General features: G+C 33.9%; 7 protein-coding genes across 9 annotated transcripts; 4 read left to right on the forward strand and 3 right to left on the reverse strand.

Moving 5' to 3' along the window:
- Positions 1-315: 315 nt before the first annotated feature.
- Positions 316-9,403, forward strand: LOC130946939 (uncharacterized). 2 transcript variants are annotated; one of them, XM_057875844.1, is made up of 18 exons: positions 316-1,900; positions 3,224-3,309; positions 3,456-3,722; positions 3,893-3,976; positions 4,068-4,448; positions 4,727-4,766; positions 4,974-5,118; positions 5,269-5,507; positions 5,669-5,916; positions 6,021-6,251; positions 6,334-6,552; positions 6,644-6,697; positions 6,830-6,892; positions 7,005-7,145; positions 7,241-7,288; positions 7,848-7,907; positions 8,103-8,510; positions 8,619-9,403. In XM_057875844.1, the coding sequence occupies exons 1-18, from the start codon at positions 619-621 to the stop codon at positions 8,754-8,756; spliced, it is 4,134 nt and encodes a 1,377-aa protein (XP_057731827.1). In that variant the 5' UTR covers positions 316-618; the 3' UTR covers positions 8,757-9,403. The 2 variants fall into 2 exon arrangements, with proteins under 2 accessions (XP_057731827.1, XP_057731826.1); XM_057875843.1 differs by having other exon boundaries at positions 319-1,900; positions 6,827-6,892.
- A 1,669-nt stretch (positions 9,404-11,072) lies between these two features.
- On the reverse strand, positions 11,073-12,240 carry LOC130945120 (uncharacterized). Its single transcript, XM_057873804.1, has one exon. It carries the CDS (start codon positions 12,148-12,150, stop codon positions 11,458-11,460), a length of 693 nt encoding a protein of 230 aa, XP_057729787.1. The 5' UTR covers positions 12,151-12,240; the 3' UTR covers positions 11,073-11,457.
- Positions 12,241-18,517: 6,277 nt separating this feature from the next.
- Positions 18,518-22,975, reverse strand: LOC130946947 (vacuolar protein sorting-associated protein 9A-like). Its single transcript, XM_057875854.1, has 5 exons — positions 22,745-22,975; positions 22,353-22,500; positions 21,202-21,372; positions 20,613-20,792; positions 18,518-19,698 (listed from the first exon to the last, which is right to left on the reverse strand). The coding sequence occupies exons 1-5, from the start codon at positions 22,834-22,836 to the stop codon at positions 18,853-18,855; spliced, it is 1,437 nt and encodes a 478-aa protein (XP_057731837.1). The 5' UTR covers positions 22,837-22,975; the 3' UTR covers positions 18,518-18,852.
- Positions 22,976-23,518: 543 nt separating this feature from the next.
- LOC130944922 (beta-1,3-galactosyltransferase 7) lies at positions 23,519-27,174 on the reverse strand. Of its 2 annotated transcripts, none has more exons than XM_057873519.1 (11): positions 26,937-27,174; positions 26,656-26,752; positions 26,498-26,553; positions 26,121-26,338; positions 25,870-25,933; positions 25,151-25,223; positions 24,945-25,065; positions 24,744-24,831; positions 24,495-24,620; positions 24,201-24,310; positions 23,519-24,094 (listed from the first exon to the last, which is right to left on the reverse strand). In XM_057873519.1, exons 1-11 carry the CDS (start codon positions 27,026-27,028, stop codon positions 23,946-23,948), a joined length of 1,194 nt encoding a protein of 397 aa, XP_057729502.1. In that variant the 5' UTR covers positions 27,029-27,174; the 3' UTR covers positions 23,519-23,945. The 2 variants fall into 2 exon arrangements, with proteins under 2 accessions (XP_057729502.1, XP_057729501.1); XM_057873518.1 differs by having other exon boundaries at positions 26,121-26,347.
- A 5,690-nt stretch (positions 27,175-32,864) lies between these two features.
- LOC130945431 (auxin response factor 17-like) lies at positions 32,865-34,845 on the forward strand. Its single transcript, XM_057874149.1, has 2 exons — positions 32,865-33,965; positions 34,276-34,845. Exons 1-2 carry the CDS (start codon positions 32,865-32,867, stop codon positions 34,843-34,845), a joined length of 1,671 nt encoding a protein of 556 aa, XP_057730132.1.
- Positions 34,846-51,527: 16,682 nt separating this feature from the next.
- Positions 51,528-52,232, forward strand: LOC130945432 (uncharacterized). Its single transcript, XM_057874150.1, has one exon. The coding sequence runs from the start codon at positions 51,528-51,530 to the stop codon at positions 52,230-52,232; it is 705 nt and encodes a 234-aa protein (XP_057730133.1).
- A 16,565-nt stretch (positions 52,233-68,797) lies between these two features.
- On the forward strand, positions 68,798-70,522 carry LOC130945433 (auxin response factor 17-like). Its single transcript, XM_057874151.1, has 2 exons — positions 68,798-69,895; positions 70,382-70,522. The coding sequence occupies exons 1-2, from the start codon at positions 68,798-68,800 to the stop codon at positions 70,520-70,522; spliced, it is 1,239 nt and encodes a 412-aa protein (XP_057730134.1).
- The last annotated feature ends 746 nt before the right edge of the window (positions 70,523-71,268 follow it).

The following is a 71,268-nucleotide window of genomic DNA, read 5'->3' on the forward strand; positions in this document are numbered from 1 at the left end:
ATAAAAAAAAAACGCGTTATTTTTTCTTTTCATTTTCACTCCTTCAATGCTCCTATCTCTATCCAACTGATAACAGTAGGTAGCGGGTGAGATGCACGTTTGCCCTCTTTCAACGTCACAGTGCCACGTGTACCTTGCTCTCTGGCACGCTCAATCGTATCGTATAGCGTCACAACACCGTATAGATACTCCTCTTGTTTCCGTATAAAAAATAAAATATCTTCAAAAAGAAGGAACCTCTCTTTCTCTCTCTCGGCAAATGCAAAACAGTGCCTAAGAAAAAACGCGAATCTTTCTCTCTCTTATACAACCTTTTTAATATTCTCTCTCCTCCTCCTCTCTCTCTAGCCCCACGCCCCCACGAAAACGAAATCGAACTGCACAGAAAAAAAATACTAAAAATTACAAACTCTTAAAAAACGGATCCGAAAAAAAATTGAACCCTAACCCTAGAAAACGGCCCTTATCCTCTTCGTCTTCAATCTCCGTTCGTTCGTCCGTCTTTCCCTCTGAGTCACCGAACGAATCTCGATTGGTTCTTCTGCAACGCTGCGTGGTAGGTTCCGCACTGAACCCTAACTTAATTTCTTACGATAGGGTTTCAATTTCTATGATGGAATGTTCTGGCTATTGTGCACGTTGTTGTTGCCGGCGATGACCAGTTCTGGCCGATGTCAACGGAGGAAGGACATGGCGGCTTCTGGGGCTCAACAACGGGGAGATTCCGCCGAGGCGAGGCCGTCACCGGTGGATTCTCCGGCGGAATTGCCGGGAACCTCTGAGGATTCTGCCGTGTACGAAATTGACTACTTTTCTCAGGCAAGGAAGGCGCTGAGCGAACGTTCCCCTTATGAAGAAGAAGCGTCCACTTCTGGGGTGGTTACTCTGCCAAGTGGGTTATCTAGTTTGTTGAACCGCCATGGGGATAACCGTCGGCGGCACAAGAAGGTTCGGTCCGGGGGCGAGAAGAAGAAGAAGAAATCATCTAGGGCGAGCGAGAAGGCACGTGCTTTCAACATTTGGGACGAGACTGAGGAGTATTTTAGGGACTTATCATTGAGTGATATCGATACCTTAGTGGAGCTTTCTTCGCTGTCTAGGTTATGTTCTCGTCAGTGTTTCTCGATTCCGGTTTTGGGGAATTCTCCGAGACTCGATATAGTAGTTAATAGTAGTGAGGATGACAAGAAAGATGCAATAAAACTGGACTTAGATAGTGGCGAGGATGATAAAAAGGTTGAGGAAGACTTGGGAAGTGAGGAATGTACATTAGGAGTGGAGTCAATTGACAATGCCGCTGCCGAAAACGATTTGCCTCAGGATGATGGAAAAAATGTCTCGTGTGTTAGTTTAGAGTGGCTATTAGGTTGTAGGAGTAAGGTTTCTTTGACTTCTGAGCGCCCTACAAAGAAAAGGAAGCTTTTGAGTGGGGATGCTGATTTGCAGAAAGTTCAAATGACCATTCCTCGTGATGGGGATGAACCCTTTTGTCATTATTGTGGCATGGGGGAGACAGGCAGAGATTTGAACCGTTTGGTTGTTTGTGCCTCTTGTAAAATGGCAGTTCATCAGAAGTGCTATGGTGCGCAAGATGGCGTGGATGAGTCTTGGTTGTGCTCGTGGTGTAAGCTAAAGCGAGGTGTCGAGGGGTCGGTGAATCCTTGTGTGCTTTGCCCGAATAAAGGTGGTGCTTTGAAACCAGTTGATAGCACTGTGGAAGACGTTGAGTCTGTGCAGTTTGTGCACTTGTTTTGTTGTCTGTGGATGCCCGAGGTTTATGTAGATGATTTGAAGAAGATGGAGCCTGTTATGAATGTCGGGTCAATAAAGGAAACCCGGAGAAAATTGGTGTGTAATATTTGCAAACTGAAGTGGGGTGCATGTGTTCGGTGTAGCCATGGTATGCTTTTTCCTTTTTATCATTTTCTGTTATATTTTATTTATTTTTACCTTTTTGTAGTGTACAACTTATGTTTCTTAGGCCAGTTACAGTATGATCAATAATTTTATGTCTATATGTATCCGTAATTACGTATAATGTTAATGTCAATGCGAGTAGTTGTATATTTGGCACTTTTCGGTTCAAATATCCTTTGCAACATAAATTAAGGAGAATCTGACCACATTGATGTTAATTTGATGTTTTATTGTTGATGGTTGGTGGCCGAGCACTGATGAACTTAATATTATTGCGAATGATATTTGTTTCTCTTTTCAATTACCCAGCAATTTTAGTTAGAGTAGAGCTTTAAGAGGCTGGGGATTTTAACACTGCTTCTGGGTATTTAAATTGCCAGGTTTTGCTTCTCTTGCTGAGGTGTCCTTTTGTTACACTATAGTTCGCATTATAATAATGTTTTGCCTATTTGGGCAGAAAATAACTTTTACGCTTTAAGTATATGTTTGTGTTGCAATGTGACATTCTGTTGAACCTTGGTCTTAAACATTTCTTTCCGCTTCTTGAGGAAAGTCAAAGGTTGTCCTTGAAGAATTTCCACTGCATCTATTCTCAAAAGATTAAAATATTGAAAGTAGCCAATTTACGTTTATTTTAAAATTGTTTAGAGGACTCAGATTTTTCCTACCTTGTTTGTATTTACCTTTGACATAGCAGGATAGCATGGTTGCCATTTTGATTTTTCAGACGAAGAGTGTATGTAATGATTGTTCTGTTTTGATTCTATTGAATGAGTGACATGTATCAATGAGTGAATCACTGCATTTGTGACATCATTCCTCCACAGAAAGCAACAAGGTGATATATGTAAGCTCTAGGAGCCAACTAATGGTGCTGTTGTTAACATCTGAGTGTTAGCCTTTTTAAAAAATATTTTAACAACCAAATATAGGTGCTTCTTATCTTTTAATAATATAGGATTTCGTATTGGAATTAAGTACTGTCAACGTCATCATAGCATTTCTGAGCCATGATACCATATGCTGCAGCATTCCTCTTTAATTAGTTGTTTATTTTTAAAGTTGAATATGTTTATTTCCAACTGTTATGTTTGGTTATGATTTTGTGGTACTATCGATAATTTGATTCGCTGCTGCTACCGATACCATGTTTCTAAGTAGAATTCTTTAGATTGTGGCCTGTGGGGCTCATTGTGATTGATATATTACTTTTTCTGGGTGCTGCTATTAACAACTAGCTTGTTCTCTGCAAGTTCTTGCCAAATTCTTTTAGGTTCTAACTATTTCCTTCTGGATGGTGTCTCAGGAACCTGCAAGACTTCTTTCCATCCGTTATGTGCAAGGGAAGCTCGACATAGGATGGAGGTGTGCGCAAAGTATGGAGATGATAATGTGAGTAATATCTATCTTTTCTGGACACTGAATCCCCTTTCCCTAATGGCAAAAGATGGCTAGAGACCTTTTCTTAATCATAAATGTTTCAAGTTTAGTGTTTTGGATATTGATCATCAATTGTCGTTTTATGTTGTTCATTGCAGGTTGAGTTGCGGGCTTTTTGCTTGAAACACTCAGATTTACAAGATAATAGGGGCATCTTGCCATTAGGAGACTCCCTTTCTATTGGCAATACTTTTTTTGAAGCTAATGGCCTTCCAGTAAATAGCGAACACAAGTTGAAAATTGGATGTGGTAGTCCCAATAAATTGAACCACAATGGACTGCAACATAATGTTGGAATGGTAGGGAGGACGATTGAGAATGGTGTTGCATCTGACTCCACCAGTTTTGCACTTATTTTAAAGAAGGTATATCTATTATATTTTGGTTGTATCCGTTTGAAACAGATGAACCTATCATTTTCTTAAAATTCTGTTATATGTTGATTGTATCTGTTATGAACCTGATAATTTGTTAATTTGTTTCAGATTTAATCTTATTTTTATTCTTATTGAAAGTCTAAATTCACTCCTTGCAGTTGATAGACCGGGGAAAAGTTGATGCAAAGGATGTAGCAATGGAGATTGGCATTTCACCAGATGCATTAATTGCAAATATTAATGTATTACTCTGATTTAATACTGGCCATTTGTTGAAATGATTAGTTCTTTATATTTATTATTCTTATCTTTTTGTGCTAAACCTTCTTGCAGGAAGCTTATATGGACCCTGATGTGGTTGACAAAATCGTCAATTGGCTGAAAGCTCATGTGTACACTACTGCATTTCACAAAGGTTTAAAAGTCAAATTCAAACCACCGATTCCTTCCAAGGATGAAAGTGGAGCTGCAGAAGGTTCTGTTGCTCTTCCAACATCTGATTCAGGTTTGTTGGATCCTGTTGCTGTTAAGTCAGTACCTCCAAGGAGGAGAACTGTCAGCAACATTAGGATTTTGAAGGATAATAAAGTGATATGTTCATCTGAGGGGGTTACTAGTGAGAATGGGATGTCAAAAGACAAGTTCAGAGCTGATCAGCTAGACCATGAAATTCCAGGAAGTTCTAATGGAGGGTCTCCAGATGCTACTGTGGTGGTAATTTTATCTTCTAGATGTTCCAAATTGTCTTCTTTAATAATTAATTTTACAGTATAGCACAATTCTGGATCATTTAGAGGTCTTTTATTGTTGTTTGTAAAATTTACTGACTAGAGCTGTTTTGAAATGTTGTATGAGATAGACTGCCATAAAATTATTCAAGTACATCTCTGCATTATATCTGCGGACCTCGCATAGCCATGTTTTTTTTGTCACAATCCAAAGTTGAAAAACAGCATAACTTATGTTTATGTTTCTGTTTACAATAACTGCAGGACTTAACCAAGCCTGGGGATATGTTTTCGAAAGTTCAAGGTCTGGCTTCATCTTTAACCTGTCATTTTAAGAATTTAAGAGTTACTGGCTTGTAATTTCTACCTAGAAATGCTTCTATTATGGCTGTATATTCAATGATAGACATACTTTGAAGGATCTTGATTTGATTTTAACTGCAGTAGTGTTACATGCCAAGTTATTTCATTCCTATAATAGCTAGTCTTAATGTATGGTTATGATATGCAGGGAATGAAGATAAACCACACAAAACCAACTTATCTGAATGTGTTTCAGAAGAAATGTCCAAGCTCTATTCGCAGAATGCTTCTATGTTTTCTGATCGCTACTGTCCTCTCTATTCTGCTGTGAAACTTCTTGATTGTGGTCCCATGTGAGCTTTTCGAAGTGGCTATTTTTGTTATTTTCTGCATGTACTTTTTTCTGTCTAATTGTGTGTTAGTAGGCAATCTTTTATCTTCTATTTGATTCCAGTAAGTTGGGTTTCTCGTTTAAAAAGTGACGGCTCATGGTTTCAATGCAGAAAGGTGGAAGCCAGCTCTAGCTACATTCACCCATCCATCGAGAGGTTGCTACAGATTCATAATGGGGAATTAATGTGCACTGGTATTTCCAAGCCTGATGAAGGAAATATGGAGCAGTTGCATAGCTCTGGAAAAATGGAACTTTTGGAATCTTCCCCGGAAGATGAAGTGGAGGGGGAACTTCTATTTTTACAGCATAGATTATTGCGGAATGCAGTTGCAAGAAAGAAGTTTACTGGTCTGCCTCAGTTTTTGCCTATTCTTTTTTTTCTTTTCCCTTTAAATTGTCAAATATCATTTGTTTGGGTTCCCTTCCTCCTTCTGTGCTTGGCAACTTTTTTTATTTAAATTTTAAGTAAACTCATGCTATGTTTAATTTGCTTGGTTTTGCATATGCAGATAACTTAATCTCCAATGTGGCAAAGAGGTTGCCGCAGGAGATTGATGCAGCGCATCAGCGAAGGTGGGACTCTGTGATTGTTAATCGATATCTGCGTGATCTTAGAGAGGCAAAAAAGCTAGGTAGGAAAGAAAGAAAGCACAAGGAAGCACAAGCTGTTCTGGCTGCTGCAACTGCTGCTGCTGCGGCATCTTCTCGGGTTTCTTCCTTCCGAAAAGATTCTCTAGATGAATCTATGCAACAAGAGGTCATATATACTTGTGCCTTTCTCAACTTCCATATCAAGCAAGCAGTACTTGTGCTTGTTCTTATTGACAGCAGGAGGTCATATATACTAGTTCTTATTTACAGAATTTGTTGAAGTTGGATGCTTTAAGTGGGAGGAATGGTGCTGGTTCTCAGCCAATGCCAAGAGCTAAAGAGACACTTTCAAGAGTAGCTGTGACAAGAACGTCATCAGAGAAATATTCTGATTTCAGCTTGCCAACCTCAGAATATTCTAAGGAGCAATCTAAATCATGTGATATCTGCAGACGATCTGAGACTTTGTTTAATCCCATCCTTGTCTGCTCTGGTTGCAAGGTTTTCATTCTTCTGCATTGATCCCTTTTCTGGTACTTAATTGTTTGTATCCATGTCCCTTAGTTGTTTTTCCCTGTTGCAGGTTGCAGTGCATTTGGACTGTTATCGTAGTGTGAAAGAAACTACTGGCCCATGGTACTGTGAATTATGTGAAGATGCAACATCTAAAAGCTGTGCGACATCTGCTATCAATTTCTGGGAGAAGCCTTATTTTGTTGCAGAATGTGCCCTTTGCGGTGGTACTACTGGAGCTTTTAGGAAATCTTCTGATGGTCAATGGATTCATGCCTTCTGTGCTGAGGTTTATTTTCTTTTTTCTTTGGGAATGTTGTCGTCCTTCTACTGCCTTTTTGCTTAAATGTTGACTGCTTCATATTTTCTACCTATACCAGTGGGTTTTCGAGTCTACATTCAGAAGAGGCCAAATAAATCCAGTTGAAGGAATGGTATATTCTTTGATTGAACCATGTTAACCTTTTTTTTTTCCATTTTCGATTTTAACTATTAGAAGAAACAGCTTCAGGAGTATTCAATATCTCTCTTAGTCACTTAACTCTTATGCTGTCAAATTTCAGCAGTCTGTGCTGAAGGGAGTTGACAAATGTTGCATTTGCCACCGCAAGCATGGTGTTTGTATGAAGGTAATGATAATAAAGGGGGTTATTTTCCTCTCCCATTTGTTCCATGAATTTGCTGTCTTCTGGAATTACTGTTTATCAGTCTTTTTTATTTCCCTTTCAAATGTTAATGCAGTGTTGCTATGGCCATTGTCAAACCTCATTCCATCCATCATGTGCTAGAAGTGCTGGTTATTACATGATTGTGAGGACTACTAGTGGCAAACCACAACACAAGGCTTACTGTGAAAAGCACAGTTTGGAGCAAAAGGCAAAGGTTTGGTTTTGTATTTACTATTTAGTTGTACAATGTCCTTTTTCTTGGTCTGGCATAAGATATCCTATATTCTTATGTCTCCTTCATTTGTTCAGTCTGAAAAACATGGAATCGAAGAGCTTAAAAGTATGAAGCAAATCCGGGTGAGGCTTCTCTCTTCACTTTCTTTTACTCGTGTCCTTTTTAGTTGTTGGGCCTACTAATAATAAAATATGCCAACACCATTAAAAATATGTTGTTTTAATGTCCCTTGGATAAAGGAAGTCTTTATTCATACTAAATCCACATATATTCTTACAATTTGTAAAAATTATCAATCACTCTGTACAGGATTAGTGTAACCAAGATGACATAGGTGTCCTGTGTAACAATTTATTGTTGGAAATATCATGCCATTTTTTCCTGACCAAAAATGCCATGTTTATGAATTATGATGTTTACATAGTTTAAAATATTTTATCCGTTCATTCCCTGAGCTTTAAACTTCTCTAGCGTTGTAATATTATAATGGGATAAACTATGTCTTAAGACTTAGAACGATGTATATCTACATCGACTTTATATTATAGATGAAGTGCATGTAAAGGGATATCTATGATGGTTACACAATCAAGTGTTCTCATGTGTATTACTAATTGTAGCGGATGTGGCTTCCTTTTAATTTTATCTTATAACTGTATTCTTTCTGAATGTTTCATACAGGTTGAACTGGAGAGATTACGTCTCCTCTGTGAGAGGATTGTCAAACGTGAAAAATTAAAGGTATCTTATTACCGAGTCTGGCCCTAGTGGTTTTCCACTATTGGCTAATGCATTATTGACATTGTTTCTTTTTTTTTTTGCATTTCCATGGCAGCATGGCATTTTTATGGTATATATTTGTATGGTGGGGTTTTGTTGTGTTAAGGTGTTTGTATAGTCATTTTGATGGTTGACTTCTGGTCTTGTGAACTACAGCGTGAATTGGTTCTTTGCTCTCATGACATACTTGCCTTCAAAAGAGATCATGTTGCTAGGTCTGTGCTTGTTCATAGCCCTTTCATCCTTCCGGATGGTAGTTCAGAATCAGCTACAACGTCCCTTAGAGGAAACACAGAGGGATACAGATCATGCAGTGAAGCAATCCAAAGATCTGATGACATAACTGTGGACAGTTCAGTTTCAGATAAGCACCGTCTGAGAGCTGCTGTATCCATGGACACTGATCCCAAATTGGATGATGACTGCTCAACCTCACAAAGCCGCTATAATCACAAGATCCCAGATAGGGTTCAATTTTCTGGCAAGCAGATTCCTCGAAGAGCTTATGCCGTGGCACGCAATATTTCAGATGAGAGTGGCGGATTGAGATCCAAATCTAGAAAGGTGTGCAACGTCCTGTTTCACTGTCTTGCTTATTTTTCTCCTTGGATTATTTAGTTTTTCCACAGGATTTCGCGGGACAACTCTTAATGTTCATTTGGAATTTTACAGCATGCAGACACATTTGGAAAAGAGCTCGTTATGACGTCTGACGAAGCGTCTATGAAGAATTTAAGGTTACCGAAAGGATATGCATATGTTCCTGCTGATTGTCTGTCAAATGATAAGCAGTGTAAGGAGAATGTTTAAGCTAGTCAACCAGTGGAAAATTACCGGTGAAAGTATTGCTTCACAGCCTGGTTGGGCATTTGCCCTTGTGGCTGACATCCACCGTATTTGGTGCCAAAGCCATTTGCATCTGGATATGAGTGTGGCAAAATTGTGGGGTCAGCCCTGGAGACTGCATTGTTGCAGAACGTAGCATTCTGCTCTGGTAGGATGGAAGTTTTGCTTGCATTGTTGTACATTCATTATGAGAGTAAAACTGTACAGTGGGGTGAGCCATGTCTTGCATTTACTACATGTTTTAGATTAGGGCATGTATTCTCATTTGGTTTTTATTGAAAATTGAGGGAGGACAGAACAGAAGCATGCCGCCTTGTAGCGATCCAGGAGCATCACCTGTTTTTTCTGTAAAGTTTGGTGTACATATTGTGACAGTCGAATTAATTCTGACAGGGATTGTGCTTAGCAATCAGATATACCAGGCGTATAAATTATGTAACATTACATCTGATTATTTTTTTTCTTCCTTCTTTGGTAGTCCTCCTTATACTGTATTTCTATTGTTAGTAGTTTAGTATTAATGCCTTTGTCAGCTGTAATATTCTAACTGAATTTCCTGTTATTTTGATGTAGTTTATTATTGATCCAGTTTCATTTTTTGCTGTTGATAATCCTTGTTTTTCTCCGCCTTTTTTGCTACCTGTTTTCTTATTTCTTTTGGTCAGTGTATGCATCCACTAAATGTTTGTAAGCTAGTAGTCGATTTTGCACGAAAAATAGACATCGAGCTTGTGATTTTAAGCAATATTAGTAGGAATAAGTGCTTCAAAGTTTGGAAGAGTAATATGTCAAGCCACACGGCATGCAAACCCTGTTACACTTACAATTAATTATCTGCAGTTTATATGTTAATAGAATTAAAGGCCTAGCATTCTTCTCCACCTAGTAGTAGTAGCAGTAATAGCCTCACCTAAAGTTCTAATTTTACGGCTAAAATCCCACTCGTTCTCATAATCTTAATCAAGGTAGCCTCACCTAACATGTTAATGCCTTGTCGGCTGGTATACTGAAATTTCTTGTTAACTTGGCTGCACTTTTCAGTGGACCATATCTTCTCCCCACAATTATTTGACAGTCAGTCCCAAATTGTTCACTTGAAAATGTTGTACGGTTGGTTGAAATTAATTGCTTACATTAAGAAATAATAATAATAATAATAATAATAGTAGTATCTAATATTGGGAAGATTGTGGTGTCAACCAAACTTTCCCCTTCAACATTTTGTTATCTAATTTAATTTGAATGAAATTATTGTAATGAGTTTTATAATGTAGCCATATGTATTATTGTAATAAGTTATCCTCTTTCTGTTCTCTAATGTGAATGTTATGACTTTATGAAGAGGCCACATGGGTTGCTTTCGTTTGCTCTGAGATGCTTCCAATTCTTGTATCATTTATAAATTTAAGAAGGACTAATTTAATACTACAGTAAAGATGGTGAATTCCTTCCTTCTTGTAACATGTCTGTTGCTGCTGTGATGTAAGTAAAACAAATTGGAACAAATTATTCTAAAAGTAGTTAGTTTGATCCTATATTTTCAACTTGAGCCAACAGTTTCTTTCACAATAATCCCTCATATTTCTTATGGTTGTTTTCTTGTTTTTGGCTATGTCAACTGAATGATTATTTAATCATTAAATTAATGTATCTAAACATATTATTCCAATAGTTGATTAGATCTATACTGTTTCTAAACTTTGACATATTTATTTGAAATTTGTTCATATTTTGGTCTACTAAATGTTACATGTTGTTCATATTGTTATTTATGGCATGATGTTGTTGACTTGAACACACACAAGACTTTGGTTGAACATGGAACTGTTCTCCGCAGCTTCACAAAATAATTTTAGAATTGGAGCCTTCAACTATTTGCATTAATCCCTTCAATTATGTCATCATCAATTAGTTTGACAAAACACTTGTTTAATAAAACGTCACAGTGATAGATAAAGAAAAAAAAGTTATCTTTTGGTACAAATAGAAGAAGTAAATAGAGACTAGAGAGAGTATTATATATTATTTACTAACTAATTAATCATTCTAACAATGTACCACCCACAAGAAAAAGATAATTCCAAATAAATTGAACGGAGAAAAAAGTGCTATTTTCTAACTAATTTCAAACAAAAATGGCCGTCCCATTTTTGTAATGTGCATAATTGTTTGTTTATATATGGTAACATTATTTGACTATTTCCTTTGCTGGCTCATTTTGATAAGCACAAAGCCAATATTTTTCCTCCCTAATTTTTCTTAATTACAAAAAAAAAAACCTTGTAACCCTTACAAATGAAGTCTCAGTTTCTTTTTTTTTTTTTGCTTTCATATTTTTGGTAAATATACAAGCCTAGATCTTTGACACTTTAACATGATCCCTCACATATCCCATAAAAATTATGGAACCATTACCATTACCAAGCAACACTTCAAATTGGAAACTGAAAAAAACAATAAAAAAGAAAGAAATGAATTTACATCCTATCTGAAGTAAGTAATGATAGTTTCAAAAATTAAGAAAAAAATAACAAAGAAATTCAACTCCTCCACCCAAAAAAAAAAAAAAAAAAACTCTGGATCTGTCTTGCATAGTCTTTTAACTTTTATGTGAAGATTCCACATAGAAGAAAGAAAAGAAGTAATCCCATGAAAAGAAATCAAATCAAAGAGTTGTAGGGTGAAGAGGAATGATTGGATGGTGTTGTTGAAGCTGCAAGCTTTGGAGTGAACCTGATTTTCTCCTTTTCCAAAGACTATCTTTATCTTCTCCCACCTTCTCCTTCTCCTTCTTTATCTGCACTGGCAATGGAGGATCCATCTCATCAATGCTTACTATAGAATATGAAGATGATGAACAACCAAGATTCTTCTTCCCACTTTCACTATTAACCCCATGGCCACTACTCTTTCCAACTACCCTTTGATGATGCTTAATAACAGTAGGAGTAGTTGTTCTTGTTCTTGTGGGAGTGTTGAGAAAGTGTTTGGGAGTGATGAAGATGCTCTTGAGTTTTGTGTATTTGATGAAAACTGGTGAAGGTGAAGAATATGAAGATGAAGTGGTTGTGGTGGTGATGAGTCTGTGTGAGATTGATGAAGAAGTTGGGAAGCCTGCAATCTTGTTGTTTCTCTTCACTTGACCCATGCAACCAATTCTTGGTGACAAAGGCTCGTTTGAAGAAGAAGAAGAAGATGATGATGATGATGGAGGGTTGTTCTTCCATCTTGGGAGAGACACGTCTTTGATGGAAGGTCTTGAACATAGCATTGGAAGGAATGTGTTCCTTTCTTGATCATGGGGGTTCATGTTCATCTTCTTGTGGTGGTGGTAACGGTGGTTTTCACCACCACCCATGGTGGGTAGATAAGAAAAGAGAAGAAAGAGTGAAGATATCAAAGTGAGAGAGTAGAGAAGCTTTGTCAAACTTTGTAATCTTCCTTTCTCTTTTTATCAATATTAATACACACAACATTTGCTCAAATTCCTTTTATATAATAGAAAAAAAAAAGTGAAAACTCATGTAAATTGATATTAAGAGCTGTTAGATAAAAATTTAGTTAAATTAGTTAAATTATTTAACGATTCTCAAATATCAACTTCACGTGAAGTCGGCTGCACCTGAGTTTTCACAAAAAATATATTAGGTGAACAAATTATTTTAGTAACTAAATTAATTCTTTTTCTTTTTCTTTTTTCAACTAAAACTTTTGTTATCAATTCTTAAATATAGAAAAATTTAATTATCAAAATGACTTAATCATGTAGATCTCAAAAATTATAGAAAATTAACATTTTTAGCTATCAATTTTTTCTTTGTAATTTTCATGGAAAAGAAACATAAAAGGGCAGATATAAAGAAGAAAATATAAATGTAAGAAATAAAAATAAAATTTATAAAAATGTTTACTAAAAGTAAATTTTTATAATTGAACTCATATAATATATACCAGTATTGTTGTTATTTTGTTATACTTAAACTTACAACTCATTTCTTAGCTAATCATATTTTATTTTCCTGAGATTTTATGAAAGAAGTAAGAGTGTTTCACTTTTTTTTGTTCATTTTTCAAAATTTAAAATTAAAATAATGACATATATTACCATCTTTTGTTATATACATTGGTGTGTAGTGTGGACTTTTACTTGGTCTCCTTTTTAAGAGTAAAGAAAGGAGAAATTATTATAAAGAAGAAGACAAAATAAATAGAATAGAAGAGATGATTGCAAGGAAGGAGTCTCATTGAAGATTGGGAACAGGCATCAAATGTTCAGGACCAGGACACCCCAAGGACCACATTACACTAAATATACTAAGCTTTTATTATTTTTAGTATTTTTATTGAATTTAATGTACTGTTAATATAAAATATTTTTATACGTGTATTTAATTATATAATATTATTTCAATAAAAATAAGGGTAAAATACTTAATTAAACTAAAAGCATCTCAAAATTATATGAATTCTCCAAAATAAAAATAGTTAAGTCAAAGTCTCATGCATATATTTATATAAATTGAATAATTGACTTAGTTTGGTTTATAAAAGAATTGAGTAGATATTAGTAAATCGAATTGACCTAATTCGATTTATTACTGAACAACTTATATATAATAAATTGAATAAGCTTAATTCGATTTAGTATCGGTATAAATTATTGACATTTACTACTTTAAATTATTAATTTTAAAAACATAAATATTAATAAAAAAATAGTCCTATTTTGATTGAAATAAAATATCAAAAAAATCAAAACGAATAAGAATAAATATCCAATTTTTGTATTTTAGTTCAAATTGCAGAAAATCTACATTTTTATAAATTTATGAATTGAAAACAAAACAATAAACGATTGTTAAAAATTCATTAAAAATCATCATTTGACTTATTAGCATATCTAAAGAAACATTATCAAAATTTTTTATATTAAAAAAGTTAATATAAAGTATAGTCCTCTAAAGTGACATAAGACTTAAAACTTAAATTTTTTCAAAATAAAAAATAACAAATAGTTATATATTATAATACAACTAATTACATATATTTATACAATATATAATTTGAATAATAACTTATTTAAAATTTTAATTATTGAAATATATATTAAAATGACCAATTATATTTATAAGAAAATGAATTCACTGATTTTATTTAAACTGTATTAATTAATTCTATAAACTCTAATAACTTTTTTTATAATAAGTGAAATAAAAAATGAGGAGTTGTATTTATCTAAACATTATTCATTGATAATGGTAGGAAAGTACACACACTACTATAGTGGTAAAATCATAGGCTGACCAACCCTTTGTCCCCCTCCTTATCAATGTCTCCACTTCAAGGTAGTAATTACTTATTATTACTTAATGGTGTTTTGTTATTGACGTAAAAAATATTCAAACTAATATGATAATGCATATATTATTATTTTTCTTACTAAGTAATCTCAAATACTTTTTTCTATCATTATCAACAATTTATCATAGAAATTTCCTTGCAATGGACCGAGGATAATAACAGCTTGTGTTTATCCTAGGACTCAATATTACAATAATTATCAAGTTGGAAAATTTCAACAAAATTTTGAGATAATTCGTACTGCAACAAATTTTTTAATTTTTTTCCCCAAGCAATTATTGAATTTTGTTTGCATGATGAGTCAAAGACAATAATATTATTAGTGCTAAAACTTATTATGAGGAGAACCACGTTCACCAATAAGCTAATAATCCAGGGAAGACATTATTATAATTATTATTATAATGTACATTACATCGAGTGAATTGCCCTAAACTATAACGAAAGATATGGATTGACCAATGTGTTTGTCTTTATATATATATATGTCCCTTTATTTGTTTATCATTATTACTAACTTATATTTATATTTACTCTATTTGAAAAAGAAGAAAAAAATAAAACAGGTTAATTTATTTATTTATTTTTACTAATTTTATATTTATTAAATAAAAAATAGATCTATATGTATCGACAATAAGAGAATATAAAAAACTTTACCATCTTTGATGTGTGAAAAAAAAAAAAAAAGAGTTAACAATTAACATGGTTTGATGCAAGCAACCAAAATGTTGTCACAATTGATTTTGACTTGAAATAGCGGAGTCAAAGTGTAGTAATCCAGTGAGCGTGTTTTGTGGAGTGGGTCCACAATGTCCCCACTCTCTTCTTTCTTCGCCACGCAATATAACTCACACTCACTCTAAAATTGAATTGTTCATTAAATTTATCATTAATAAATAAATTACTATATATAAAAAATAATATTTGAATTTTTAATATTTATTTAAATAAATAAATGAATTGACTAAACTAACTAAAATTATCCAATTTGAATCGTTTAATTGGTTACCTCATTTTTATTTGCTTAAATAAAAATAAATATTTAAAATTTAAAATTTCATATTATGAATATAGTAATTTATTAGATAATAATAAATCTTTTAAATAGAATTCAACTGTAACGGATTAGTTTTTGATTGATTAGATTAAAAAATACAATAAAAAAAAGTAATATGATTTTTTTTTTAAATACTAGCTCTTCTTAAATTTCAAGTATGATAGTACTCTAGTGAATTTTATATGTAAAATATTATCATTTGCTTAAGTATGTTCGTTATCGACATAAATTTGGACAGCTATACATAGTTTTACACTAATTAATAATCAAGTCATGTGGGCTTAATTTTCAAATCTATTATTTTTTCAAGTCCTAAGTTAGATAAGTCTTATTTATACACACAAATACCATATGATAATGTTCAGACATAATCACTATTTTTTTAAGGCTGCCTTTAATGACTCTTGATTTTAAATTAAAAGAATATAAAATATACACGTTACAAGGAGGAAAAAGAAAAAAAAAGGGGGAAAGGAGAATACAAAACGTAAAACTAATCACATGGAAAGAAAATTATATTGATTGAAAACCTTGGTTGATGCATTTTATTTGCGGCCGACACGCCATCAATATCTGCATGTGTAAGGCACGTGATCACACCCTTTTGGTATCTCATCATCTCATGGGATCTTTATTCTTTAGTTTTTATTAAAAATGAAAAAAAAAGAAAAAACTTAATCCAAAAAAAATTATTAAAACTTATTACATTTTTTCTCTCCAACGTTAGCTTTAATATCTTAGATGGCTTAATCTTCAAGTGTATGTACTTTACATAACATACCAAACTAATATTTCACTAAAGTTGTGTGTGTGTGAATTCTATAATAACTATAATTATGATAAATATAGTGGTTATGAAATTATTTTGACAATACTTAAAAGATATAGCTAAAATTAAGATGATATTTTTTACTATTTAATTTTTATCAATAGTATTTTACAATTTGCTTATATATAAAGAATCACAAATTTGCTGAGCAAAAGAATCTGCTTTGTGCTATAATGGTTGTATAACTTAGAAGAGAAGCAAGAAAATTTGTTGTTGAAGGAGTAGAGACGAGAGAGATCCAAAACTTAGTAGATTGCGTCCAAAATAACAAGGGAAAAAAGGTCAATTTTAAAATAAAAAATACTATAAGGAACACTGCCCAAGAGAAACAACATGAAAATTAGAAAATATAATTAATTACTATTAATGATAAAATGCTACAGCAAAGTAAAACAGGCATGTATTAGGCTAGTGAAAAGTGAACCTACTTGTGAACATACTAAACATAGCTATTGACAAAGACTGTCTTCAAAGAATAGGACATGCATTGTTGTCTTAAATTATTTCAGGTGCAACTTTATAGTATAAATTAATTATTTAAGGCTTTAGCTAATGAAAATTAAGGTTACTTATTAGTGTGATTTTAATAAATCTATAATACGGTGATTACATTAGTTCAATGAAGCACGGATACTTCGTTGAGTTACTGTATTTGCGTGTCGGACACATTTCGGATACGATACTCGTTGACATTCGTCCGACACGCGTGTTTGCTGTGTCCAACTGTGTCTTAATTAAAAATAAAAAATTCTTTTTCAAACACACTTGGACACACCATATAACGTTGAAATAAATTTAGAAATAATATATATTATTATTTATTAAAACAAAAAATATTTTAGATACTTTTATATAGTTAAAAAAAAGACATTAAAAATAGTTAAAAATTATTTTATATTTTAACAGCAATAAAATATCAAAAATTCATTGTAATTTATCTAAAAAATACTTTATATTCTATATATATGCCGTGTCCCCGTGTCTTATAAAATTTTAAAATTCGTGTGTCCGCATGTCTCGTGTCGTGTTGTGTCCCGAATCCATGTCAGTGTCCGTGCATCATAGCATTAGTTATGATATTTTAAAAAGTGCTTTTAAAATTAAAATAAAATATTTTTATTATTTAATAATTTAAAAAAAAAGTGTTATTAAAAAATATTAAAATATAAAAAATAATTAATTTTAACATTTTCATAGTTATTATAGTCACCATAAATATTGACATATTAAAATTCACCAATTTATTAATATTTTAATATCAATGTTATTTTCTCTTAATTCTTTTAAAAGTAGTAAATTTTTATAAAAGTAGTTAAACAAAATCATTATTTGAAAGAGTTCAGTTAATTGCTCATTTTCCAAAAATGTCTCTATGACAGAGTTTAAGCATGGAGAAGAACCTTGCTTTAGATAGGTCAGACAAGTCTGAAGTTTAGTTGACCAGAACATGATCTTGAGATTATGAAAACCCCCAAAGAAAAATATATTTATTGGAAAATCTTAAACGATTATGAATAAACTATTAGTTAATCTTTCAGGGGTGATTTGCAAAGAGGATAATGAGTGATGAGGTTCCATAACTTGTATATGATAAAATACTTTGCATTATTAAGGGAATAATTTTTTTTTATATAAGGATATAAGAGAAAGAGACAAGGCATTGGTGCTATCCAGCTTTGTAAAAAAGAAGCATAACCTGTTGTGTTGATATTGTAGGCAAGATTTAATGCCTCTGAATCAAATTCTCGATCAAGTCTCTTAAAACATGGAAAAGAAACAATTCATGTAAAGTTAGAAATGTATATGCATTATTTTCCCTCACTCTTGAATTATTTCATTTTCTCCCTTTTTTGATGCATGATATTTGATGAGTAAATAATGATTTATAATCATGAAATATTCGAGTGTCGATAAAATTGATTACTGAAAAATTAAACTAATGTTATACTCGTAAAAAATGATAATAAAGGTAATTTAAAAATTTATGTGATTTTTTAACAGAGTCAACAAAAATTTAATAATTAAATATTTTTATTTTGTAGTTAATTTTATCAATACTCAAATATTTTATATTTAGAAATAATTATTTACTTATATTTGATATTGGTTGGAGAGTGAATAACATCTAGTCGGTGCTATAAAAGCTGGCACTATTTTGGGGAGGCTTGTCTAATCTGGGTTACCAGCTCCCAGGGCCCAATTTCCATGTTTCATAGATCTTCACACTGTTCATTATGTGCAAATACAATGTTTCCAACATGGCTGAGACCCAACTTGGCCCCCTCTGTTACATAACTTTTCTTGATCCAGCATATTAATATAATATTGCAATCTTGTAGACCATTATGGATAAGTAATGATTAATGAATATTGTTATTTAAATATAACTTCATCATAATCTCTTATTATCAAACACATATCTGGCCACTGTGAGAAGAACAGCCACTATCAATAACAATTCTGGTGAGACATAAAGAGCTATTATATTATGATGAAGAGGAGAATATTATTCACTGCATACAGGGATAGCAGAACACACAACTGGATTTTCAATTTTCATCTTTACTTTCTTTTTTATCAATGGCAAATTTCTAGTCATAGTTGAGAAAAGAAATTTCATGAAAGTTCTAAAACTCTATAAAGAACATGTTACAGACGGCATAGTGATCATGGTATTCCCCATACATAAGCAAAGCAGGGGCCAAGCACCACAAAACCAAAGGTATAAAGTAAATTTACATGAAAAGATAGTCGAAAAAAATGTAGGGTATGTGATAAGGGGGGCAAAAAATGATCTTTTCTAGTTCCAACTAATCAGAGGATTCTACACTGGTCCCACCTTCTGGTGCAACTGTTTCATCCTGTGGCACAACAGATTCAACTGTTTTCTCCTCATCTGGTGAAACTTTTTCTGAACTATCCTCTTTTTTACTTGAATCATTAGAATCTTCTGATTTCTCGTGGGCATCTACATGTCCACCATCTGATGCTGACTCTACTGTGGCTTCATCATGGACTTGAACATTGTTTGGTGGATTAGATGATGAAGGATGAGATTTAGTGGAGACTCCTAACCCCTTGGAGAGAGAAACATACTTGAAAACAAGTTGTTTATAATTGTTCAGTAGGTCTTCAACATCACCTACTGTTAGGTCACCTACACTGGCAAACAAATATGGGTACTCCCTGAAAACTTCATTCAACTTATCCTCCTTTAAAAGCATATTTGCCCCTTTGTTCTCCAACTCTGAGAGGGATGGAACCTTTGTGATTAATGACTCATCTGCAAGGGTCATATTCTTATTTTCGTATTTTGGAAGAGATGGAGCAGTTTGTAATAAGGCATCGTTATTATCATTTGAAGCTCTTTTTTGGTGCTTGGTGGCTTCTGATATTGGCTGGTTTCCATGATTTTGATAAGTTGAACCGGAATCTTGCGTACTAGCTGAAAGCCCCGACAGAAGGGTGCGGGCGAATTCCATGTTTCTCTCAAACTCACTTTCATCCATTGAAAGAGCTTTTGCATCGATGTTTGAGATGAAGGACTCAACAGAGAGCATATTTGTAAAGTAATATGCTGCTTCCCCAGTCAATCGTGATTGGCGTCTAAATCTTTGTATATACAGTAGATTTGAGTGCAGTTGTGGAGGGTTCGCCTGCAAAGTATCATTAGTAGAAGAAACTTTGTTTTAACTGTAAAAGCAGATTCTAAGAGAAAATAAGGTCTTTATGCATAATTGGCATGTTCGGCCAATCTAAGTTTGAGCAACACATATAAAAGAAAATCCATCATTCAAGTTAACACGTCGGCAAAAAGAAACGATAACACTGTATAATTCTGTAGTTTATGTCTCTCACTGTCATATATTTCCAGTTCCACTAGTCTTCAGTTTTGAGGAACAGATAAATAATTTTGATAGCAAAGATTTCCAAAAATAAAGTCAAATATATTTGCACCATAAGCACTACAAAGGACTAAATTGTTTACAGCAAATAACATAAATTAATGAAACAAACACCCCAACCAAAGAATGTGTATTTATGGCCAATTGGTCACGCCATGATTAATGGACAGGTTCAAGCAACAAGGCATTTCAACATGCAAAGGTATTACACAACTTCCCAATTACAAACTTTATTTCTATTAAGGAAAGTTCAAGAAGCAAAAGACTGTATGTTAAAGCTTTTTTAAATAGAGGAATATATGTTAGAAGACAACGAGGGTGAAGTGCAAGAGAGGATATCCTCCAAAAGCAACCACAAAGCAAAGAAAGCAAAAACAAAACCTCCGATAGGAAACCATAAAACAAACAGATTGACAAGAGAAAACGAAAAAAGAACCCCCACGATTGACCCAAACACCTCCTATGACCGCCCCATTTCTCTCTTCAACAAGACAACTTGGACAAAAGGGGCAAACTAGTATATGTATGTACAAGTGAATATCCATAATTCATACCCATGATCTTTTAGAGGGTACAGGAACTAAGAAAATTGTACTTCAAGAACAAAATTATTTTATTCGTGAAAATTATGTGCATATCAATTTGTGATGAAATATTGGGATTACCTTTATGGTAACATAAATTAGCACAGGAAGAAAATCATCAGCTCCTGGAGGACTATCTTTGGATGCTAGAGAAGCATTAAGCAGCAAGTTACCGATAACCTTGCAGCAATTTAGTATACAGACAAGTTTGTCTCTGGGTGCCTTGTACATGTTGATTTTCTGCAATTCTTTTTGTGCAAGCTGCCGCCATAAAAACCAAACAGAAAATATAAGATTTTAAGGAAGCAGGATTACATACAGAAAACGATTGCCAAAGCTGTAGTAAAAACTCAAGATTGGAAGAATTCTTCCAGCACTTTTGCCTGGCATTTGACAAATTGAAAATTTACAAACTAATATGGCAACTAGAGAGCCTTATATAAAGTTGATTCTTAGGAAAAGATTGGCCAATCAAGAATATTATCCATCAGGAAAGACAAAGTGACAAACATTAAGGTGCATATGTCATCATACATCATAGAATATGTTGTTATGAAGGGTTCAATCTTCAAATTTAATAACTCTGAGCAGCTTTTACACTTTTGCTAAACCTACATATGTTTTTCCTTTTGTGGGGAAAAGAAAAATGAACGTGTAGTTATGTACTCACCAACCACGATGTTTCATTCTCAAAGGCTGGCTTGATATCCAAATTTTCTGGCTTGATAAACTGTTGAACTAAAGCCATCTTTTCAGAAAGTTGATCATCAAGTTTTACATCCTCTGGAAGAGAAGCAAATACACGGGCAAACAACTTTGTCATGACATACTTCTCAAGCCCCTACATATGAGCAAAACCCAATGATCAATAGATCACCTAACAATGTAAGTGTTATATGTTAAATTAGTAACAAAAAAATTTACAGCAGAAAAAGGTGGGATCAGTAAGAAAGCACATAGAATCAGAAATTTTCAGAAAGACTGATTGAATTCAGGGGAAAAAAAGTACGACCAAGTTCTTATTTAATTCATGCATTAAACTATAAAGAAATGAGCTTTGATAATAATACTTGCATAAATTGCAGGGATGTGTGCACTTGGCAGGCAGAGTGACTAGATAAATTCTAGCTTCTAGTAAATAACATACGTTAAATCGAATATACAAAATGTTACATTTTTAAATTGACAACCAGGGTGTTCAAGTTTTATTTACCTTTTTGTAGCTCAAGGATAACAACCTTCTATACATTTGCTAGCAAGTTTCATTCAAACAAATTCATATCTCAGCATACACCATAACATTGTGCAATGATATATAAATCAATGGGTGGTCCTACGAGCAAAATTGCTGCCTCGATTGCTACAAAACATTCTTTTGCAATGAGGCAACTAGATGTGCGAATACACACCACAATACTAAATCCGTCTTCTATTCTAAATTTATCTCTACAACTTTCTTGACACTAGCTTTATAAAATTAATCATTATTCAAAGATAAAATCCAAGAAAAAGCCTCCAGAAGAAAAATGAAAAGGGAAAAGTGGGTCATAACGATCGAATAAATAACCGAATTCAACCACCCCAAGTTACAGGCTAAGAGACTAAAGCTACACTATTTTTAGCTGCACCAAATGCAAGGACCACAGAAATCAAAGAAAAAAAATATATTAGAAGGATCAATGTCACAATTCAGTGATCCACAATCTAGTACCTAATTAATTGACTATAAATATCTGAAGTTTTGGATCAAAAACATAAATACAGCACTGAATAAGCAAAACCAAAAGTGCAAAGATATCTAAAGAGAGAAAAGAAACTAACTTCACCAGCACTTTCGAGCTCTTCATCAGAGCAACCAGCCCAAAGTGGATGAGCCCTAAAAGCAGCTTCCATGTTGGTAAAGAACTCTTGCACTGCGCCACCGTCCCTCTCAGGATCAGGTGCATTGTTCGAAAACGACACTATGAAACTGCAATCAATGGAACACACTCTCTCTTAACTCTTAAAATCATAGTAAGTAATTAATTTAGACCTACTGCTAAGCTAAGCTAAGCTACCTTCTGATTAAAGCACCAATTAGGTTTAATAATAACAATAAATTAACTAGATAGAAAGGAATCATACAGAGAGAGAGAGAGAGAGAGAGAGAGAGAGAGAGAGAGAGAGAGAGAGAGAAGAGAGAGAGAGAGAAAGAGAGAAAGAGAGAGAGAGACCTCTTGATGGCTTTGACGAAATCGGCAGCGGAGGGTTGGCGCATCCGCTCGAGGAAGTCGTGTAAGCCAAGGAAAACGTCGGCGTGTTCCATTCTCCGCCGCGCCGCAGTGACTTATTCTTCGAAGAGTTGACAACACCAAGACGGAGAAACTGCTCCTTCTTGATGCGATCAAAAACCACAATTTTTTACTTTCTCATCTTTCTCAAATCTTCACCTTCCTTCCTTCCATGTAAACCCTTTCTCTTTTTTTTTTATTTTTTTTTTTATTTTACTTTAAACAGATTTTGACATGTTCTTTCTTCTTTCGTTTTTTATTGTTACATTGTGTGTGATGTATCTTTTTTTTTAACATGAATGTTAACAAATTTGATGGTTAGATTTGAGAAATAGTAAAATTAATAGAAAAATCTGACCTTCAGATCTTATTATGAAGGCTGAAATTTTAAAATTTAATGGAACACAAATCAAAAGGTGCAATATAAATCTGAGAGTTAGATTTGTGTACATAAAAAAAATTATAAATGATTTGTTGATATCCAATTCTACATTACAGTAAAACATTCCAATTTAAATACGATGAAACTTTTATGCCGTTGTTTTTATGTGAAATTAATAAATAAAATTTTTTATATGGTTTCAAAGATAAACTTGACATAAAAGACAAATATAAATAGATTTCCATCTTTAAAACATGTAATAAAATTTGATGTGAGAAAAAATTAACTTTCCAATGCTTCTGATGAATGCATCAATTGTTAAGAAGAAATAGGACTAGTGGAACTTGTGATTTCAGCATATCGAAATTCTAACATACAGTATAAGTTACAATACAATACTATCATTCACTACTACAAAGAACAAAAAATCAAGTAACCTCACTTCAACTACAAACACAGAAACGTTACGTACAAATAACATAACACCTTGTATTGATTCATATCCTTCCATACTAAAAAATAAGATCGGAAGGTATTGTGAACTCTGAAGAAATCTGTATCCTGAAATCCACATTCAAGCCATTGCTAACTCCAGTTAACAGCTTCCAAAATCGATGAACCTGCTTCGGTTGCCGGCTCTAATTACCTCATGCATTCTTGATTCTTCCATTCCATCTCAGAGCTCAAATCCAAAAATTGTTATTTGTTTCAGCTGCTATTAAACAATGAGTCCCTTTTCTAAGTTCCTCTTTCAGAATATATCTATAGTAGAGCACTCCATACAGCTCCATCGCCTTCGCCGCATTTTGAGTGGACAAATTTAATCTTCTCCACCGACTTGCAGATTCCGCTGCAGCTCCAGTCAAATGACGCCACGCATATGTTACCGGCCTGCGCCTTCCACTCGCAATCTACAGGAACATTGATTGTAAATCAACTAGAAGTGAGAACCATAACCAAAAGAGATTGCAAAGGAGACTAACATAGAAATAGTTACATATTTATCAGATACAGTACCTGGAGGTGTCCCACAACACATACTGCGTTCGTCTATATGCTCGACTTCAAGACCGATAAACCACGAACCAAGTGAAACATCTTCGTTAGCATATTTATGCAAAATTGGCCTGAAGTCACAATAAGGATCCAGATGAAATTTGTCTATTTGTAAAAGTATATACAGCAGATTCTTGATGGTTACAACTACAATAGACTGATCCATGAGCTTTGTGTTCATATTTCGAAACATTTTTGTCATGAAAAAGGTTTCTTATGCAAATGATGCACAGGTGTTGCAAACAATAAACATACTGGTTGATGGAAATGTAAGTGGCCAGATCCTTAGAAATCGCATATATCTGCCCGGTTGCGTGTCGGAAGTATTTGTTTCCCTCCTCTCCAAACTTCCAAAACTCAGGTTCATGGTACTTGACATCCCTATATATACAGAAATGCACTTAACAGGTAAATACAATTGACATAAAGAAAGACAGAGAATAGAAGTAGCCGCATTCCCATTATATGTACGTATATATAGATATAGAAGTTCGGTGGAATTACTTTCGAGAAAGAACAGGCCCTGATTTCATACAACCAATGTAGATTCTGGGTTTTGAACGATGACGAGCAAGCGTTGTTGCCAAAACACCTATAAATAGCGTACGTTAGGGAGGGGAATAAGTACTTGTGCAAACGAAATGGGACGAGAATTGGTAGAGGAAACTTAAGAAAGATGACAGAGAATCTGGAGATAGCATATACCTAAATTGACATGGACATCATCATCCACCTTAACATAGAAATCGGCATCCCACATTGCAACTGCAGTAGAAAAAAATATCTTTGTCTTTGCAGACAGTTCATGATACCCTTCAACGTGTTCCTACAAGGTAACATATGCCAAAGATTAAATTCCTGCCGGATTAACCAGAGTTTTCATAGATAAAATGTGCTATCGTCTGCCTTACCAGACGCAGAAAATCTTTGTGCTGGTTTTCTTCTGCATCAATAGCTCGATCTAGAATGCTGTTGGAAGTTGCACTGAGATAGCAATGATAACATCATCCACGTTAGATCCATTATTAATTATTAGCAACCTATATAATATTATCAGCTTTCAAATAGGCAAACAAACAATAACAAAGTCTTATCCCACTAGGTAAGATCGGCTACATCGATCAAACGACGTCATTGCGCCTTATCTTATTTCATGTTTAAGCTCTTAAATAGGCAAAGAAACTAAAAATGACACCATGCCCTATAGGTACTGGAAGAAAGCCAATTTTAAGAACAAAATTGGCATAAATGTCCATGCTTACTTAGAGGCTTACTGTAGATAACTAAATATGACAAAAATACAACCACCATACAACATACTAAAAGAAGCAATTCACCAAACACTCCAAGTTCAGCAAGGTATGCTAATGGAAGAAGAAATTTACAATAAAATAGTTCAACATTCCACGAAAGGCACAACATAGGCATATAGAAGAAATAGAATGGGCAAAAGTAAATACTGAAGATAAGTTTGAGTATACTATTATCCTAGTAAGTATTTAGGATTAAAAGAAATTACACAAAAACACAATAACATACATTAAAACTTCAAAGGAAAGGATAACTTTAACAACTTATGTTGTCAAGATAATTTACAGTCACACTAAACTAGAATCGTCCAGCCAATTACCTGTGACCAATCATGAATCTGATAACAATTCCCTTCTCGCGCTCCAACTGAAGAAGTTGTTCTCCTGTTCAAACAGATATTAGATACATATAAAAGTTGGCCATGCCATTCTAGTTCAATGTCCTCTCAATATTAGGATCCATATAATCATCTATCATAAAACTTCTCCTCTAATATTCACCGCATTTTTTAAAGGTGGATACCAAAATTGACTCTTAGCAGAAACAGTTTCTAGAGGAAATAGAATATACCCTGAGGCATCCAAGTCTCTCGAACCGAATCACGCCTCTTCCTGCTACTGAAAGCTGTGTTTATTCCAATCACTACAAAGGCCTTCTTCCTAGGAAGGCCTTCCCCGGAGATCCCCATGGTAGTGGCCGTGCTATTCGAGTCAGAGATCCCGGCTTCATGAGAACTCCTAGCAGCTGCTAGTTCCATTTGTAGCATGGAAACCTGCTTATCTAAAGCCCTGGCATGCCTCAATATAAATAGAGAGGAAAAAAAACAATCATTAATTTATCATTCAACCCCAAAATTCAATAAAAATAAAAATACAAAAGCTCCAATTGCAACCAAATCTAAGCCAAAAAAGGAAAGAGACTCAGGTTAATTAGTTAGAAGCACTCACTGAATTGCCTCATGTGTCTTGTACAATTCACTCATCGCATCCTTAGTTGGCTGCTTCTGATATTCCAAAAATGAAAATAAACACAAAAAAGGAAAGTTTAAAAAATGTATTAAAGTTGAACACTTTGTGGCAAATGCTGTTACAAACTCGGAAGATACCTGTTTGGTGGCGCAGTCACCTGAGATCACTTGCAGTTCTTGATCACGTTGATGCTTCGAAATCAGCATGCCGTTTGATTCAGGTTGCTCCCACACCCTGCATCAAACCAGCAAAATAATTTAAAAAAAAAATTCCATGACCCAGATCACAAAGTTTAGAACTTTAAATGAAGCTAAAAGCGTAACAATAGTAACGAAAGTTTCCAAATTTGGAGCAAGCCAAATTCATAGGTCACATCATGGATTAAAAAGATGAGTGAAGGTAGAAGAAGAGGATGGACCTGGTTGTGATGAGCATGCCAAGAAGGAAGGAAAAGATAGAGAAAATGGGAACCCATTTTGCAGAGATTTTGGTGGAAGCACGAGTCTTCATTATCGTCGTCTTCTGTTCTTCTGGGTCTGAATGGAAGAAGATGAGCTGAAAAGAAAATAAGAGAGAGAGAGAGAGAGAGAGAGAGAGAGAGAGAGAGGAATGCAATATGAAAGGAGACAAGGAATTGGTCCAATGACCCGTCAAATTGTACATATGTTTTGCTTAATAAAATTATATCTTTAAGAATTTAATTTGGATGGATTAATTTAATCAGAATTCAATTTACTTATATATTTTTGTTGGATTAATATATTTTCTTAAAACATACTAAGCTTGTTTGAAATGTTAAAAATTAAAATTCACTCAAAAATTATTATTTTTTGTTTTAGAATAATTACAAATAAATAATCTTTTTCTTAATTCTAACTTTTATTTGTAAATTCAGATTAAATGGAATCTAATTTTTAAATCAATTTTCACGTTTTTTAAATTTAATATATCAAATATAAAAAATATTTTTATTTATAATTAATAAAATGATATACAAAATTTCATTTATATAAAAATTATTTTAAACTAAAGAATTAAATTCCGTTCTATAAATATCTTAAAGTTATTTCATATCATAAAATTAAATTTTAAATATTTTTTTAAAAAAAATAAAATTATTTTCTTATGTTAAATGGTTTTTAAACAAGTTCATATTAAGATTATTGTTAGTAGACAATTAGACATTTTCAAATTGTTTACTTTAATAAATATATAATAAAAATATTTAAAAAATTAAATTTTATATTTTTATAAAAATAATTTTAATTGATAATCTTAATATGTTTCATTACGACAAATATTAGGTAAATCTATTTTTATATTATTGAAAATATTCAAATTAAATATTATTTGAGGAGTTGAATTATTATGATTATTGTCATTTAATTTAAGTAGAGTTTCATTAAAGAGTTGAAAGGATGTGAAACGAATGCCTGCATTGATAAATTAGCTTGATATGATTGCAGTTGGAATGTATTATTTTATATTTTTATGCTAAATAATAGTTAAAAAAACAGATATAATTATACAATAATAATAATTTACATAATCATTATATCAAAATTAAATTATATAAATTCGTATTAAGACGAAACAAAAACATCTTTTATATTGATCATTTTGAATAAACAACTTAATTAAATTTAAAAAAAAAATAAAATATAAACTTATATTACAAATTTTATAAATAAATTATTTTATATTTAATTTTTTAGTTATAAAATTACTTATTTTAAAAAAAATAATAAAAAATCTCTTAAAAAAAAGTCATTTTAAAAATTTTTCCATATATAAACACTTTAATTGACTTTTTAGTTAGTTACAAGTTAATTTTAAAAATTATACCAAATATTAATGTTATAACTTTTCATAAATTATAAATTATTTGTGAATCGCCGATAAATTATAACTCAAATAATATAATCTTTTCATATTCACTTAAGAGGTTATGGGTTTAAATTTCTTTATTTTTTAAAAAAAAATTACTTATAAATCTATTCAATTTGACAACTCTTTCTAGGATTTTTTTTTTCTTTTATTTATAGAAATTGAATTTGAATATTGTTTTTGTACATCATATAATAATTTAATTTTATGTTGAACATAATGATAGGGATTGGTAAGCAAATTACAACGTGATTAGTCATGTGTTTGATTATTCATGACGCGCATTGTTTTGTTTTTGTCAAAGGATTTGGCCATACAACTAAGTGCCGTCAGAAATGGCGTCTTCTCCTCCTTTCTAAACAGTTAATACTTAATACTCTTTTTTCAGTTATTTGGATTGGAGATAGATTAGATTTTTTTTCGGGGTATGTTCATGGCGTGATTTTCGCATGGAATTTATATTTGAATGTTCTTTGACATTGGAATCTTCCTAGAAGTAGACGCTCAACATTATTTAGGGTATAATTACCATGTGGAATATTTATATTTAGTATTTACTATTTACACAAATTTTATTATTTGATAATTTTGTTTTTCAGTACAATTCATGGGAGATTAGATTAAAATTATAAGTATTATTTGATATTGTTATAAACTATATTTAAAATTATCAAAGTATGTTACAATTCGTGGGTTGATTCATTCACAAAAACTATAAATCGAGTTAGACAAATTTCAACTCATATAATAATAATAATAATAATAATAATAATAATAATAATAATAATAATAATAATTTATTTTGACTCAATTTATGTAATCCGTTATTTAAATAGATTCGATTCCTATAGCTTAGGAATTTGAGTGGGTTGATTTAAACTCAAATTTTAAGGTAGTGTTTGTCTTAGATCTATGTAGATCAGAGATATAGATATAATAACAATTTATTGTTTGGTTACTGAAATATAAATTTTTTTAAGACACGTTTACACACAATAGATACAATAAACATGTATTTAGTATTTTTAGAAATAGTTTAAGACTCGAAAGAATCAATATAAATGCTATTTTTTGTGTTTCTTAGGCGATATTTTTGTAATCAAATAAATTTAATATTAAATTATCCTTTTGTGTTTATGTCTCAAAATTTTAAGACATTAACCAAACTGACCTTAAGCTAACCCCAAATTAAATAAGAGTTTTGATTTTTTTTATTAAAGATAGTAGTTTAGAAAAATACAAACGAAAAGAAAAAAGAATGAAGAGTTGACATGTATTAATATTAAATAGTTTATTAGTTCTACCGAAAAAAAAAATTATTAGTTAGATTGATTTTAATATTAACTTAAAAAGAACATTAATGATTGAGGCATAATAAACAATTTAAATAAGTTTTTTCTTTTAAAGTTTAAATTATAAGAATTTTTATTAATAACAACTTATAAATAAGTTATTTTGTATTTGAATTTTTAGTTATAGAAGTACTTATTTTAAAGTTATAACATAAATAACTCAAAAAATATATTTTTTTACATAAGAAAATAAAAATTAAAATAACGATGATAACAAATACTTTTTAATATTGAATGTTGATTTTACATAATCTAATCACTAAAATTACAATTGTATAGGTAATTGATTTTTTATTTGTTCTCTTATTAGTTTCATTTTTTAGATAATTGGTTCTTCTACCTTACTTTTACCCATAACGATTTTCTTGTATGTGGTGAATAGTAATAAAATTTTAATTTACAATAATCTTGATGGCAATGCCAAAAAAATTATTGTGTAATTAGTGTTTGCTGTTTTATTGTGTATGATATAGTAGGTAAAAATAAAAAACAAATATAAGATGTGTGTCAATATATATTTTTTGTTGTTTTTCATTTTTATTTTTTACTCCTATTAGCCTTCTTCTTTATTGAGGTAAAAAACTTGTTATAACTAACTATAAAAATAATAGCAAGTTATATGAAAATAACATCACATGTAAAAAAATAAAATTAAAACTGAAATTTTATTCCACATACAATATTAAATACAAATTAAAAATAAAATAATAAAAATAATAAAAAAAACTAAAAAAGATATATGCAGTAGGTGATTCAAATGGAATAATATTTTAAATGGTGATAGAAGTTAATATTTTCAACCGATGAATCATTATGTGAAAATAATGATGGAAGACACGTACTTACTTCTATCAGATGAAACCTTGCTTGAAGAGAGTGGTAGAAGGACAGTATTTTTTTTTTAGCATAAACAAGAAACATTTTCACACGCCAAAAATGAAAGCAGATTTTTTTTAAGTCAATTTTTTTTAGAGAAGTGATAGAATGACTTATTGAAAAGGAGAAATCATATATTTTTATTTTTTTAAAAAGTTGTGAATTAATTTTTCGAAAAGTTAAAATTTTTTAAATGATACCAAATACGCATATTGTAACTTTTTATAATTAAAAAAAAAAGTAGCTTCTGCTGTTTTTTAAAAGGAGTTCTGATTCTGAATATATCATCGTAATTAATTGACATTAATAAATTAAATTAAATAAATAAAAAATATAGTTAAGAATGTGTCACTTCAGCTTCATAATTAAATAAAAAAATATTTTTTAATTATAAATTTTGCTAACATGTATTATAAGAATAAATGTTAAAATTATTATTAAAAAATAAAAAAACATAATTTAAGTTTTTAATATATTTACATAAATAAAATGTTTAAAAACTTCTATTATAATAATTTTGACGTATATTTTTAGTATACATATTAATTAAACTCTTTAATTATATATAATAGATAATAAATACTAGATAAAATAGATGATATACAATAAATAACAGATAATATTAATTAATTAATTTTGGTCATACTATGTGCTTTTGTGATGAGGTAACAGTAGTACAGTCAACTTGTATAGCGGGTCATTTACAGCAAGTTAACTCTTATATTTGGTCTCTTATTGCCTCTTGTTTTTTTCTTTGATTTGATCTGTTAACAATATTAATTAATTAGGGATCTGTTTGCAATGCTTGAATTACAAGTTGTCAAGTTCCTTCAATCTTACTACTAAAATACTGATCTGTTCAGAATAATTCATTTTCTTATTAATCGTTAATTTTCTTTCAAATTAACGTATTTTTATTAAGATAATTATTTATTATAGTAAAGATGAGAAAAGAATTATCAGTTATTTTTTTCCTTTGTACCTTTAAAGCTACTTCACATTGGGCTACCAGAAAAACCATTGTCTCTACTGGGCCGCCTTGGGTTTCTCTTGTAAGCCTTTTTATTAAGCAATACAATTTTTTAAATTCAGAACCAAATATCGACCAAAAAAAAAAAATTCAGAACCAAATTGGTCAAAAAAAAGATTTATACATAGAAGAAGATAACATGTTAAAATTTAAATTGTCATCCTGTCTTACCATTAGCTGTAATTGGTTACAAAAAAATTTTTGAATTTTGACTTAGTTAATTTTTCATGTCTTGGATTAATTTGAACTTGCACTTTTAATCCCATCATATATCCGTACAAAAATATTATAAAAAAATAAAAACAAAAGAAGTTAAACCACAAATTAAAACAGATAATTTTCTTTGCCCATATTTTCGATAGATGGAACAGATTTATAAATAAAAGAAGATAATATGTTAAAATTTAAAATATCATCTTGTCTTATCTCTTTTTTTTGGATGAAACCTTGTCTTATTTTTAGTTGTAATCTGTTATTAAAATATAAGATTTGATTTAGTAGAGAGATTTCCGTAACCATGTTAAGGATGGTTGTTATAGTATTAGTGTTACTATCCTTTGTTTGTTTAACAACCATGCTACCCTAAACAACCATTATTTATCTAATTAAATTTATTTTAATTTTCAATTCCTACGTATATATTGAAAGTAAAAATACTAATTGTAGAATGAGTAATTTTATGGGAAGTCAAGAAGGTAGTAACATAGTAGTATTAAGGTTGAAATGAATGCAATTAATTAAAATCAATATATCATCAACTTGCTTTAAAAATTGAACTGCATGAAAACTTGTCTTTCCAAACGAACTAAGCCATGTCATCAGGGATACAAATAAAAGCGTTTTTATTACTAACTTAAAACGTAAAAACACACATACAATTATTATATACACAAATGAAAATGATAGAAGTATAGAACTAATTAATGATCAGTTAACAGTGATGACCATAGATATTCCCATTCAAAGATAAGATAGAACAGAAAACTTAAATTTCAAAATTCAATTTAATTTGATTTTGTGAGGGTTTTCTAACTAATCTTACACTAATCACTTGTTTGATTCAATTGACTAAGGGTAGCTATATAAAAGACTGCATGGTTTGATTTAAAATCCCCACACTTGTTTTGTTTTCAGTTACAAAAAAAATATCCACACATACTAATCACTCTCTCATTGCCGTAGTGCTCCGTCCTCATCAGCCATGCCTCGCCGTAGTGCTCCGTCCTCATCATTGCCGCCGAGGCCAACACCAATTCCCGCCAAATTCTGGCGCGCATGTGCTGGAATCTCTGCGAAGGCACCAGTAGTGAACTCTAGGGTTTACTACTTTCCACAGGGACACATCGATCAAGCTGCTTCGCAACCGCGAAACCTTTCACCTCTGGTTTACTCCAGGCCGGTCATCCCTTGCCGTGTCGCCGCCGTCAACTACTTCGCAGACCCTAACACCGACGAGGTCTTCCTCAAGATTCTTCTTCTTCCTGTCACCGATGGATCCGCTCAAGATTTTCTTCCACCTGCCGTCGCCGCCGAAGGCAACAGCGGCAACGGCAATGGCGACGATGAAGAGGTTGCGTCGTACGCCAAGATTCTCACGCGGTCCGATGCGAATAATGGCGGAGGGTTTTCGGTGCCGAGATCCTGTGCGGACTTGGTCTTCCCGCCGTTGAACTTTGAAGAGGACCCGCCGGTGCAGAACCTTAGAATAACCGACCTACACGGCGCCGTATGGGAGTTTCGCCACATCTACCGCGGGACTCCGAGACGGCACCTCTTCACATCTGGCTGGAGCAAGTTCGTTAACAGTAAGAAGATTATCTCCGGCGATACTGTGGTTTTCATGAAGGACTCCGATGGGAGGATGTTCGTCGGGCTCCGCCGCAATATGTCGCTGGACGACGATATCGCAGATGGTGGATTGGATTGGTTTGCAGCTATGGACGAGAGCGAAGGAGAAAAAGAAGAGGAAGAAAAAGAAGAGGTGATGACGGAGGGATTTGCAAGAAACGGGAAGGGGAGAGTGACTTCGACATCGGTGGCAGAGGCGATGGAGCTGGCAGCTCAAAACAAGCCGTTCGAAGTTGTTTACTATCCAAGCGTGGGTTGGGGAGAGTTTGTGGTGAAGGCAGAGGACGTGGACGTGATGATTAATGGTATTCCTTGGAGAGTTGGGATGAGAGTGAAAATGGGCAGAGAGAACTATGATTCGTCACGGATGGATTGGTTTCAGGGGACTGTTTCTGGTGTTACTGTTCCCGGTATAGATCAACCATGGAGTGGTTCTCCTTGGCGCATGCTTCAGGTATAAAATTTGCCCGCTTTGTGAATTTTGATTTGTGTGTTTATGTATAGTGATATGGACTTTGACTAAGAAATGGCAAGAAAGGAAAAAGAAAAAGAAAGGAGTGAAAGAAATAAATAAAGAAAAATTTAAAGAAAGAATCTATTGGTTTCTTGTGGTGTGTTCTTGTTTTCACCTGAAATCGACTTTAGCTGAATTTTCATAATAAGAAAGATGGATTTTTACTGATTGATTTGGTTAAATTTGGTCATAATATTTTTTTATTTTTTATTGCAGCTAATGTTTGGCTTTTTTTTTTCCTTATCTGTAGATTACATGGGATGAATCCGAAATCTTGAAGAATGTAAATCCTGTCAGTCCATGGCAGGTGGAACTTCTTTCTGAGACACTTTTACTTCCTCAACTATTTCCCCCAACAAAGAGGTTCAGAACTAATGAAATGGGAGAATCCTCCTCTTCCATTACAAGATTTTCTATTCCTGATTCCACAATGGGAGTGCTGAATCAAACATTGTTGAGTAATTATGATACTTTTTTTTCTGCTAGCATGCAGGGAGTCAGGCATCCTCTATTTTCTGCAGCTACTTATCCCCTCTTTCCGATTGATCCTTCTCTGTCTATTGATAGTTCCTTTGAGAATAATATTGTACCAAAGTTAAATGTTATGTTGCCAAAACTTAACATTGACACTCATAAGCCTAAAAACTTATCACCACATAGCAAGTCTAGTTTGACTCCCATTGATGAGACCCCTAACAGCAACTCAACCAAATCTGGAGCTACTTCATTTCAGTTATTTGGTTGTACTATTCAAACAGATCAAGCTTCTCATAAAATTGATGACCATAACAATGTTGAAGGAGAAGACAACATACAATAAAATAATGTCTCCTCTATGAAGAGTAACATCTAGCTGTACAGGTATGTCTATAAGCCTATATCTGAATAATAAACTGAAATTTATCTTAAGAATGAATTAAATATATATAAAAAAACAGCTATTAGTGTGTAGTCGTGTAGTTGATAATTTCTGCACCGAAGAAATGGATTATCTAGGGTCATGGGGATGCTTGTTAGATTAGTTTCCATTCATAATGAATTAATTGTTTCACTTTTATCCTTCTGTGTGTGTTGGGATTTTTTTTTTTTCCTTTGCTATAAGGTCATTCCATGGTTCTCCACTTCTATGATTGGCATTCATATGTTTTCCGACTTGACTTTTTGCTTAAACTTTTTAATCTTTTTATGCAGGTAACTTACACATGATAGATGCTGTTGCATTATGACCTTGAAGGTGAAGAAGCAGTAGTGTATACAAACATTTTTTTTTTGGTATTACAAATAAACAATTTTTTTAAAGTGAAAAAATGTTGTAACTTTAGTAACATTACTACGGGGCATTTTTTATTAATTTTAATTAATTAAAATAAAATAAATGTAATATTTTTTAATTATCTTGTATCATAACACGTTATAATTTAAGTAAATGTTAAATTATTATATGTAAAACGGATTGTTTTGACATTCTGCTCATCATGCATGAGCTTACAAGTGGATATTTATCTGAAGTAACAGATTTGGTTCACAAAATTCAGAAGCTTTTATCTCGTCTTTGATTTTGGCTTGTTCACGTTGAGTGGGTGTCTCGAGAAGCAAATAGAGCTGCAGATTGGATGACTAGATATGGTGCCAAGAGTAACTCTGATATTCAGCAAATCATTCGCTCGTATATAAGATAGTGTTTGCTTTATTTCTCTTCATGATTAGACACAAAAAAAATGTTAAGTTATTAAATTTTAAATAAAATATGTATTATACTTTTAAATATAAAACAAGTATTGTGGATATTACATAATTTTCATTTGAAATACATTTTAAACATCAAGCATTAGAATTGTTATTACAGCAATAGTTCTATTTGAAGCACTAAATTAATTAATATACCTATAATAATTTTCGAAAAAAAAAATTATGGGCGAAAAAGTTTTCATCCTCAATCTAAAATTTTCTCGGCGATTTTCATCTCCATTTCAAAAAAAAAAATGTTAGGACAATGATTAGAAATTTTTGTGGAGTATTAAAAAAGTAAAAAAATATTTACAATATATATGTTTGTATATTTTTTTTTATATCACCGAAGAAATTACTTGAAGAGAACGCTGTAAAAAAATCTAGCAAAACAACTTTGTCTTGAATAAAATTTCAGTAGTTAAAAAAAAAGATACGTATTATTTTAGTCTTTAAAATTTATGATTAAAATCAAATTTATATCCAATATTATTTTGAATTTAAAATTGTCTTTAATATTTTATTTTGTATTAAAATTATCATTTTTAATAAAATTTTAAATTTTATTACTAAATTACTCCTAATAAAAAAATTATAAAATAATAAAAAAAAGAAAAAATGCGGAAGGGAGCAGGGAAGAAAGGAAGGGGGGAAAGGAAGAGGGGAAAGGAAGTAAGAGAAGACGACGAGAAAGAAGAAGAGGGGGAAGAGGGGGAAGCGCCGGCCATTACCACTGCTAGTGAGAGAGCTCGTCGTCGCGCTCTGCTATTGTCATTGTTGCTATTGACCTCGTCGCCGCTGCATCTCGTGGATTCTGCATCTACTTCGGCTTCTACTTCTACTTTTGCTTCTTTCGATTCTGCTTATGCTTCTTTCAATTCTGCTTTTGTTTCGGCTTCTGCTTCCGATTCGACTTCTACTTCTTCTGATTCTGGGTCTGTTTCTATTTTTGTTTCTAATTCTGATTTTGATTTGTTTTTTTTTATTTTATTGTTGTTGTGTGTTAACTTTGTTGTTAATAAATTTGATGTTGTTTTTGAATTCGAATAATATATTATTGTTGGTATTGAATATTGTGTTTTTGAATTGATATTTAGTGGGAGTAAGGGAGGTGGTGGTGGTAGTAAAGATGGTGGTGATGGAGAGTATTTTTGTCCGTAAAAAGTCAAAAAGACGATTTTAATATAAAATAAAATGTTGGGATGATTTTAAATCCAAAATAATGTTGAGAGCGAATTTAATTTTGATCATAAATCTTACGAACCAAAAATAATATTTTATCCCTTAAAAAAATTATGTACATGTTTTGATGACTATGTACATATGTATTAAAACTATAAATCACTATTAAAAAATAATAGATTATAGATGGATTTTTTAATAGAATTTTATTTTCAAATTCTAACTTTCTTTCAATAATTTTATCGTAAAATTAAAAAATTTCTGATAGATTCTAACTTTTTTTTTAATAATTTTATTGATAAAATTAAAATAAAATTTAAAATTATCACCAATAAAAAATTTGTTTGTAATTCGTTGATAAATTTTTTAAAAAATTGAATTAAATAAGATTAAATCTTCCAGCGTAGTTTTTTATTCATGATCTTTATTATTTTAGTTCTTCAAATTCAAAATTTACTATATCAACAAATGAAGTACTCAACTAGCTTTGACTTACTATCCTAATACATGGCTAAATAATTCATTTTGACACTTAAACAAAACAAAACACTTAAACATTGTTTGCATAAATACAAATCCCATTAGCACAAAACATACAACGTATCTGATGCTGAACATCATCTTTTCCAATCCTTCCTTTAAGCTTGGTCTTCTCCTCTGTAAGACTCTCTCTCTTCGTCACTTTTGCTTTGTCGCCGCTCGCTAGCACGAGCTCTCACATCTGCTGCTCGCACTTGAAGGAACTATAATTACCAGTTCATGAACTGCAATATGCTAAGTACATAGATTGAAATTACTCTTTGACTAATTAGAATGAGATTTTCAGAAGAAAAATATGTACTAAATAAAATAATATCACTTAAAGAAATAAATTTGTTACACTGAAAATTTATTACCTAGCTGTAATGTTTGATAAACACTGGTATGGTTTATAATATATATTTAATTCACGTTCTGAAAATTTGAATGTATATCATGTTTGAAAATTTAAGTTGCAGCTACCATAGTTTTATTTAGTTATTTTAAAATGTCAGATCCATATAAGGGTTCTAAGAATTATATACCGTTACCAGTCAAATTCTTTTCCATCGCAAGTCAATTATAAAAGTAAGCAAGGTTTGCATATTTAGTCATGAAGCAAGCATATACAAAGGTACAACTAAGAGTTTCTGAATCAAATATCAATAATTTTTTCTCACCTTGAATGGAAGAGCTCTCCATCCACCTCAAGCATTGGAGCAATTTTCTCATCTAGCCTTTGCATAACGATTAATAGCTTTTGCATGCTTTCAGTAAGGTCCTCACCATTCATATTAGTTGCTGCAAGGGTCTTCAAGTACATAGCAAAACTAACTATATATCGTTATTAAAATAGCTAAAATGGCTCAATTTAAAAATAATATGGTATGCTTAACCATGGGAAAAGGTGAAAAAGCTCTGTAGACATGTAAAGGAAAAAACATTCCAAAATCATAGATCATTGTTAAGGGGTCATTTAGATAAAGACGCTTAAAACGTTTTTTTTAAAATATTTTTTAATAATTAAAATTTAATTAAATCGTGTTATTTTTGTCAAAATTAGGCTAGACAAATTGATTTGAGCAAAAAAAATGGTGAATCAAATCTTGAACTGGTGTAAATTAATATTATTTTTTAGAAAAGAACTACAATATCCTTGTTATAGAAAATGATTAAAATACTCTTATTATATATATATATATATATATATATATATATATAACACCCTCGAATTATTCAAACGCAGATAGAAATGCACTCGAATTTTACTATTGATAAAAATACCTTTAAATAATTTAAAAACATAACAACAATAACCAATAGTAAATATATATTTTCAAAAAATGTCTTAGAGATTGAATTTTGATGTGATTTTTTACAAGAATAATTAAAAAAATGAGATATTATTTTCTTAAATTTGATAATTTTTCTAAGTATATTTTTTGTGATTTCTTAAAGTATTATTAGTTATTAAAAAAAATTACAAAAAATATATACTCAACGAAAAATTATCAAATTTTAAGGATACTAATATCTCATTTTTTTAATCATATTTACAAAAAATTGTATCAAAATTCAATCTCTAATATATTTTTTTTAAAAATACATATTTAATGTTAGATAATCTTGCAACAAAAACTAACATTAAATATGTATTTCTCAAAAAATATATTAGAGATTGAATTTTGATACAATTTTTTACAAACATAATTAGAAAAATAAGATATTATTATTCGTAAAATTTGGTAATTTTTTGTTAAGTATATATTGTTTTGTGATTTTTTAAAAGTATTATTGATTATTAATAAAAATAATTATAAAAAAATTATATACTTAACAAAAAATTACTAATTTTTATGTATAATAATATATTATTTTTATAATCATTCTTGCAAAAAATTGCATCAAAATTTAATCTTTAAGGTATTTTTTGAAAATATATATTTACTGTTGGATATTGTTGTTGTGTTTTTAAATTATTTGAAGGCATTTTTATTGATAATAAAATTCGGGTGTATTTTTGTCAGCATTTGAATAATTCGGAGGCGTTTTTGGTGGTTAACCCAATCTAAAAAATTATCTGTTTGTTAGCATACACCAAACTATGAATACATTTGATAGAAAAAAAAAAGTGACATAGAAAATTATTAGAATAAAAATATGTTGCCCTTGTTAGATATTATTCTACAAGTAATTTATTTGAACAAATTAAATACTATAAAATAGTATTGTTACGTTGGGTAACCGGAGGTTAATGGGCTTGACTCGTTGGGTTGGCCCAATTGTATGAGGGAGGAAGCCTTTGAGCGGGTTTGCGCCTTTAGAGACTCCTTCCGACTTGTGAGTGTGAGAGAATGCAGGGTGGTACCTGCAAAGACACTCCGATGCCTAAGTTAGCAAGGGTGTGAGCAGGTCTAGAGAGTATTGGGACTTAGAGATACCTGAGGGGTGTCAGTATATTTATAGTGGTGAACCAATAATCACCGTTGGAGTAGTTCCACCTTTTAGGGTGGATAACCGCCCCTTTATCTTAGGGAGGTTACGATATGACTCTTGGAAGTGGGTTGAGAGATTTTAGGGGCAGTTATTATCTGCCAACTAATCTTTGCTCCCGACTTCTTTAGAGTAAGTCGTGGAGAGAACCGACTTCTAAAGAGAAGGTCGGTGTTCTGAGGAGCTCAACCTTGTGGTTGGATCTGTAGTTTGGACCTGGGCCTTAGTGTTGGGCCAGGGTATGAACAGTGCCCCTACTCGAGCCCAATTCCTTTTAAGGCCGCGTGATTTTTTAGAACCGACGTGTTAAAATTTCAATAATCGCGTGTTTCGTTTCTGAAAACTTTTCCATCTGCACCCTTTGATCGAAAGAAGAAAGTTCCTTTCTTTTCGAGTGTCGTTGCTTCCATTTTCTCGCAAGTTCTTTCTTTGTAGAGTTGCATGTTTTTTATTTGAGAGGAGAGTCGGTCATAAACTTTGTTTTGTCAGGGATTTGACTTCAGGCCCTTTTAGAGAACCTGTTTTTGATCCCTTTTTTTTTGTAGGTTTTTCTAGAAAAACAAAAATGTCTTCTGTTGAAATTCTTGCTCAATGGGTGGATGTCACGGTTTTGGGAGAAGAACCCCTTGTTGACACGGACTTCATCACCAACCTCCGCACTCATCATAGGCTTTGAACCTCTGATGAGGACGAGCCGAAATATGAACTGGTTGTCCCAGGTCCCGAATACTGGGTTTGCTTTGGGAGGGCCTCTGAGGCAGCCCCTCATTTTTTCTATATGTATGAGAGTATGATTACCCGCCTGGGCGTTTTTCTCCCTTTTTTCGACTTTGAGATGGATGTTTTAGGCCACTGCCGTGTTGCTCCTACACAGCTCCACCCCAACTCTTGGGGTTTTTTTAAAAATTTATCAATTCATTAGCCATGCCCTAGATTTCTCGACTTCTTTGAGGATTTTCTTTTTTCTTTTTCACATGACTAAGCCCTTTAGTGGGCAAAATAACAAACAACAATGGGTTTCTTTCCGGGCTATACAAGGCCGGAGAGTCTTTACCCTTTTTGATGAATCCTTTCATGACTTTAAAAACTTCTTTTTTAAAGTGCAAGTTGTAGAGGGTCACCACCCTTTTTTCTGGATGAAAATTCTTTCCCTCGCTTTCCTCTATACTGGTTAGAGGCCTCTCCTTGCGAGAAATATAGTTTAGATGATTTGGACGAGGTGGAGGCGGCCATCGTTGGGTTCCTCCAAGAAGTTTGGGGGAGAGCCCCTTATTTGGATACCAAGAAGTTCCTCCAGGGGTCCCCGACCTTTATGCAAGCCCAATTAGGTAGTGTCGTATTGGTTTGTTAGGTTTTCCGACTACCAAGAAGTTCCTCCAGGGGTCCCCGACCTTTATGCAAGCCCAATTAGGTAGTGTCGTATTGGTTTGTTAGGTTTTCCGACTTTCTAAGTTGTTTTCTCTGATTTGTTTTATTGACTTTTTACCTAATGATTTTTGCAGAGATGGCGAAGAGGAATTCGAGAGAGTCTTACCAGAGGGTTAAGGAGGCCAAGGCTAGATCCCGCGCCAGGATTGGTGGTGCCAGGGCGACCGGTCCTTCTCCTCCCCCTTCTTCTCACAGCCTGGGGACCCCTGCCCGACCTATCGTTATTTCTTCCTCGGCTTCTTCTCTGCCGCCTCCTTCTTCCCGACCTTCTCCTGAGCCAGAAAAGAAAAAATGCAAGGCTCTAGAGTCTGGCTCTCCTTTTGAAGGTGAGGCCAAGGTGGATGCGTGTCAATTCATTCGGGAGCATATCTATCCTTATACACGTATAAGTATGGATGATGCTTCTCTTCGAAACCACCTTACTATTCTGGCTCAGGAGAGTATCAGGACGGCGGGGGTGTGCACCAAGTTTCTTGACATCTTTGAGAAGACTCTCCTTAGCTCTTTGGGCTCATCCCAGAGGGTTGAGGAGCTAGAGGGGAGGATTCTTTTGTATCAAGAGTCTGAGAGGAGTCTGAGGGAGGAGGTCACCAAGCTGAGGGAAGAGAGGGATAATCTCCAGAAGGAGGGAGAGAAGTTGATAGGCCGATGCTCTATGGCGGAGGGCCTACGGGAGAAGGCGGAGCAGAGCTACTCAAGTTTGTTCCAGGACCTTGTGGAGGTCAGAAAAGATCTAATAAGGACTCGGGATGCTTATGTGGAGCTGGAGGATTCTATCGCCGAGGGGTCCGAGGAAGCTTGGAGGGTTTTTAGGGAACAGGTCGAGGTCATTGCTCCCGACCTGGACCTCTCACCCTTGGATCCGGACAAGGTTGTAATTGATGGGGCGATCGTGTCTCCTCCCCAACCTGTTTCTGAATCCGAGCTGAAGACTCGGGGTCAGAGAATTATAGGGTCTCCTCCCCGACCAGATGATGCTCCGAGTTCTTCCAAGGCTCCTGAGATTTCTCCTCTAACTCCTATGGATGTCTCTCTCCCTGACTCTGGTGGTGCTCCAACTATTCTTCCAGGTGGTGACGGTGACGCTCTTTGAAAATCTCAAAAATTTTATCTTTGGCTATATGGGGGCCCGGCCTGTGGGTCCTCACTTTTTTTTAAACTATTTATTTTTATGTTGTTGTGGTACATTGTTGACGCTTTTTTGGTCTTTTATGGCCATAAACAAAAAATTAAAAATTCCCTTTTTGGACAAGGGTTTAGGTTATTTTTGTTGGCTGTGTGCATGCTTTTTTCTGCTTTAGGTTTTGAAGAAAAAACCCTTTTTTGATCTTTTTGCTTTTTCTTGGCCGGCTGTCTCTTTTCTTAAACTTTTGGATTTTTGAAGGTTTGAGACAGTCTTTATTTCTTTCCATGGGTTTTCTGACCTCTTTTCGATATTCCTTGTGCTCAATTCTTGATATATTGAGTTTTCATAACTTAGGTTATTTTTGCGATGCATTTCTTTGCTTCTCGGAATTTCGGATTTGTTAGTTGGTTAATTTTTGAGTTTATTCACGATCGACATTTATAACCTCTTTACACCGACTTGTACCTCGTCGTTTTATCCTGACGAACATCTAGGTCAGTTCATGGGATTTTCATGCTTTGTCGAGTTTAAGTCGGCGCGTTTCGTAGAAAGCGAGAAGGAACTTATAAGAGATATTTGAAAAAGATCTTTATTTATTTGCAAAGGTACTTTATCGCTACTAAGGGTTTCGGGCTATCTATGACCCCTTAGTCTCTACTGTGATGCCTCGTTAAAAATCCTTCTTCAGAAAAAACCCTTTTACTTTGGAAAAAAGTCATGAAGTTAGGAAAAGAGTACATCAGGGAGTAGAGTTCACTTTTAACTGTAGTACCTTTCCATATTACAAGCATGCCACGACCTGGGTAAATCGGTGCCGTTTAAGTCGGTCACCTTGTAATAACCTTTTCCTAGGACCTCACTAATCTTGTACGGTCCCTTCCAATTAGCGGCGAGCTTTCCTTCCCCAGACTTGTTGACTCCTATGTCATTTCTAATTAAGACCAAGTCGTCTGAGGCGAAGCTCCTTCGAATGACTTTCTGGTTGTATCTATTCGTCATCCTTTGCTTCAATGCTGCTTCTCTAATATGGGCTCGTTCGCAGACTTCATGGAGAAGTTCAAGTTCTTCTTTGTGTCCCTTTATGTTTCCAACCTCGTCGTAGAAGTTCACCCTTGGGCTTTGCTCGTTGATTTCAACCGGTATTATGGCTTCTATGCCATAAGCAATTCGGAAGGGTGTTTCTCCTGTGGCAGACTGAGGTGTGGTCCGATAAGCCCAAAGTACGTGTGGGAGTTCCTCGGCCCATGCTTCTTTTGCGTCCTGCAACCTTTTCTTCAACCCTGCCAATATGACTTTGTTTGCAGCCTCGGATTGTCCATTTGCTTGTGGATGTTCCACCGATGTAAATTGATGTTTGATTTTCATACTGGCTACCAGGCTTTTGAAGGTTGAGTCGGTGAATTGAGTGCTATTATCAGTGGTTATGGAGTGGGGTACCCCATATCTGGTGATAATGTTCTTGTAGAGGAACTTCCGACTTCTCTGAGCGGTGATGGTGGCCAATGGTTCTGCTTCTATCCACTTTGTGAAGTAATCCACTCCCACTATTAGATATTTTACTTGCTCCGGTGCTTGTGGGAATGGTCCTAGCAAGTCCAATCCCCATTTTGCGAAAGGCCATGGGGAAGTTATACTAATGAGTTCCTCGGGAGGGGCTACATGGAAGTTTGCATGCATTTGGCATGGCTGGCACCTTTTCACAAATTCTGTGGAGTCTTTTTGTAAGGTCGGCCAGTAGAATCCAGCTCGGATTACTTTTCTAGCTAACGACCTTGCTCCAAGATGGTTCCCGCAGATTCCATTGTGTACCTCCTCTAGCACCTCAGTTGTTTTTGAGGTCGGGACGCACTTTAGTAATGGTGTTGATATCCCCCTTTTATAGAGAATATTTTTTACCATCGTGTAGTTTTTTGCTTCCCTCCGGATTTTTTTGGCCTCTTTTTCCTCTTTGAGGAGGATGTCGAATTTCAGGTATTCGACTAAGGGCTTCATCCATCCGAGGTCTAACCCAGTGATTTCAAAGACATCTTGAGCAACCTCCGTTTTGTCTACGGAGGGTTCAGGGAGAGTTTCTTGGATCAGGCTTCTGTTGTTCCCTCCTGGTTTGGTACTTGCTAGCTTGGAGAGGGCATCTGTTCCGCTGTTGAGGTCCCGAGTTATATGCTTTACCTCGATCTCTTTAAAGTGCCTAAGGTGCTCCAAGGTTTTGTCCAAGTATTTTTTCATGTTGGGATCTTTTGCCTGATACTCTCCGTTTATTTAGGAGGTCACCCCCTGAGAGTCGCTGAATATCATTACTTTGGTCGCACCGACTTCTTTTGCCAGCTTTAACCCTACAATCAAGGCTTTATATTCTGCCTGATTGTTGGAAGTTGAAAACTCGAACTTGAGGGAAACTTCAATTTGCATTCCCCATTTGCTGACCAATATTATGCCTGCCCCGCTTCCAGCTTTATTGGAGGACCCATCTACATATAACTCCCATGTAGTGGATTTCTCCTCTTGGTCTCCCGCGTATTCCGCTAGGAAGTCGGTGAGGCATTGAGCTTTTATTGCCGTTCGGGTTTCGTATTTCAAGTCGAACTCGGAGAGTTCTATTGCCCATTGAACCATTCTCCCGCAATGTCCATCTTCTGAAGGACCTACTTTATGGGCTGGTTCGTTCGGACTTTTATCGTGTGTGCTTGGAAATACGGCCGTAATCGGCGTGAGGCCACTACTAAGGAGTATGCAAACTTTTCAAGTTTTTGATACTTTAGTTCTGGGCCCTGTAGAACTTTGCTGGTGAAGTACACAAGATGCTGCCCGACTTCATCTTCCCGTATTAGAGCTGATGCTATAGCTTTGTCTGCTACTGACAGGTATAGAATGAGCTCTTCCCCGACTATGGGTCGAGTCAGGATTGGAGGCTGGCTCAAGAACTTTTTGAACTCCCGGAAAGCTTCTTCGCACTCCGGAGTCCATTCGAACTGGCATCCTTTTCTTAATAAGGAAAATAGTGGAAGGGATCTTAGTGCTGATCCCGCCAGGAACCTGAAAAGGGCGGCAAGCCTTCCATTTAATTATTGGACCTCTTTCAGACAAGTCGGGCTTTTCATTTCCAATATAGCTTTACACTTATTGGGGTTTGCTTCGATTCCCCTTTGTGTAAGCATAAACCCTAGAAACTTTCCCGCCTCCACTGCGAAGGTGCATTTTGTGGGATTTAGTCTCATCCCATGCGACCTTACGATGTCTAAAACTTGTGAGAGGTCTGTCAAGAGGTCGGTTTCCTCCTTAGTTTTTACCAGCATGTCATCTACATAGACCTCCATTAAGATCCCAAGGTGGTGGCGAACACTTTATTCATCAACCTTTGATATGTGGCCCCGCATTTTTTAATCCAAATGGCATCACCACAGAGCAGTAGTTTGCTCTAGGTGTGATGAATGAAGTTTTTTCCTCATCCGGCTAGTACATCGGGATTTGGTTGTATCCCGAGTAAGCATCCATAAACGACAAGTATTGATACCCTGAGCTTGCATTTACTAGGGTGTCAATACTGGGAAGTGGATACGGGTCTTTGGGGCATGCTTTATTCAGGTTGGTATAGTCGATGCACATCCTCCACTTGCCGTTTTGCTTTTTAACTAGCACTACATTTGCTAGCCATGCCGGGTATTTGACCTCTTGGATGAAGTTGGCTTCCAAGAGGGCTTGTACTTGCTCTTCCACCACTTGAACTCGTTCTGCACCGAGCTTACACCTGCGCTACTGTACGGGTCGTGATCCGGGGTGTACCGAAAGCTTGTGGGACATGAGCCGAGGGTCTATCCCTGGCATGTCGGAAGCTTTCCAAGCGAAGAAGTCAGAATTTTATTGTAGGAGCTTTATTAGCCTTTGTTTCAGACCTTTGTCTAGGCTGGCCCCTATGTTGGTTCTTTTTTCTTCCTCTTTTCCGATTTGAATCTCTTCGGTTCTTCCACCCGGTTGTGGTCGCAGCTCTTCCCTTGCTTTTATTCCCCCGAGTTCTATGGTGTGGACTTCCTTGCTCTTTCCTCGGAGGTTTAAGCTTTCATTATAGCATTTTCTTGCCAATTTTTAGTCTCCTCGTACCGTCACTATTCCCTTAGGTGTTGGAAATTTCATGCAAAGGTGAGGGGTTGACACCACCGCTCCGAGCCGATTTAACGTAGTCCTGCCGATTAAGGCGTTATACGCCAATCCGACATCAATGACGATGAAGTCAATGCTCAGAGTTTTGGAATTTTTCCCCTTTCCGAAGGTCGTGTGAAGGGGGATGTATCCCAGTGGCTTAATTGGCATGTCTCCTAATCCATATAGGGTGTCCGGGTAAGCTTTTAGCTCCCTTTCATCCAATCCTAACTTATCGAATACGGATTTAAAAAGTATATCTGCCGAACTCCCTTGATCCACCAAGGTCCTGTGGAGGTTGACATTTGCCAAGATCATGGTTATTACCACCGGGTCGTCATGCCCGGGGACGATCCCATGTCCGTCCTCTTTGGTGAACGAGATGGTTGGGAGATCGGGAGATTCGTTTCCAACTTGATAAACTCGCTTCAGGTGTCTTTTGCGAGATGATTTAGTGAGCCCCCTCCTGCGAATCCTCCAGAGATTGTATGTATGTGTCTCTCGGAGGTTTATGGCGGCGGGTCTCTTCTGTCTTCATCATCTCGCTTTCTTTTTCCATGATTGTCCGACCTATCCGTGAGATATCTATCAAGTCGGCCTTCCCTGGCCAACCTTTCTATCACATTTTTGAGGTCGTAGCAATCATTTGTTGAGTGGCCATACATCTTATGATACTCGCAGTAATTGCCGCGACTCCCCCCCTTTTTATTTTTGATGGGTCTGGGAGGCGGCAATCTTTCAGTGTTGCAGATTTCTCTGTATACGTCTACTAGGGAGACTTTTAGAGGAGTGTAGGAGTGATATCTCCTAGGCCTGTCGGGGCCAACCTCCTCTTTTTTCTTAGTCTCCCTTTCTTTTTCTTTTGCTGAGTGAGGGGGCCCCAGTCGCCAGCTGGGCTCCCGTAGTTTGGCATTTTCCTCCATGTTGATGTATTTTTCTGCTCTCTCCTGTACATCGCTCAAAGAGGTCGGGTGCCTTTTTGATATGGACTGAGAGAAGGGGTCCTCTCTAAGTCCATTTACTAATCCCATGATAACTGCCTCTGTGGGCAGGTCTTGAATTTTCAAACACGCTTTGTTGAACCTTTCCATGTAATCACGCAGAGGTTCCCCGACCTTCTATTTAACTCGCAAGAGGCTCGGTGCGTGTTTTACTTTATCCTTCTGGATGGAGAATCGTATTAGAAATTTTCTTGAGAGGTCCTCAAAGCTGGTAACCGACCTTGGAGGGAGGCTATCAAACCACTTCATCGCCGCTTTTGACAGGGTGGTAGGAAAAGCCTTGCAGCAAATTGCATCAGAAGCATGACAAACCCGTTTTGACGGTTCATCTTGTATTAATTTTAGGGGATTTTATAACCTTTTACCCACATTTATCCATTGAAATAGCATGGTTTTATAACTTCTCCTTTAATTGTGCTTAAGAGTGAAAACATGCCTTTTAGGTCTTAAAATAGCTAAATCTAATTCTCCTTGATTCCATTAGATGCCTTGATATGTTTGTTAAGTGATTTAAGGTTTATGAGGCAAAGATTGGATCAAGGGAATGAAGAAAGAAGCATGAAAAGTTGGAGAACTCATGAAGAAATGAAAGAACCGGAAAGCTATCAAGCCGACCTCTTCGCACTTAAACGACCATAACTTGAGCTACAGAGGTCCAAATGATGCGGTTTCAGTTGGGTTAGAAAGCTAACATCCGGGGCTTCAAAACGATATAAGATTTGCCATAGTTGCATTGCGCATAAGGGCGCGCACGCGCACGGTACGCGGACGCGCCGATGGTGGCACATGACCCACTTAATGCAACACGTGGCCAGCGATTTTAGAAGCCTTGTGGGCCCAATCCAACTCATTTCTGATGCTATTTAACCCAAGGAGTGAAGAGGAAAATACATGTTAGTTACCATTAGTCATAGTTTAGTAGTTAGAAGTAGTTTTTAGAGAGAGAAGCTCTCTCTTCTCTCTAGAATTAGGATTAGGAATTAGGGTTAGATTAGGATCTCATAGTTCTAGGTTTAATTCAAGTCTCCTTCTACTTCTACCTTCAATTGATGATTGCTACACTTTGGTTCTTCTTTCTATCCCTATCCTCTTGTTGTAATTTCTCTTATTTTGTTTCTAGGTTTTGTAATTGAGATATTTTTGTTCTTTTGTTTTCTTTTAACAATGCAATTTGAGATAATTCATATGATTGTGATGTTGTTGATTGTTGTTTTGTTAATTCTTTGTAATTGTTAGTTGTTGATTCCTTTTATTCTTACAAATAAAAATGCTTTCTTTCATTACCCTCCAAGTGTTTGATGAAATGCTTGAGAGGATGTTAGAGTAGAATTCTATGTTCTTGGCTTGAGAAGGTGACTTAGGATTTCTTGAGTCACTAGTGTCCAATTGATTGATAGTTGATAGCCATTAACTCTAGCCTTCATTAATCTAATTAGTGGGAAGCTAGGACTTATGGACTAGGATTGATATAACTCACTTGACTTTCCTTTGTTAATTGATTTAAGGATGACTAAGTGGGATTAATCCTTGCAACTACCATACTTGTGGCTAGTGATAATGATGAAGACCCTTGACAACCAAATCTTGCCAAGACCATTTTGTTAATAAAGTTTTCTTACCATTTACTATTCATGTTTCTCATCTAAAACCCCAAAATAAACAAGTCCATAACCAATAACAAGAACACTACCCTGCAACTCCTTTGAGAGACAAACCGAGGTTTAAATACTTCGGTTTATAGATTTTAGGGGTTTGTACTTGTGACAAACAAATTTTTGTATGAGAGGATTATTGTTGGTTTAGAGACTATACTTCGACGAGATTTCATTTGTGAAATTCTAAACCGTCAAAAATCCAATCATCAAAGCATCAGCCAGATACATCCGACTTTTGAAATTGCTTAAGTGATACTTCGGGTCTGTGGTTCCGTCATAGAGGTTCATATCAGGGCTTTTGAAGTTTCTTGGAACTTTCGCCCTCATTATGTCCTCACTGAACGGGTCCTCTCCTCCCAGGGGCTACTCTTCTCGGTCGCCGCGGGAGTTTCGGCTTTTGAGGGAGGATTCAAGTTTTAAGAGTTTTTTTTCCAACTCTTTTCGTTGTTTTATTTCCTCCCTGAGGTTTCGCTCCGCCTCTCGTTGTCGTTCTAGTTCTTGTTCCAGTTGTTCCAGACGACCTTGGTGGCCGTTGACCAGCCCCATTAGTTCGGTTGCATGGGGTGGCCCTTCCTTTCCGGATTCTCGTCATTCTGAGGAGTTTACCTTTGGATTTTTGAGCCTAGAGGTGCCTTCTCTATGCTGGTCGCTGGTTCCTTGAAGAAGGGTCAGGTCTGCGTCATTGTTTCTGATATTTGGATTTTCTTGCTCGGAATCAGACGCTGTATGACCATCTTCTGGTGAGTTGTCCGCCATTATTGGTTGATCCCTCGAGTCCCCGGCAACGGCGCCAATGTTACGTTGGGTAACCGGAGGTTAATGGGCTGGACTTATTGGGTTGGCCCAATCGTATGAGGGAGGAAGCCTTTGAGCGGGTTTGCGCCTTTAGAAACTCCTTTCGACTTGTGAGTGTGAGAGAATGGGGGGTGGTACCTGCAAAGACACTTCGATACCTAAGTTAGCAAGGGTGTGAGTAGGTCTAGAGAGTATTGGGACTTAGAGATACCTGAGGGGTGTCAGTGTATTTATAGTGGTGAACCAATAACCACCGTTGTAGTAGTTCCAGCTTTTAGGGTGGATAACCGTCCCTTTATCTTAGGGAGGTTACGATATGACTCCTGGAAGTGGGTTGAGAGATTTTATGGGCAGTTATTATCTGCCAGCTAATCTTTGCTCCCGACTTTTTTAGAGCAAGTCGTGGGGAGAATCGACTTCTAAAGAGAAGGTCGGTGTTCTGAGGAGCCCAACCTTGTGGTTGGATCTGTAGTTTGGACCTGAGACTTAGCGTTGAGTCAGGGTATGAACAAGTATCAGCATCATTTTTTAATGTAGTTCTCAATGAATTGAAAAGTTGCATGCTTGGACATACCAAGTTATATACATATAATAATATTACGTTCAATCTTCAAAAAATAGCTATAGCTTTTTTAGTTGAATTGATTATATTAATGGTTTTAAACCTTCAATCTTCTCATGTAGTCTTATGTATAAATAGCTATTGTGTGCCACAATTTATACAAGGTAGTATTTTTCTAGAAATCGCTATAGCCATTTGTCGTTTTTAGTTAGCACAATTTCTTGCTATAGAGTGTAACAATTTTTTATAGTACCATATTTTATGTAAATAGCTACACATGTAGTAGATTACACCACTACCCCAGACTCACCCATGGTAGACACCTTCATCGAAAGCACAACTTCTGTGGATGCTGAGATGAAGGAAGCACCTGACCCAAAACCACCTGACCACAATCTCCATTCCATTGAATCTGATGTCATGCTAGAAGCAGCTCAGATTTATGAAAAGGAGTTGGCAGAACAGAGAATTGAAGAGAATATTGGCAACGATGCCAACATGATACTAGATGATGGGAGCTTTGATAACAGAGCCATAGAGACCCAAGAAGGGGCAGATAGTGAAGAATGCCAATGAGGTATCTATCCTCTTCTGTATCAGTCTGTCATCATGATTATTCTCTCTTGGAATTGTAGAGGGACGGCTAGTGCTAGTTTTAGTCATACCTTTAGAGAAATTGTTAGAGTTAATAAGCCGGATATAGTTTTTCTTATGGAAACAAGGTGTAGTGGTAGGAAAGCCCAAGAAGTTATGCGAAGAATGGGAATGCAATATAATTATGTTGAAGAAGCTTGTGGTTATAGCGGAGGAATCTAGATATTATGGAATGACCCTAGTTTAGATATTAAGGTGATTAGGTCCAAAAAACAATATGTTCATATGGAAGTTAAGGAGGGTAACAAGAGAAGCTGGAGTCTCACAGCTGTTTATGCTAGCCCTCAAGAGAATCTTAGAAAACTTTTATGGGAGGACATATATTTTCTGTCTCAAAATAATACAGGGGAGTGGCTGCTGGTCGGAGATTTTAACGATATTTCTAGTCCATGGGAGAAGAAAGGAGGGTCTAGAGTTGATGTTAATGCTTGTCGACGATTCCTTAATTGGGTTGAAAAGTGTGGGTTGATAGATCTAGGTTTCATCGGATCAAAATTCACATGGAAAGGACCCAAATGGGAGGGGCTAGATAGAGTGTTCAAAAGGTTAGACAGAGCCTTGTCTAATGCTTCCTGGAGGACTAGGTTCCAAGAAGCTAAAGTGGAGGTGCTATCCAGATCACATTCAGACCATCACCCAATTTTGGTCACTGCAGACCCACTACCTCAATTTAGAAGGGAAAGACCATTCAAATATGAAGCTATGTGGAGCTTACATCCGGAGCACAACGAATACGTTAGGAAATGCTGGAATAACCATTCTAATCTGAATGCATCCCTCACAACCCTCACAGAAAGCCTCCGAAGATGGAATAAAGAAACTTTCGGGAATATACAGAAAAAGAAGGAAGAATTAAGGAGAAGAATTGGGGGGATACAGAAAGCTGATAGCTATGGTAGAAATCCCTTTCTTGAAGAATTAGAAAAATAACTCCAGAAAGACCTGGATGATATTCTTGATCGAGAGGAGGTTATGTGGTTACGGAAATCTAGAGATGATTGGATTATACTTGGGGACCGCAATACCCGATATTTTCACACGAAAATAATTATTCGAAGGAGAAAGAATAGAATCCTTAAACTTAGAGGTACTGACGGCTTGTGGATGGAAAATCAAGATGATCTTATAAAGATGGCAGTGGATTTCTATAAGAATCTCTATAAAGAGGAAGAATTAGAACAAGCAACAATGATTATGCCAAATTGTTATCCTGATATGGAGAGTTGGAGGTGTAAAGACATGTGTGCAAAACCAACCATGGCTGATGTAAGAAAAGCTATTTTTTCCATTGGCTCTTTGAAAGCCCCAGGATATGATGGTTACCCAGCCCTCTTTTACAAGGAGCATTGGGATCTTATAAAATTTTCTATAGCAGAATTTGTGAGTGCAGTGTGGATTGATCCAAGCATTATCAGTCAATATAACCAAACCCTCATCACGTTGATCCCTAAGAACAATACCCCTGAAGTCATATCACACTTTAGACCCATTGCACTCTGCAACGTAAGCTATAAATGCATAAGCAAAATTCTAGTTGAGAGACTAAAACCATGTCTAGATAAGAGAATTTCACCGTGTCAATCCAGTTTCATTCCAGGCAGGAAGATCCAGGATAATATCCTGGTTGCTCAAGAAATGGTGCATATTATGAAGAAGACTAAAGGAAGGAGAGGGTTCATGGCTATCAAGTTTAATTTTGAAAAAGCCTATGATAGGCTAAGATGGAAATACTTAGAGGAATGTTTAAAAAACTTCAAAATTCCTAATGATATGATTAACCTTATTATGAATTGTGTTACATCGGTGTCATATAATGTTCTTTGGAATGGAGGAAAAACTGAAGACTTCCAACCAACACGTGGTCTTAGACAAGGGGACCCTATTTCTTCTTATTTGTTTGTAATTGCTATGGATAGACTCTCACATTTAATAGAGAAGAAGGTAAGGGATCGGAAGTGGAAACCCATGAAAGTGGGAAAGAGGGGACCCTATATCTCACACCTCTTATTCGTGGATGATTTATTAGTGTTTACAGAGGCTAGCCAGGAACAAATCAAGGTAGTTTGTGATACTATGGATGAATTCTGCAAGGTGTCGGGGTTGAAAGTCAGTGCACAAAAAACTTCAGTCTTTTTTTCCCGTAATGTCTCTCAGAACAACAGAAAAGCCATAATGGATAGGTGCAATTATAAAGAACTTCCTAACCTGGGAATGTACCTGGGAGCTAATTTCAACAATTTCAGAAAAGGAAAGGAGAAATTTAAAACCGTGCTACAGAGGGTTCAGAATAAACTAAAAGGCTGGAAAGCTCAGTGCTTATCTTTGGCTGGTAGAATTACACTTGCAAAATCTGTCATTACCCCTATTGCCAACTATGAAATGCAATTTACAAGACTACCAAAAGGAGTGTGCCAAGAAATTGAAAAAATACAACGTAATTTCATATGGGGGGATACAGAACAACAAAGAAAAATGCATTATTTGAGCTGGACAACTCTTTGTCTTCCCAAGGCTTATGGTGGGTTAGGTTTCAAAAATCTCAGTCTGATGAACGATGCATTCCTGGTAAAAATCCTTTGGAGGCTTCTAACAAAGAAAGGTCACCTATGGAGAGAAGTGTTTCAAGAGCTATACAGTGTAGAGCAGAGTTGGAAGAGTGGCTTAACCGGCAGAAAATCGGATTCCCCCTTATGGAGGGAGCTAGTCAAGCTTGGATCTTTCCTAAAGGAAAACACACATTGGTTGATGGGCAAGGGTGATCAAGTAGAGTTTTGGAATGACAAATGGATAAAAGGAAAGGATGTTTTAAGACAGGCAACAAGTAAGAATATCCCAGATGATCTAATACATTCAAAAGTCAACACTTATGTCATGCAAAATGGTGATTGGAATATAGACATGATAAAACAATTTCTTGATGAGGATGACGTGAGAAGGATTAATAAAGTCCCAGTGCCCAAGCTTGAAAATGATGAAGATAGTATTTGTTGGGATCACACACCTCACGGAAATTTCACAGTAGCATCAGCTTATAAACAAATGGCCCAATTTAATATAGACAAAAATCCCCTATGGAAGATCATATGGAAATGGAAGAGACAGGAGAGGATTAAGATATTTATGTGGCAAGCTATGCATAACAGAATCCTCACATCTAGCAGAAGATCCAAATTTTTGGGAACATCAGATCTATGTCAAATCTGTTAGGGTCAACCAGAAACAACTATTCATGCTCTAAGAGATTGTACTGGAGCTTCTTCTCTATGGGTAAAGCTTCTAAATCCTAGCTCTATCCCTACCTTTTTTTCTGGTCAATTGCAAGAGTGGATGAAATTTAACTTAGAGAATGAGTTGGGAAATTCAACTCAAGAAAAATGGAAAGATTACTTCTTTACCACATGCTGGTGGCTATGAAAATGGCGATGTATAGAGATATTTTCTTCCCCAAATAAGAGGCCTCACAACACTCTTGATGTCATCAAAATTCAAATACAAAGAAACATAGAAGCTTGGAGAAAACTAAAGCTCGGAAAACATTATAAAACAGAGAACATCCAAATAAAATGGCAACCACCTCCTCAAGGTTGGGTTAAACTCAACACAGATGGATCAATAAAGGCAACAAATTCTAAAGCATCTTGTGGAGGGCTACTAAGAACTAACCTGGGAGAATGGATCGGCGGCTTCAAAACTAGATTGGAGAACTGTGATGCTGATCAAGCTGAAATATGGGGGATGCTCCATGGCCTCTGTATGGCATGGGACATGGGTATGCGCAGAGTGATAGTTGAGACTGATTCAAAGATAGCATTCCAGTGTATAGAAGAAGTTCAAACCTGCAGTAGGAATAACGTGATTAGAGAGATAAGAGAGATGAAGAAAAGGCCATGGAAATTGGAATTCAAACTCATCTATCGCGAGGCTAACCGCTGTGCTGATTGGTTAGCAAGGTCTAGTGTGGATAATGAAGAATTTTGCTTTATGGATCTTCCTCCTGAAGAGCTTATTCCACTTCTAACGGAAGATTTGAGTGAAAATTTTGTAACCCGTACTATAGAGTTATGTTATAGTTAGTGTTTTTTGTCTCTTGGGCTTAAGCCCCTATTTTATACCAAAAAAAAAGATTTATTATTATTTAATTAATTTAAATACTTACTTTTACGTATTAATTATTCAAAAAATAAAAAAATTATTTATTATTTATTTTTTTTCTTTTATTTTTTTAAAATGAATAAATAATAATATTTAAAAATTACTTAATTATTACTATAGTTTAAATTCAAAATCAAATTGGTCAAAGAACAAGATTTATACCTAGAAAAAGATAAGATGTTAAAATTTAAATTGTCATCCTGTCTTACCATTAGTTGTAATTGGTTACTAAAAGAAATTTGAATTTTGACTCAGTTAATTTTTCATGTATTAAATCAATTTGAACTTGTATTTTTAATTCCATGATAAATTAGTACAAAAATGTCACACAAAAAAATAAAAATAAAAGAACTTAGACCACAAATTAAAACAGATAATTTCCTTTCTCCATATTTTTAATAGATGCAACAGATATATAAATAGAAGAAGATAACATGTTAAATTTAAAATATCACCTTGTCTTATTTTTAGTTGTAATTAGTTATTAAAATATAAGATTTGATTTAGTAGAGATATTTAGTAGACATTCACATTCAAATATAAGATAGACAGGAAACTTAACTTAATTTTCAAAATTCAATTGAATTTCATTTTGATTTTTGAGTGTGTGCTTCTAACTAACCACACACAAAGGTCGTAGCTATATAAGAGACTGCATGGTTTGATTCAAAAACCACGTACAATGATCACTCTCTCATCACAAAGACACATACCTTTTTAGCATCAACAGTAGATTCTCTCCGATAAATAAAAAATAGTATTAAGTGTTTAATTTAATCATTAATTATTTTTTTTTAGTTTTACTTATAAAATTAAAGGTGAAAAATCACATTATATCTTGTCAAGTATTAAAATAACTGGAAAGGATCTATTTTCTTTAATAACTAAATTTTTTTTCGGATCAGCCATGCCTCGCCGAAGTGCTCCACCTCATCATTGCCACCGAGGCCAACACCAATTCCCGCCAAATTCTGGCGCGCATGTGCTGGAATCTCTGCGAAGGCACCAGTAGTGAACTCTAGGGTTTACTACTTTCCACAGGGACACATCGATCAAGCTGCTTCGCAACCGCGAAACCTTTCACCTCTGGTTTACTCCAGGCCGGTCATCCCTTGCCGTGTCGCCGCCGTCAACTACTTCGCAGACCCTAACACCGACGAGGTCTTCCTCAAGATTCTTCTTCTTCCTGTCACCGATGGATCCGCTCAAGATTTTCTTCCACCTGCCGTCGCTGCTGAAGGCAACAGCGGCAACGGCAATGACGACGATGAAGAAGTTGCCTCATACGCCAAGATTCTCACGCGGTCCGATGCGAATAATGGCGGAGGGTTTTCGGTGCCGAGATCCTGTGCGGACTTGGTCTTCCCGCCGTTGAACTTTGAAGAGGACCCGCCGGTGCAGAACCTTAGAATAACCGACCTCCACGGCGGCGTATGGGAGTTTCGCCACATCTACCGCGGGATGCCGAGACGGCACCTCTTCACAGCTGGCTGGAGCAAGTTCGTTAACAGCAAGAAGATTATCTCTGGCGATACTGCAGTCTTCATGAAGGACTCCAATGGGAAGATTTTCGTCGGGCTCCGCCGCAATATGTCGCTGGACGAGGGTATCTCAGACGTTGGATTGGATTGGTTTGAAACTACCATTGGGATGGACGAGGGGGAAAAGGAAAAAGAAGAGGTGATGACGGAGGGCTTTGCAAGGAACGGGAAGGGGAGACTTCTGCGTCGGTGGTGGAGGCGATGGAACTGGCAGCACAAAACAAGCCGTTCGAAGTTGTTTACTAACCAAGTGTGGGTTGGGGAGGGTTTGTGGTGAAGGCAGAGGATGTAGAGGTGATGATGAATGGTATTCTCTGGAGTGTTGGGATGCGAGTGAAAATGGGCAGAGAGAACTACGATTCATCACGGATGGATTGGTTTCAGGGAATTGTTTCTGGTGTTACTGTTCCCGGTAAAGATCAACCATGGAGCGGTTCTCCTTGGCGCGTGCTTCAGGTATAAAATTTGCCCGCTTTCTGAATTTTGATTTGTGTTTATATACAATGATATGGACTTTGACTAAGAAATGGCAAGAAAGGAAAAAGAAAAAGAATGGAGTGAAAGAAATAAATAAAGAAAGAATCTCTTGGTTTCTTGTGGTGTATTCTTGTTTTCCCAATGTTAACGTAATAATTGTTTTGTTTAAATAAAAATTTGGTCATAATATTTTTTTATAAGAAAAAATCTAGGGGCTAGCAGTTTTATTGAATTTTGACCAATATGTAATCAGCACAAAAAGGTAAGTCATTGGATAAAATCTCACACCAATCTCACACCATCAAATTATCATTAATGGTTAGTTGATGACTAACGATCACAAAAATTACTGGTCCATAGCATTATTCTTTTTATAATATTTTTTATTGATGCCTTTTTTTTTCCTTCTTTTCTATAGATTACATGGGATGAATCGGAAATATTGAAGAATGTAAATCCGGTCAGTCCATGGCAGGTGGAACTTCTTTCTAAGACATTTTTAGAGCAACTCCAATGGTTATGTTTTGGAGTCCCTATTGCTGTGGCGTGTCAGAAAAAAAGGGAATCAGCCGTTGGAGTAAGATGAGAAGGAGGTCCTTCTCTTGAATCGAGAACAGAGAGTCCCTCTAAATAGGGACTTTTGTTGTCTAATAATAACTTATCATTTTGACAAATTATTTAAAAAATAAATAATTATATAAAATTTTAATTAATTAAATAATTATATTAAATAATTAAATAATAATTAATTCAGTAATAATTATAATAATTAAATATATTAAATAATTATATTTTTATTTAATTAATAATTTATATTAATTATTTAAATAATAATTTAAATAATTAAATTTTATTTAATTAATAATTTATATTAATTATTTATATCATAATTAATATTAAATATTATTTATATTTATATTTTATATTAAATTAGTCGTTGTAAAATTAGTCGTTGTAAAATTAGCCGTTAGAAATTAGTCGTTACTATGTTACTGTTATTATTAATAAATTAATATTTTGTTACTCTATATATACAACTTAGATACACTTCTATTCTCACACTCTTTATTACATTAATTTCAAGTATTTTAATTAATTAATTAAGTGGGACCACAACAGGAACTAAAATTAGTTCCTCCTAATAGAGAAGAGAGAGATGTTTTGAGTTTCTATTTACTGTTTATGACGCAAAAGTTGATGTGAAGTTATTTTTTATCACAGGTGTTACTTCCTCAATTATTTCCCCCAACAAAGAGGTTCAGAATTGCAGATGGTTATGAAGTATTCACTAATGAAATGGGAGAATCCTCTTCTCCCATTACAAGATTTTCTATTCCTGATTCAACAATGAGATTGCTGAATCAAACATTGTTGAATAATTATGATACTCCTTTTTCTGCTAGCATGCAGGGAGCCATGCATCCTCCATTTTCTCCATCTACTTATCCCCTCTTTTCCATTAATCCTTCTCTATCTATTGATAATTCCTTTGAGAATAATATTGGATCGAAGTTAAATACTATGTTGCCCGAGCTTAACATTGACACTCAGAAACCTAAAAACTTATCACAACATAACAAGTCTAGTTCGACTTCCGTTGATGGAATCCCTAACAGCAACTCAACCAAAACTGGAGCAACTTCATTTCAATTATTTGGTTGTACTATTCTAACGACTTGAGTTTTTGCTTAAACTTTTTAATATTTGTATACAGGTAACTGACACATGATAGATGCTGTTGCATGATGACCTTGAAGTGAAGCAGCAGTGTACAAACATTTTTTTTTTTGGTATTACAAACAAAAGTTTTAAAGTGAAAAAATGTTGTAACATTACTACGAGGCAGTTTTTTTTATTAATTTTAGTTAATTAAAATAAAATAAATTTAATATTTTTAATTATCTTATATCATAACACGTTATAATTTAGTAAATGTTAAGTTATTAAATTTTAAATAAAATATGTGTAATACTTTTAAACATAAAGTATTGTGGATATTACATAATTTTCATTTGAAATACATTTTAAATATCAAGCTAGAATTGTTATCACAGCAATACTTCTATTTGAAGCACTAAATTAATTAATATACCTATAATAATTTCCGGAAAAAAATTACGGGCAAAAAAGTCTTCATCCTCAATCCAAAATTTTCTCCGCGATTTTCATCTCCATTTCCAAAAAAAAAATGTTAGGACAATGATTAGAAACTTTTGTGGAGTTTTAAGAAAATATAAAAAATATTTACTATATATATCTTTGTATATTTTTTTTATGTCACCGAAGAAATTACTTGAAAAGATCAGTGTAAAATAAAAATTCTAGCAAAAACAACTTTGTCTTGATTGAAATTTCAGTGTTAAAAAATTATGTACATATTTTGGTGACTATGTACATATGTATTAAAACTATATGTCACTATTAAAAAATAATAGATTATAAAGAGATTTTTAACAGAATTTTATTTTCAAATTCTAACTTTTTCAAATAATTTATCGTAAAATTAAAATTAAATTCAAAAATTTACTTACATATTCTAACTTTTTTTTAATAATTTTATCGATAAAATTAAAATTATTTTAACTTTTTTTAATAATTTTATCATAAAATTAAATTTAAAATTAAAAATTTTCTAACAAATTCTAACTTTTTTTTAATAATTTTTATCGATAAAACTAAAATTAAATTTAAAATTATCATCGATAAAAAATTGGTCTATACTTATTTGATAAATTCTTCTCAAATTTAAATTAAATAAGATTAAATCTTTAAAGCAGTCCTTCATATTCGCTAAATAAACTTTTGAAATAGTAAAAGCTAACTTGAGTAAAGCTTAAAGTAAGAGAGATTGATAGAGGCAAATCTATATATCTGACTAACTAGGACCCGAATAGAGGGCAAGCTATCGATATGTTTTCGCAATAAAAAAAACTGGTGTATATGAATAATTCTAAAAAATGAAATAAAAAAATAAAATAAAAAATATAAAAAAAGATATAAGTTGAACTCAGTTAATTTTTCATGTATTAAAATAATTTGAACTTACACCTTTAAAAAATAATAAAATAATAAAATAATATTTATAAATATAATTAAAAAATATTTTGATATTATTTTTTTGAACTTATTTTATATAATTATAAAAATAATTATATAAAATTATTTTAGTAAAAATAATCATAAAAAATTACAAGAGAATTACATTTAATTTTCTTGAAATATCAATAATGGATAATTTAGATATATATAAAATTATCATATCAATAATATTTTTATAATTAGTATAAATACATTACTCTTTATATACTTTCGTGTATATTATTAAGATTGTAATTATGTTTTTTAAGATAAGAAAAATTTGATATAATTTTATATCAAAAAATATATATAAAGCTTGGGACAGATGCAACACTTTTATACTATCGTGGTTACATTCTTCTTTGAACATAGAGATTCTTTAGAGTATTCTTTGGTGTAACGGGACCTCGAAACTCTGGAACGATCTCAAGCACAAATTCTATAAAGGTGATTTGTTTCGCATAGCTGATCTTCAAGAAGAGATGTTTGCGATGAAACAGGGAGATCTATCCATCACTGCATATTTCACTAAACTTAAATGGGAATTTGGGAAGAACTTGATGAGTTCAAACCAATTCCATCCTATACCTGTGGAGCATCATACTCATGTGGACTGAAGATCATCAGAGAATATAGAGATAAAAAACATGCTGTTAGAATTTTGAGATGGTTAAATGAGCAGTACACAATAGTAAAATCACAGATTATGTTGATGATGCCACTGCTCACTGTAAATTTCATCTATTCTTTGTTTTTGCAACAAGAAAGACAATTAACCAACTCAGATCAAAGTGAAAGAAAAGATGCCAGTTATTAATGCTGTCAATATTGGAGGAACTGGCAATGAAAATAATAGAGGATTTGGTATGACCTTGAATGCAAATTCTGGTATCACAAATCGAGGTGGTAGAGGCGGACGTAGACGAGGTCGAGGCAGAGTTAGTAGTGGAAGATGAATGATGAAAAGTTGTTCTCATTGCAGGAAGGCAGGACACACCATAGAGACCTGCTACCATAATAAGCATGGAGTTTCTCCTCACTTGCAAAAGAAATTTGGAGTAGCAAATATGGAGATGGCAATGTACTTGATGTGCGTTCAACTCAAGAGGAGAATAGTAAAAGTCTAGATAACTTATTTTTCGAAGATAAAAAAAAAGCATTGATTTCTCTATTCCAACAACATAAAGGTGATCCTGCTAATAGTTTCCTTCAAACACAAGCCATAAACACAGTGATAGCTCCTTCAGCAGGTATACACCATATTTTATCAATTTTTCACATTCCTTTGCACATACATGATTGGATAATTGACACTAGTGCCACTGCACATATTACTTTTTCTCTTGATACTTTTCACTCTCATCACACAATAGATCCTGTGTTAATCAAATGTTCAAATGGAACTAAGACCACAACAACAATTAGTAAAACTATAATTTTAACCCGTGATTTTTACCTTACAAATGTGTTATATATGCCCTCTTTTAATTTTAATCTCATATATGTGTCTGAAGCAACTAATTTTTTATCTTATCAATTTTTATTTAACAATACATACTGTGAGATATAGGACAACCTTTTCTTGAATATGATTGGTCATGCTAGACAAAGAGGTGGCTTATATATCTTCAATACAGATGCAACTTATGTCAACTTAGAAGCAAAGAATAGAGCACTAGTCAACACCAGCGATTCAGTTAGTGTTGCTGCTATCACAGACACTATAAATCATGAAACTTGGCATTGTAGGTTAGGACATGTCTCAATTGATAGGTTACAAGAAATGAAAAAGAGTTATCCTTTTATTGTATGTCTATTAAAAGATGAACCTTGTGAACCATGTCATTATGCAAAATAAAGAAGATTGCCTTTTCATTTAAGTCAAACAAAATCTGTCAATTTATTTGATTTAGTGCACATGGATATTTGGGGACCTATTTCTATTCCAACTTTTGTTGGTCATAAATATTTTTTTAACAATAGTATAAGATAAAAGCAGGTTCACTTGGCTATTTTTTATGAAAAATAAAACTGAAACTTCTTTTTTTATCCAATAATTTGAGCAACTAATTGAAACTCAATTTCAAACAAAAATAAAAAACATCAGAACTAATAATGGAGTTAAATTCATCATGAATTTCTTTTATGAAAAACAGGGAATAATTCATCAGACTTCATGTGTTGAAACATCTCAACAAAATGGAGTTGTAGAACGAAAACATCAAGATATTTTAAATATTGCTAGAGCACTTATTTTTAAGGTCCATCTTTCTAAAAGTTTTTGGAGACATGTTGCATCTCATGCTGTACATATTCTCAATAGAGTGCCTAATTCATCTATTAATAATAAAAGTCCTTATCAGATTCTTTTTAGTAAAATGCCAAACATTCAACACTTCAAAATTTTTGGATGTCTTGCATTTGCTTCAACTTTAGTTGCAAATAGAAAGAAATTGGATAAAAGAGGAAGAAAATGTATTTTTTTGGCTTTAAAACAAGAATAAAAAGATATCTTTTGATGGACATAGATAACAAACAATTTTTCATATCTAAAAATGTAATTTTTAATGAAAATTTCTTTCCATATAAGAATAATCAAGTTTCTTATCAATTTGAATATATTTTCAATTCTAATCAAGACACTAAACCTACATTACATAATCATGATCCTATAGATATCTTTGATGGTAGCACAATCTTCTCATACCTTAGATTTACATCTCATTCAACATACAGTGCCAAACACTCCTTCCAACATAATTGATGTCCAACCACAGCCAACCTTACCCATTTCTTTGAGTTTACCAGCAGCACCAGCATCATGTACTACACCATTATATGATGAAAATTCATCTAATTTCCAACCCACTAATATTAATCCACCTCCTTCACTAAGAAGATCTCTTAGAGAAAGAAACAAGCCAAAATACCTCGATGATTATGAGTGTCTGCAAATCACGGTCTTTGATAGTATGATCCAATCATCAATCACAAAAAGGTATCCTCTTTTCAATTAATTGAGTTACAATTTTCTGTCACAATCACACAAAGCACTTTCCATTACAATTTTCACAAATCCAGAGCCAAAAAACTATGAGCAGGCTATTCTGAAAGCAAGACCTGAAAACTTACTACTCTACCGAAAGGAAAGCATACAATCGGATATAAATGGGTTTTTAAAACCAAGTATAACTCTAATGGGACTATAGAGAGATATAAAGCAAGGTTTGTGGCCAAGAGTTTCACTCAAACACAAAAGTATGACTATTTTGATACCTTTAGTCCTGTAATCAAAATGACTACCCTTCGTGTACTCTTAGCAATTGCAGCTAGTAAGAACTGGTTTATTCATCAATTAGATGTGACCACTGCCTTTCTTCATGGTGATCTACCTGAAGAAGTCTATATGAGGTTGTCCTCTGGTTTAAATGCACAATCAGGAATAGTTTGCAAGCTGGAACGATCCTTATATGGTCTTAAGCAAGCAAGTCGTCAGTGGAACTCAAAGTTATGCTCTTTCTAGAAGAGATCCAACGTGTGAAGATGAAATTCAACACTTTATTCAAAATCAAAGATTTAGGCGAACTAAAATTTTTCTTGGGCATGGAAGTTGCAAGGAGTAAAAGGGGAATAGCTTTGTATCAAAAGAAGTATACTCTTGATCTCCTAAAAGAGTATGGATTATTAGATTCAAAACCAGTCAGCACACCTATGAATTATTCAATTCATCTCTCAAAGTAATCAGGAACATTATTGAATGATGATAAGCCATATAGAAAACTCATTGAAAAATTGATATACCTTACTAATACCAGGCTTGACATAAGCTTTGCTGTTAGCAAGTTAAGTCAATTTTTAGATTGTTCCACAGATGAGCACTTCAACGCAGCCTTACATGTGTTGAAGTTCTTAAAAGGAGCTCCAGGGATCACTTTTTGAGTCTGTTTGTGACTTGTCCCTCCGTGGTTTCTCAGATTCTGATTGGGGTACCTGTCCGGAAAGATCAATGTCTGGATATTGCTTCTTTTTTGGAAGATCTTTGGTATCCTGGAAAAGTAAAAAACAGTAAATAGTTGCTCGATCATCTTTGGAGGCGGAATATCGAGCAATGGCTCTTGCAACTTGTGAAGAAATTTAGCTTATATACAGCTTAGATGACTTCAAAATCAAGTTACCAAGCCTTATGACATTATTTTGTGATAACCAATCTGCTAGATATATTGCGGCTAACCCAGTGTTTCATGAAAGGACAAAACACATTGAGATTGATTGTCACAAAGTTAGAGAAAAAATTCAAGACGGTTCTTTAAAGCTCATGCCAATTTCATTAAGAGAACAACTTGCTGATGTCCTTACAAAGGCACTTTCATCGGGTCTTTTTGAAGAGATATGTAATAAGTTTAGAATGTATAATTTGTACACTCCTAATTTAAGAGAGGCTATTAATGTGTGAATATTACTAATACTTCCAGGTACTCTTTATTTTATTGAGTATTGTGTAACACTAATGAATTACAGTTGTATAATAGAATATGAAGGGGTAGTTAGTATATTTTTTCTTTTTTTTTTCTTGGCTATATCTGTACTTTTTGTGTCTGTAAAAGAGTGATTTTCACTAATTTTCACTAATATAATAGACATATTTTTTTCTTTTTTAATTTGCTTTTCACTAAGAAATGCGCAGAACAAATTTCATCATAGTGTGTAATTGATAATTTTTGTACTGAAGAAATAGATTATCTAGCTCATGGGGATGCTTGTAAGTTGTAATGCTTGTTAGATTAGTTTCCATTCATAAGGTCATTCTAGGTTCTCCACTTCTATGATTGGCATTTATATGTTTTACGACTTGGCTTTTTGCTTAAACTTTTTTGTCTTTTTATGCAGGTTACCAACACATGATAGATGCTGTTACATGATGACCTTGAAGTGAAGCAGCAGTATACAATCTTTTTTTTTTTTGGTATTACATACAAAATTTTTAAAGTGAAAAAAAAAGTTGTAACCGTAGTAATATTAATATGTGGGCAGTTTTTTCTGTTGTGACTTATTCTCTTCCCCATCTCCATTTTCTCAAGGAGAAAATATTTTTTCCATCCTCGACTTTAACAGGGATATATAATATAACCCTATAGATCTTCATTAAAATTATTCTATTCAATAAAAATTATATTAATTTTAGTTAATTAAAATGAAATAAAAATTTAATATTTTTAATTATCTTATATCATAACACGTTATAAATTAAGTATAAATGTTAAATTATTAAATTTTAAATAAAATATGATATATTTTTAAGAGTAAAGTATCGTTTTTGTCCCCAACGTTTGGGGTAAGTCCCAAAGTTGTCCCTAACGTTTCAATCGTCCTATTTAAGTCCCTAACGTTTCAAAATTGACTCAATGTTGTCCTGCCGTTAGGGATCTGTTAATAAAATTGACGGCAGGACAAAATTGAGACGATTTTGAAACGTTAGGGACTTAAATAGGACGAAAATGTTGGGGACAAAAATGATACATAGAAATAAATTTTAATTTTATTCTTCAATAATAATAATTTTTTACTATACATAATATTCAATTATTTTTAATCACATCTACACTTAATCACATCACTTTTATTCTAAATAAATTTTTTTTATTTTATACTTAAAGTAATGTAATTTTTTTATAAATAAATAAATTTTACACTTTTATTCTAAATAAATAATGTAATATGAATAGAATGAAAGTGTAAAATTATAAAAAAAAATATAAGTAATGTGATTGAGTAATGAAAGTAAAATTACATTATTTAGAATGAAAGAGTAAAAGTATAAAAAAATTAATTTATTTTGAATGAAAGTGTAAAATTATAAAAAAAATTATAAGTAATGTGATTAAGTAATGAAAGTAAAATTACATTATTTAGAATGAAAGTATAAAATTTATTTATTTATAAAAGAATTACAATACTTAAGCATAAAATTATAAAAAATTTATTTATTTAGAATGAAAGTGTAAAATAAAAAAAAATATAAGTAATGTGATTAAGTAATGAAAGTAAAATTATATTATTTAGAATGAAAGTGTAAAAGTTATTTATTTATAAAAAAAAATTACATTACTTTAAATGTAAAATTATAAAAAAATTTATTTATTTAGAATGAAAGTGTAAAATTAAAAAAAATATAAGTAACGTGATTAAGTAATGAAAGTAAAATTATATTATTTAGAATGAAAGTGTAAAAGTTATTTATTTATAAAAAAAATTACATTAATTTAAATGTAAAATTATAAAAAAATTAATTTATTTAGAATGAAAGTGTAAAATTATTAAAAAAATTATAAGTAATGTGATTAAATAATGAAAGTAAAATTACATTATTTAGAATGAAAGTGTAAAATTTATTTATTTATAAAAAAATTACATTACTTTAAGAATAAAATTATAACAAAATTAATTTATTTAAAATAAAAGTAATGTGATTAACTGTAATTTAAAAAACGATTGAATATTATGTACAGTAAAATTAATATTATTGAATGATAAAATTAAAATTTATTTCTATGTATCGTTTTTGTCCCCAACGTTTTAAAATTGTCTCAATTTTGTCCTGCCGTTAATTCTATTAACGGATCCCTAACGGCAGGACAACATTGAGTCAATTTTGAAACGTTAGGGACTTAAATAGGACGATTGAAACGTTAGGGACAACTTTGGGACTTACCCCAAACGTTGGGGACAAAAACGATACTTTACTCTATTTTTAAACATAAAACAAGTATTGTGAATATTACATAATTTTCATTTGAAATACATTCAAGCATTAGAATTGTTATTACAGCAATAGTTCTATTTGAAGCACTAAATTAATTAATATACCTATAATAATTTTCGGGAAAAAGATTACGGGTGAAAAAATTTCAACCTCAATCTAAAATTTTCTCTGCGATTTTCATCTCCATTTCCAAAAAAGAATGTTAGGACAATGATTATTAGAAACTTTTGTGGGGTATTAAAAATATAAAAAATATTTACAATATACATATATATTTGTATATTTTTCTTTTATATCACAAAAGAGATTACTTGAAGAGAACGGTGTAAAATGAAAATTATAGCAAAAACAATTTTGTCTCGATTGAAATTTCAGTCGTTAGAAAATTATGTACATATGTATTGAAATTATAAGTATTTTCTATTAAAAGCAATGTTATTTAAAATTTTAAACATTTGATATTCTGAAGGACATGGTTCACTTAACAGATTTTTTTTTAAATATTATTCTCGATATAAATTGATCACTAGTTAAGGAGAATGAGTATCTCCTACTCAAATTAATCACTGTTATAATTTATTAGTTCTTAAAAGAATAAAATATTAAATGATGCATACACTTTAATTGTATTCTTTTAGTAAATATTTCAAAATAAAATGATAGAATATGACACATAGACAAAATATAAAAATGATGTTTCTATTTTTTTCATTGTCCTTTTTTTAACAAAATAATATTGTGTAAAATTTTATATTTATTTGTCTTGTTTACTAAATAGAATATATTTGTATTTCTGAAAATTATATAAATGAACTTGCACTAATATACAAAAAATTAGTAAAAATGAATATAAACAACATAAACTTAGATATTGAATTTATTTAATACTTTTAATTTGACTACTAAATTAAAAGGCAAGCAGCAGTTCACATATTTGTTTTTAAGTTTAAACTTTAAATATTAATCTTTTATGAGTAGCAGTTATAAACTTCTATTATTTTTTATCATGTTAACTTCAAAAAGTAAATCATGTGGTATATATATTGTAAAATTAAAAAGTAGTATATAGTCTCAAATAATAACTACTTAGATAAATGTAAGAGATTTTTTTTAAGAGAATATCGGATAATAAAGAATCAGTTGCTAAAGTAATTTTTTTTTTCCAACAAGTTTTAAAAGAAGATATAAGATAGGATAACAATTAGTTAAATTTAAATTGTTGTCTCTTCTTCTCTTCAACTTGATTTAAAACGGATAGAGATTGTTGCCTCCAAATAATGTGGTCAGCTTATGAATGAATGAATATCATTGCAATATATATACTTTCTGTCTGAGGATATTTTTGTCACTGATTCTTGCAGGTTAGGACTTCAGGTTATAAAACTCTCCATTCACTTCCCTCACTCTGAAAAAAAAACTCATACCAACCTCTTTCTCTCCATCTGTCTTGTTATCTGTCTTTTGAAACTAACTTTCAGGCTTCAGCCATGCCTCGCCTTCGCCGTAGTTCTCCCACGCTCTCAACATCGCCGTCGACTCCAACCCCTATACCCGCCAAATTCTGGCGCGCATGCGCTGGAATCTCTGCGCGGGCACCAGTAATGAACTCTAGGGTTTATTACTTTCCACAGGGACACATCTACCAACCTGCTTCCAAACCGCGAAATCTTTCATCTCTAGTTTACTCCAGGCCGGTCATCCCTTGCCGTGTCTCCGCCGTCAACTTTTTCGCGGACCCTCACACTGACGAGGTCTTCCTCAGGATTCTTCTCCATCCTGTCACTGATGCATCAGCTCAAGATTTTCTTCCACCTGCCGCCGCCGCCGAATGCAGCGGTGGCAACGGCAATGGCGACGATGAAAAGGTTGAGTCGTACGCCAAGATTCTCACGCGGTCAGATGCAAACAATGGTGGAGCATTTTTGGTGCCGAAGCTCTGTGCGGACTTGATCTTCCCGCCGTTGAACTTTGAAGAAAAACGGCCAGGGCAGACGCTTAGCATAACCGACCTCCATGCCACTGTTTGGGAGCTCCGCCATGGCTACCGAGGAAGGCCGAAGCGGCACCTTTTGACTTCAGGGTGGAGCAAGTTCGTCAACAGCAAGAAGCTTATCTCGGGCGATACTCTAATCTTCATGAAGGACTCCGATGGGAAGATATTCGTTGGGTTACGCCGCAATATGTCCCCGGACCATGACGGATTGGACCACTTATTAGCAGCGTCCGTGGGGATGGACGAGCTGGAAAAGGAAGAACAAGAAGAGATGATGATGGAAGGGTTTGTAAGGAACGAGAAGGGGAGGATGACTTCCGCATCGGTGGCAGAAGCGATGGAGCTGGCAGCCCAGAACAAGCCGTTCGAAGTTATTTACTATCCGAGCGTTGGGTGGGGGGAGTTTATGGTGAAGGCAGAAGATGTGGAGGTGAAGATGAATGGTGTTCTTTACCGTGTTGGGATGAGAGTGAAGATGGCCAAAGAAAATTACGATTCTTCACAGATGACTTGGTTTCAGAGAACTATTTCTTGTATTTCTGTTCCCGCTGATGATCAACCATGGAGCAATTCTCCTTGGCGCATGCTTCAGGTATGAATGATAAGGGGGGGCATTAAGTGGTTTTCTTTGGTTTTTTTTTTTCCTGCTTATTTTCTGCACGTGATTGTGTACTTTGATTGGTTTGTTATACAGTTTAATTGATCTTGACGGAATGGTGTTTAGGTATTATATGTGAAGAACGACCTTTTTGGGTCTGTTTTATGTGAAAAAAAAAAAGAGGTGTTTCTCGGTGTTTTATATACATAGTAAACTGGATTTTATGGGGGATGTTTTCCATCAATTTTCATGTTTTTTTTTTTTCTCACTTGATTTGGATATATACTTAAAACATTAAAGGCTTGACCGTTTTTATAGTTCACTTGATTTGGATATAATAAAGATGCTTCTTGATGAAATGACATAATAATGTAGGAGTCTCTGTTGACTTTTGTAACTGAAATGTTTTCCATTGAAGGAAATTATATCAAATTACTGGTACTGATTTGGGTACTCTTTATCTTATTTAACATCATCTAGGTCACATGGGATGATCATGATGAAATCTTGAAGAATGCAAACTCAGTCAGTCCATGGCAGGTGGAGATTCTTTCTGCCTTACCTTCAACTCCTGCGGCATTTCCCCCAACAAAGAAGCTTAGAGTTACTGATAGAGTGTGAAATTTCGTGCTTGGAGAGATTCAAACTCTCATCAATCTCTGTCAAGTGAGTCCAAAAGTAAAGGGTGAAGAAATTGGAGAAAAGAGTGAGAGAGAAAGATGAACAGAGGAGGGAGTTCCAATGAAGAAGAAGAAGCTGTTGGTGAATTGGAATTTAGAGAAAGAGAAAATTGGAGAAGATGAAAGTTATGTTTTCATTCATCATCAGTTTCTGCATCACATGCTTATCTTTATATAGTTACATAAGAGCTAATTAACTTAATCTGCTTAACCAACTTTGTTAGCTGGCAACTCTAATTGACTAATGCTAACAGCAGTAACTAACTAATTCTAAGTCTACTAATGCTAACAGCAGCAACCAATTATATCACGTTACAGCCTCCCTCAAACTAGGACTATGAATATCTAAAAGGCCTAGTTTGAAAATGTTGCTTGAGAAGGGACCAGAGGCTAAGGCCTTGGTAAGAAAGTCAGCCAACTGGTTCGATGAATAAACCGGCATTAGGTGTGTGAGACCTGATGGATGCTAGTTTCGAGCAGTGTGACAATCAACCTCAATGTGCTTAGTTCTCTCGTGGAAGATAGGATTGGTGGCTATGTGGATGGCTGATCTATTGTCGCAGAAAAGTGTGATGGGCTCTGTCAGTGGCATGCCCAAATCATTCATGATGTAAGATAGCCATTGAGCTTGGCATGTTGCCAGGGCCAGAGCTTCTGAGGACGACCTCACAACAGTGTTATGTTTCT

This window comes from Arachis stenosperma, chromosome 8 (assembly GCF_014773155.1).
Source record: "Arachis stenosperma cultivar V10309 chromosome 8, arast.V10309.gnm1.PFL2, whole genome shotgun sequence".
NCBI lineage: Eukaryota > Viridiplantae > Streptophyta > Magnoliopsida > Fabales > Fabaceae > Arachis > Arachis stenosperma.

Coding starts and splice junctions, on each gene's coding strand:
- LOC130946939 (XM_057875843.1), top strand. CDS start 619: ATGTTCTGGCTATTGTGCACGTTGTTGTTGCCGGCGATGACCAGTTCT. Junction 3,310..3,455: donor CAAAGTATGGAGATGATAAT/GTGAGTAATATC, acceptor TGTTCATTGCAG/GTTGAGTTGCGGGCTTTTTG. Junction 8,511..8,618: donor TGAGATCCAAATCTAGAAAG/GTGTGCAACGTC, acceptor GGAATTTTACAG/CATGCAGACACATTTGGAAA.
- LOC130945120 (XM_057873804.1), bottom strand. CDS start 12,150: ATGGGTGGTGGTGAAAACCACCGTTACCACCACCACAAGAAGATGAAC.
- LOC130946947 (XM_057875854.1), bottom strand. CDS start 22,836: ATGGAACACGCCGACGTTTTCCTTGGCTTACACGACTTCCTCGAGCGG. Junction 20,793..21,201: donor AGAATGAAACATCGTGGTTG/GTGAGTACATAA, acceptor TTATGGCGGCAG/CTTGCACAAAAAGAATTGCA. Junction 19,699..20,612: donor TAATTTATGTTACCATAAAG/GTAATCCCAATA, acceptor GATACTTTGCAG/GCGAACCCTCCACAACTGCA.
- LOC130944922 (XM_057873518.1), bottom strand. CDS start 27,028: ATGAAGACTCGTGCTTCCACCAAAATCTCTGCAAAATGGGTTCCCATT. Junction 26,753..26,936: donor GGCATGCTCATCACAACCAG/GTCCATCCTCTT, acceptor GGTTTGATGCAG/GGTGTGGGAGCAACCTGAAT. Junction 25,224..25,869: donor AGATTCATGATTGGTCACAG/GTAATTGGCTGG, acceptor TTGCTATCTCAG/TGCAACTTCCAACAGCATTC.
- LOC130945431 (XM_057874149.1), top strand. CDS start 32,865: ATGCCTCGCCGTAGTGCTCCGTCCTCATCATTGCCGCCGAGGCCAACA. Junction 33,966..34,275: donor CTCCTTGGCGCATGCTTCAG/GTATAAAATTTG, acceptor CCTTATCTGTAG/ATTACATGGGATGAATCCGA.
- LOC130945432 (XM_057874150.1), top strand. CDS start 51,528: ATGGAAGTTAAGGAGGGTAACAAGAGAAGCTGGAGTCTCACAGCTGTT.
- LOC130945433 (XM_057874151.1), top strand. CDS start 68,798: ATGCCTCGCCTTCGCCGTAGTTCTCCCACGCTCTCAACATCGCCGTCG. Junction 69,896..70,381: donor CTCCTTGGCGCATGCTTCAG/GTATGAATGATA, acceptor AACATCATCTAG/GTCACATGGGATGATCATGA.